This window comes from Trachurus japonicus, chromosome 14, assembly GCF_045865225.1.
Source record: "Trachurus japonicus isolate A0001 chromosome 14, Traja_1.0".
NCBI classification, from domain to species: Eukaryota; Metazoa; Chordata; class Actinopteri; order Carangiformes; family Carangidae; genus Trachurus; species Trachurus japonicus.
In genome coordinates this window covers 29,655,269-29,727,357 of record NC_140920.1, presented here as the reverse complement: position 1 = coordinate 29,727,357, position 72,089 = coordinate 29,655,269, and the positions used below count along the sequence as shown (strand labels likewise).

At 42.8% G+C, this 72,089-nt stretch overlaps 1 long non-coding RNA gene across 1 annotated transcript; it reads left to right on the top strand.

Annotated features, from left to right (window-relative positions):
* The first annotated feature begins 19,853 nt into the window (after positions 1-19,853).
* LOC146975012 (uncharacterized) lies at positions 19,854-64,421 on the top strand. The gene is made up of 3 exons (XR_015037571.1): positions 19,854-20,558; positions 51,146-51,219; positions 64,329-64,421. It is a non-coding gene; the product is annotated as an uncharacterized LOC146975012 (long non-coding RNA).
* The last annotated feature ends 7,668 nt before the right edge of the window (positions 64,422-72,089 follow it).

Sequence of the window (72,089 nt, the reverse complement as noted above, 5' to 3'; positions counted from 1 at the left end):
CAGATGCCACCTGGTGGTTGTTTTGGCACATTGAGGCTATTCATTAAAAGCTCTTGTCTCGCCAAAGAAAAAAAATGCCTGAGTCTTGTGGCATCTCGCGTGGACCACGCATGAAGTCCGCAATTTTGAACCAGTAACATCTGTATAATGTATATGGCTATATAAGTGCAGTACATTTAGCATTTTTGCATTAGAATGAATGGAGGTCAAAATGACCTCTTGGCGGTTCTAGGTAAAATCACAATTTTCTTCGTCCTCTTTTATACTAGAATCATGAAAACGCATGAGATGATGTAGAACACACTTTTAGGAAAAGTCACCGACTGGGAGACATAGGGTTTTTACACAAACAGAGTTACATGCATTTTAAGAAGCGAGAGAGGTCAAAATGACCTCACGGCGGTTCTAGTAGGAAAATACATCGATTTTGACGTGAAATAATATCTTATTACAAATTTAGCAGATATGAAGAGATAAAAGAACAATTTACTGGGAACTATGCAACTTTGATCACTTTTAAAAAAATTTTAGGGCTTTTTGCTAGTTGAGAGAGACAGGAAATGGGGAGGTAGAGAGAGGGGGAATGACACGCAGCAAAGGGTCACTTGATGCGGGATTCAAACCGAGGCTGGCTGCAGAGAGGACCACAGCCCCTGCACATGGGGCACCAGCTCCACCCACTGAGATAACCGGCACCTCGCATGTCCGGTCGCTTTTTCACTGTTTTGCTAACCCTCCTCCCGGTCATGTGCGTTTGTTTTCAGTGAAGCAGGTGAGAAAGCAATCCATGCAGTGGTGGATAACATTTATTATTACAGTACACGGCTCTATTGAATGTTGCTCTCTGATTGGTCCATCGCTGCGTTCTACAGTCCTTTATTTCTGTATAATGACCGTCGTCAAGTATAACAGACCGTTGCTATGGATGCTGCTCTGAAAAGAGAAACTATGCAGGATATTTACGTTATGTTTCATTTTCACCGTCATTAAACAGCTTTGGACTAATAGTGATGTTAGATAATGACTTATTACAGGGAGAGTGGAGGCTCCTTCCAAACAGTAAAGTTAATCTCTTGTTTATGACAGATACGACTAAACAAAATACACACATCGTAACATGTGTATGGTAATCCATTGATCGACTGATTGATTATCAAAGGCTTCAAATGCACAACAGGAGGCTCAGCAAAACATCCGACGTGACCAGACATGCAGATTCACTAAATGATGCAATTAAAAATCGATAAAAATCACATTTTGATCAACATTATGTTTCAAACTAATTATTTTACTCGTAAACCATGTAATAAGAAGAATAATGTATAGTTGGTCGGTTGTTTTGGAGAAACAGTCCATACAACCTGTCAGGGTTTATTTCTCCATAACAACCAACCAACTATACATTATCCCTTACATGTCATGTACATCATACAATGTGTACATTTTGTATTTTTTTCTGTCATAAAGAAAAGATTACAAAGTAGGAAATGTGTTTGTGTCATGGTGCCACCGAGACGAGATCTGGCACACCGGGTCGGAGGCTCTGGACTTGCCAGGGTTTTGGCAAAGAGACGCTAGGTGGAAGGCAGAGAGCCACCGTTCTCCCTGTAACAAGTCATTTAACCATCACAATGACTCCAAAGCTGTTTGACTAAGAACTAAATCTGGCATAGTTCCTCTTTAACATGTGGATACAGGATTAAAGCTGGGAAAATATTTTTAATTTCATGAGGTCTTTAAAATAAGAAACACTGAGGGAAACCGAGGGCCCCGGGTCATTACTTGAGGCCGCTTCAGTCCACAGTTTGCTTCTTTAATTTGCCCTCCCTCCTCTACCCCGTGGCCCAGATCACCTAGGAATTCACTGAGCGTATTGTTCCTCCTGCCAGCTCACTTGGCATCTCATTTTATTTAGAGCCCTCAGGATGGTTGGCAGGAGGACGGACCGAGCGGTGTTAAAGGTATTTATGAGGTTGTCCTCAAAGAACCTTTCTTTATATCAACAGTTTGACTAATTCATGTGACAGTAAACTTGATGTTGGCAGCAGCTATGAAGAAGTTGTCTCGATGACTGATACTGGTTGTGATGGCTGCCAAGCTGAGATGTATTAATTACAACAGTTTTCAAACAGACTGGTTTCCATTACCGGGAATGTTTTGGGATCTATCTTTTAATCTTGTTTTACGTAAATACAAATACCTACTCTTTACTACATGTATCAGCAGCAGGTTCATTAAAGCAGATCTGAGATAGGAGGCAGGTCTGGGAAGCACATTTCTTATTGCAGGTCTGACGTAGGTGGCCTTTGCTGTATATTGTTCCATCTTCCACTTGGTTTGAAATAAATTTAACCTGTAAAGCTGTGTTCACACCAACCGCGATGAACGCGATTTTTTCGCGCGACAAATGAGAATCCGTCGCGCTATCGCTCGTGTTTTGACGCGTGACCGTTCGCATCATCGCATCATCGCGTCCCCCCTCCCCTCCCCTCTACTGTCAATCCAGCTAACAGGACGGATGTAAAAATGTGTTGAGACACAGAAAGTGCACTCATTTTACCGTAGGCTTGACAATGGACGAGGTGAAGCTGATCCTTGACGTCCTGGTCCTGGTGTAGCAGGTAAAAAAAACTCCGCTCAGCCCTGCTCGTATCGCGGCCGTTGTACGGTACTTCAGCTGACTGTTGCTGAGTTTGAGGACTTGCTAGCAGCTAGGGTTGTTGCCAGGATCTCCAGGCAGGACACCAACTAAAGTTACAGGCTCTTCATTTCAGCTGCAGAGTGCCTGTCCATCATGGATGTATTATCCATCTGTCTCCGGTGAGTAGCAGTCGGTAGCAGTGTATTGTTGTGTCAGAATCTCAACGCTGATAGGCTGTCGCGTGTCACGCGATGTCGCGTCAAAAGTTCAATATTTTCAACTCGGGCGTTGGCGCGATTTTCGCGGCATCGCGTCCATCGCGTCGCGTGTGACGCGCGTATCGCGTCGCCCGGCGCGATTTCGCATCTAATCGCGTCTGTGCATTGACTTTACATGTAATCTCGACGCGCAACAACGCAGCATCGCGTTTGGTGTGAACACCCCTTAATGTTAAATTGATGCTTTTTTTTTTACTTGCATCTTAACATTTCATTAAGGTTAAAACATGAAACTCTACCTTGGTCAGTTCTCTCAATGCTTGTGCTATTAAACAGCATGTCAGTAAACAAACCCTTGTGTAGATGTGATATGTTTGAGTTATGTATTTCCAACTATTTCAAACTCAGTACAGATGTGACAGAAGTCTTCAACACTGAACCTCAGTCATTTGACAAACTCGACAGCCTCAGTATACCAAGAGCTCAGTTTGATGTATGCGTACCACAATCCAAACTTGGAGACAACCGTATCAGTTCCCAGTGTAATCATACATATCTGCATGGATTTCTTTGTCAATTAAAACTGTTGCAGCTGTTACCTCATCCCAAACATTGCCATACTGATATCAGTGAGACATAGGAAAACACGCCATGAACCATCAGAATAACACAGACATATAAATTATCTTCAACCTCAGTTAGTGTAGGCTCAAGACATGCAGAAGCTTAGAGTGTGATCCGAGGACATTTTCCTTGTGCTATGGACAGTAGAAGTTCTACTGAGGCGAGAGTCTTACAATCTGCCTGCTCACAGCAATAGCAACACTTGCTTGCCTCAGTCTAAGCAATGTAACAAGATAGTGGCCTTGTGCATATTTGTTTTTATCATAGTAGCTCCCAGGCATGTGCACCTCCACTGTAGTTGTCCAATTCTGTTTTCATGTATGTGAAAGTCATGGTCATGTCACTGTAGTAAACCAGTCAAATGATTGCAGTGATAAGTTGCAGTTAAATGTTTACAGTGTTGAAGTTACTGCTCTGACTTTTGATTTTCTGGAGAATGGAAAGCAGCAGGAACTATTGGTGAATTTCATAAATTGAGTATAGCTCGGCAACCTGTTACATGAGAGTTGATGTGATGTGAGATGTTAAATTGTGATGAGGACGGTGGGCACAGCCTGCATATCAAAACAGGTGTAAGACCAGGAATAATATTTTGGATTTCTGGATTGAATGAGAGTTGGTGCTGATCCTTTTAGTCTACGGGTTTAAAGGACAATTCCAGCCATATTCAACCTGGGGCTGAAGTTTCCTAATATTTTTAGGTCTAAAAGAATGAATCTGAAGATTTTTTTTAATGTCTCCTGTTCTGTTGTAGTTCTTTCTGTACCCACATTGCCACAACAGCGTATAATAGGAGCAGACAACAAACAAACCCCTCATCTGTGGAAAAAAAAAAAGTAGTTTTGTGGGATGTAAACAGCCTAAACAGTCAAATATCCATCCGCTCCCATTATATGCTGCTGTGGTGTTGTGGGGACAGACAAAACTACTGCATAAAAGGATGAATTAAAAAGAAAATACAGTATTCAGATTCATTCTTATAGACCTAAAATATTAGGAAACTATATCCACAGGTTGAATTTGCCTGGAATTGTCCTTTAAGGCAGACATCGGATGGGCCTGCTGAAGTGGCAGCTACAGGACCACAGATAATGAAGGTGACCCAAGCTGCTCGTACACCCACTATGCATCAAATTCCTCTCCCCAAATACATTGACATTTGCAATGAAGTCAAGCCTCTCCTGTCTGATTACACTGTTACAGATGAAGGACTGATTCGGCAAGTTAACAAAGTGTCAAGTGAGGAGAGACAGCAAAGACTGGGACATTGTTCTCTGTGGCATGTGACCAAAAAAAGAAAAGAAAAGAAAAAGCCTTTCTGAAACCTCACCCTGGACTCTAATGTACGGTGGCCCTGAAGTGCAAAACACAACGGCAAATCAGACAACAACGGCAAAAGAGAAAACACAACAGCAAAAGAGAAAACACAACGGCAAAAGAGAAAACACAACACAAAAAGAGAAAACACAACGGCAAAAGAGAAAACACAACACAAAAAGAGAAAACACAACGGCAAAAGAGAAAACACAACGGCAAAAGAGAAAACAACACAAAAAGAGAAAACACAACGGCAAAAGAGAAAACACAACACAAAAAGAGAAAACACAACACAAAAAGAGAAAACACAACGGCAAAAGAGAAAACACAACACAAAAAGAGAAAACACAACGACAAATTACTAAACAACGGCAAATCATAAAACAGTGTATTTATGCATGTGGGGTGTCTGAGTATCTAAGTGTATGTTTAATACATAAAAAAATATATATATACATTTTTTTCTAAATTTTTTTGTTGTATCATAAATATATGTCTGACATTTATAATAAACCAAACGGATTGAGAATCGGTTGAATATTCAGTGAGTTATGGCGATTTTACAGTTTTTCTCGATTGTTTACACACATTTTCTGAAAGCATGCCTCATACTCTCAGAACTCTACACACAAATCCAAAAACACACACACAATGGGCAAAACCCCTAACTTCTCCTGCAAAATGAAACTGACCCTACATCTCAGTGTTTTTACCATATGGGTCAGAATGTGGGTGCAAAATTTGAAGTAGCAGATTTGACCACAGAGATGCTGATGATGGCAGTTTATTTTTTATATTACTGTCTCTCACCTTGTCCTTTGTATCGAGCTTCTTTACAGTAGTAACCCATGCTCATCTTGAATGCCTCACTGTGATTGCAACAACCAACTACAAATACAACATGAAGAAAGTCAAGGACATGCATGCCAGCTTCCGCTCATCACAGTATTAAGGTAAATCTGGTCTTAAATGAAAATGTATTGGCTGTGTTATTACTTTTTTGTGGGATGTCCAATTTATATGTAGAAATGCATATTTGCAAAGGTGACTTAGTATGTTGTCGTAAAAGTGGCTCTCCTTTTGATTTTACACTGCCAATGTGGCTCTTGTCAAAAAAATAGTGAGGATCACTGCAGTAGGTGGATCTCTCTTCACTGTCAAATATATTAACTCAACAAAAGTAATTCTGGGGTGTTCTCTCTTCTGCAGGTGGAGTTTGTCATCTAAACGTTCTTTTTAACAATAACCTCAATTTTCGGACTTAAGGTTAGAAATAATGACAAACAATGTCTTCATTTGTTTATTAGGGCCACGGGCAATCGCACCGGGCACTACTGTTATTGTGTGGATTTTTTCCTAGTTAGGGCCACGGGCAATCGCACCGGGCACTGGTCCCAACAGCTATGAAATAGCTGCAGGGACCAGTGCCTGGGCAAAGCCCGGGGACTGGTCTACTATTTGGTCTACTATTTTCGACTATTTTCGACTATTTTGGTCTACTATTTTCGACTATTTTCGATTCGCCACTAGTCCTGCAACTCGAAGAGTTGCAGGCCACATTATATATCAAAACGTGCGTCTTGATCGGGATCAGTGTGCTATTACTTTTCTCAACAGTGTACAAATTTTTCACGACGTAAGTCGCGAAAAACTACGCAAAATTTTGCATTGAAGTCTATGGGACGGGCGAAAAAAAAAGATTGAAAAAGACCAATCATTGGAGTTTAACAAACGTCTACTGCTCAGGCATACTTTCACCTAGAGACTCCATTTAAACTTTAAACAGTAGACACAAGTCTTGTGTATTGTCGTATTACTCCACGTTTTGATAGGTCATATAGTTTTTGATCAATTCCTGTTCAATGACCATGATCATTTTTGGAGAAATTATGAGATTATAATGGGTGTGTATTGGACGGAATGTTCGTGTCAGAGTGCGTGACATCATCGGTTAGAGTGGGAGAGATGCCAGAAAAACTCCAGATTTTTTCTCTTTCCAAACTCCAAACGGCCACAATTTACACTCTACACACATAATTTCCGCCACGTTTGTAGACGAGCTCATCCTCGATCTCTTAATCTGCTCAAAATATCAGAGTGACTTACAGAATTTAAACTCTGAGCCTCTAAGTGCGGCCACGTCTGTCTCTGCTCCTCATTGACTCCAATACAAATATTTTCTGAGAGAAGCAGAACGGCCTGATGTTTTAAAACTGCCAGCGTCGCCAAAATATTTACTGTAGAAACACCAAATCGTACCAAAATTTTCAGTAAGTCCTTAGAGCAACGTTGATCTGTGTTTTGTTCTGATAGGAGTTACCGTTTTGTCATGCTAAGCCTAAATGTGAGACCGGTGCAGAGGCAGAAAATGGCTCTTTTTCTCCACGTTTCTGTCTGTCTCAGCCTGCGGGGGCCCCTATCGCCGTGGTAACCTCTGTGATCCTCAGGCCAGAGCTCGTTAACTTCATAAACAATCCACCTGGCGCTCGTTTAAATGTTTATAAACACCGACACAGCTAAATCAGACTGACGCAGGATGCGTCTAACTATGTGTCAAGTCAGTCACACACACACACACACACACAGACTCTAGAGCCAGCTTCATGTGATTACAGTCACACACACACACACACACACACACACACACTGTGAGAGCCCTGCTCATGCTCAGCACCTCACAGGGCCTCCCATCAGCCAGCTGAGGCAGAGGGGAGGGGTGGTGAGGGGGCGGTACTACCCCAGGTGTCAGCAATCCACAGGACAATCAGGTGATTGCCAGCCTTCATATACCCTGCAGAAGCAGAGGAGAGGTTGGCTGGACTGGAGCAGTGAACAGAGCAGGAGCACGAGGAGCAAGCAAACAGGTCAGTGGGAAACTTCACCCTCCACTAACCTCTGGTCTCTTTTGTTTCCCTCTCGCTCTGACCAGGAGAGCCAGTACCGAGCCCCCTGAGCGGCCACCAAGCCGAGGAAGATTTCAGTTGTTTGTCGTCCCTCACCTCTTTTTTCAGTTCCCTTCCCCACCCCCCACCTGTTAAGAATAAAAGACCCCAAGTGGGCTTCACTGCAACGCTGTGTCCAGTCCCTTCTGTTCCTCTCTGTCTACCCACTGCTCACTCGCACGGCCAAGCGGCCACAACACACAAACACACACACACCTTCATGTGATTAAAACACAGTTAACGTGCAACAGAATTTAAACTTAAACCATGATTTAATCTGGTTTTAAAGTTAAACCTTGTTGGTGTCAAATGCGTCAAATGCCTCTCGTGGGAGCAGCTGATAGAGTCCCCCCCAGCTGAAAGCAGCCCACCCCACCAGCCAGAGGGTCCAGGACCATAGGGACTGCAGTGGAGGAAGGCTGCCTTAACACCCTGCACAATGGCACCCAGTACACAGAAGTTAGACAGGACCAGTCAGCCCATCACCTGGTCCGTTCAACAAATCAGTTTATGCTACTGTGATTTATGTAGCCTAGTTAAATACTACAGTAATCATCATAGTGTATTGGCAGGAAAGACCATTTAAATCTGTATCAAATATCGATTAATGAATTAATCGATAATTTGCATGTTGGTCTTGGTTAAGTACCACCTTGAAAAAAAAAAACAATGTTTTGTTGCTTAAGCTATTCAGTCATTCAATGGTATACTAAAATCCATGTGAAAAAAATGCTTCTCACTGTTCTCAGGTCAAATATTTATATGCGATTAAAATGCAATTAATTGCGATTAATTAAAGCAGATATCAGTGGAATGTTTTTGTTAATATAAGTCCTAAATAGTCCTATTTTCCGTCAGCAATCACTTACATGAAGTATTTCAGCCTAAACACGAGTCTCTCCGTCACTCTGCTCTGCTGTAACCCGAGGAGAAAATTTTCCTTGTGGGATACAAGTGTTATCCAATGAGGGGAGAGAACGGCATGAAGGGCTGTGTGTGCAGCCAAGGGATGCGCGTGAATGTGGTGACGTAGCACGAGGACCAATTGATGCCTGACAAGGGCGGGGGCTGCTAACTCATGGTGCGTTCAAGGAAACTCGTACTTTGTGTTTTTCCTTCCTGTGAAGTCATACCAGTTCGATCTGGTACGAGTTCACGGGTCGGAAGTTACGAGTGGCCGTTATAGGGAACTTTCACAGACAACAGGACGGTAAAAACACGAGCTACGGGTTACCTGGAACGCTACCAAGTCGTAGTTGTGACTTGAAGCTGTAACTTACGGTTTCAAAAGCCTGCCTTGAACACAGCATTAGCCGAAACGGCCGTGCCGCTGTTATCTGCTTTAATTACAAAGCCTCTAATTAATTAGATGAATTGTTTTAATTGAGTCCTGGCCCTATTACACAAGATAAACACACACACACAGTTAACCTAATGTGATTACAGCTCCTCCATATCAGTGCTTATAGAAAGATGATCATGTGTCTGTCTGATCAGCTCTGTCTTGACCTTAAGATCGTGGGTTTGATTCCCATGTTGACAGAGATGGCAAAATCGGCAGTAGCCGTGGCCCATTCAAAATTTCCCGAGAGGAAATTTTCTAGTTAGGGCCACGGGCAATCGCACCGAGCACTGATCCCTACAGCTATGAAATAGCTGCAGGGACCAGTGCCCGGTCAAAGCCCGGGCACTACTGTTATTGTGTGGATTTTTTCTTATTATTAGTGTGAATGCTGGAAGCATTCACACTATTGTTCTTCTGTTCGGCCATTTTCTTTATACTTTTGACACTTAACTAGTCCTTCATACTTTGTGCTATTTCAACAATTCTCACATCAAAATGTTCAGCCTTTTCGGGACAGGTGTGCTATGTCTTTTCTCTTTTCAACTATTCATACTTTTTGCAATATTCAACTATTTCTGATTTTTTTTTTCCCCATAGAGAATGCATTGGAACAGTCTTGAAACTCTTCAAATCTTCTTACTTCTTTCAGCCTTTAAAGCGTCCACATACTTTCAGCTAGAGACTTCATTCAAATTCTGAGCTGTAGACAAACTTCTAATGTATTCATCCTGTATGTACAACTTTTTCATAGCTTGTACCGTTTTTGAGATAAATCCTTTAAAAGCACATGAGGATTTCTGACAAATTTCACACTTTTCAATGAGTGTGTATGGGGTTGGGTCAGAGTGAGTGACATCATCGTTAGAGTGAGAGGGATCGAAAAAACATTCAGGATTTTTTCTGGATAAATTGCCAGCACGGCCACAAATTAAACTCTAGACACATGATTTCCTTACCGGTTTGTAGCCACACTTGTCGTGTCTCATTTAATGTGCTCAAAACAGCAGACAGACTTACAGAATTGTCTCAGTGAGCCTAATTGTGCAGCTAGACCCGCTCCAGTGGCTCATCCACTTCAATATAAAAGTAGGAGCTGATTTTTTTAGAAAAGCAGAAATGCCGCCCTTTTCTACCTTGCGACCCTGAGAAAAGTTTTTGCCCTACAAACATTTAATGCACATCAATGTGCTCAGGAAGGTCTCCTTGCCCAGAAGATCTTGGCCACATTCTGATAAGAGGTACGGTTCTCTTTTTATGGGCTGTTTTCGGAAGCTGCACAGAGCTCAAATCTCTCTGCTCTGCTCTGCTCTGTGTGCAGTTGGTCCAGCTGTAGGGGCCAGCTCGTTATCAAAGTCTATAAATAGAACAGTGCAGGTGCAGCCTGGCCGCTCGTTAAGATGTTTTTAAACACAGCCCCACACACACACATGATAAACCAGAAAGAGGATGTCCACGCACTAACACAGGCATCACACTCACACAGACAGACACACACAGACACTCACACACAGTCACACATGCACACATACACAAACAAACAAACACACAAACACAACACTGTTCCACACAGTAAAATGTAAGCAGTTAGTTGAGTCGCCATGGTAACTTCTGAGGGCAGGCTGCCACGCAGGTCTAATCAATCAGATCATTAGGGAGAGAGGAGTTCTGTGGCGCTTAATAGTTTTACTTTCTGCACATGTACACGCAGACAGAGAGACCGTCAGACTCACACACCCAGACACACACACACACACACAGGTTTTCAGCTCACATTCATCAGCCTCTCAATGATTTTATACTTTTGATGTAAACATCTGTTTATTTGTTAGCCATTGAAATTTGTCTTGTTGTAATTTGTTATAGGGGTGGAACCTATGTACAAGCCAACCGGCTTCGTTCCCTCCTTGCACCATTGAAATTTGTGTGCTAAATAAATAAACTCTCTAAACTCTAAACTCTCCAACAACTTATATTTTTCTCATGAATTTAAGTTCAGACGTTTAGTCTTTCCAACTCTATTAATAGTAGTACAATTACAGGTGGAGCCAGGACATAGGATGCAGCTTTTAACATGTGTCCTATCTATCTATCTATCTATCTATCTATCTATCTATCTATCTATCTATCTATCTATCTATCTATCTATCTATCTATCTATCTATCTATCTATCTATCTATCTATCTTCAAACCCTTTGTCTCTTTTTTCTCTCTTTTTTTTTCTTTCTTTTACTCCTTCATTTGTATTTTACATAACTTCTTTCTATCTTTCCCTCTCTATCCATCCATCTACCTCTTTCTATCTATCATCCCCCTCTCTCTTTTTCTTCTTTCTTTCTTTCTTTCTTTCTTTCTTTTACCCCATTTCTTTTTACTTCTTTGTTTCTTTCTTTTGTTCTGTCTTTCTTTCTACTCCTTTTCTCTTTCTTTGTTTCTACCCTCTTTCTTTCTTTCTTTCTTTCTACCGCTCTCTGTATATCTCTCTCTTTCATTTATCCACCCCAATTTCTTTCCTTCTTTCTTACTACCCCTCTGTCTCTTTCATTCATTCTCTATTCTCTTTATCTTCTATTATTCTGTTTTTCTTACCTTTTTCTTTCTCTATCTACCCTTCTCTCTGTGTCTTCTATCTTTCTGTCCTTTTGTTCTTTCTTTCTTTCTCCATCTACCCTTCCCATTTTCTTTCTTTCCTTCTGTCCTTTTCTTCTTCTTTCTTTTTTTCTTTCTTTCTTTCTTCAGCTCATTCAGCATTGTTTCAACAATTTCTTCAGCTCATTCAGCATTGCTTTCAGCATTCACACCATTTCCATTCTTGGAAATGTTTTTTCTAGTTATTCTTCTCCTTCATCTTCCGGACGCTTTTTCGGTCCACTACTAGTCCTGCAACTCGAAGAGTTGGCACGGTGGCACAGTGGTTAGCACTGTTGCCTCACAGCAAGAAGGTCCTGGGTTCGAATCCCGGGCCGCCCAGGGCCTTTCTGTGTGGAGTTTGCATGTTCTCCCCGTGCGTGGGTTTCCTCCGGGTGCTCCGGTTTCCCCCACCACTAAAAACATGTCGGCTAGGTTAATCCTCCAGTCAGTGCCCGTGACCAAAGGCACTGGCTCATAATCTGGAGTTGGTCCCCGGGCGCTGCACCGCGGCTGCCCACTGCTCCTCAGGGATGGGTTAAATGCAGAGAAAGAATTTCACTGTACTAGCTGTATATGTGACTAATAAAGTACCTTTACCTTTACCTTTATTATATATCAAAACGTGCGTCTTGATCAGGATCGGTGTGCTATTATTTTTCTCAACAGTGTACGTATTTTTCGCGACGTAAGTCGCGACATAAGTCGCGAAAAACTACGCAAAATTTTGCATTGAAGTCAATGGGACGGGCGAAAAAAAAAGAGCGAAAAAGGCCAATCATTGGAGTTTAACAAACATCTACTGCTCAGGCATACTTTCACCTAGAGACTCCATTTAAACAGTAGACACAAGTCTTGTGTATTGTCGTATTACTCCACGTTTTGATAGGTCATATAGTTTTTGATCAATCCATGATCAATGACCATGATCATTTTTGGAGAAATTATGAGATTATAATGGGTGTGTATTGCACGGAATGTTCGTGTCAGAGTGGGTGACATCATCGGTTAGAGTGGGAGAGATGCCAGAAAAACTCCAGATTTTTTCTCTATCCAAACTCCAAACGGCCACAATTTACACTCTACACACATAATTTCAGCCACGTTTGTAGACGAGCTCATCCTCGATCTCTTAACTCATTGAGTGCCAACCACGTAATTTCTCGTTTTTCGTTCCCATGCGTTGAGTGCCAAAAACGAAATTTTTCGTTTTTTGCTTTTTTTTTAAATTATGAAAATAGACACTTTAATACACATTATATGTAAATTTGGGGACTCTACGACGAGGAGAACTGAAATAGATGACGATCAAAGTCACATGACAGCTCATGATCTGGAAGTTTTTATCATAACTCAGCTTCTGCAAACGGAGTTCTGCATGCAGATGCAGCGCAGCTGCTCCGCTGCTGCTCTGCTCTCACCCGCGAGGCTGCAGCAGCTGGGAGCTGAACCAGGAAGCTCTCAGCCCACTGTCCCGCCCGGTCTTCATCTGGAGCAACACCGTGTCCTCCCCAAAGTCCTCCCGCGGTAAAATCTGATGGTCTCTGGACCAAAGCAGACCGGCACCACCGACCCGTACCACAGACGGACCGCGACCACCGGCGGGACCGGTGTTCGCGAGCCGCTGTGGCCGGCAGAGCCTCACGTTCCGCGGCGAGAGGCTGTGACACGGCACGGTGCGTCTGTGTTATTGCTGTTTAGTGGCGCCCCCCCCCCGCCCCCGATGGTGGTTTTGTGAATAGAACAACAATTGTTGTGTATATTTATCTTACACGAGCCCTTTGATCCAGAAATGCGAGTGTCTGAAGAGCGACAGACACAAACAGAGCACCTTTCATAAAAGACGCTCTATCTCCTTTTCTAGAAAAAAAGGAGGGATTTTGGTGAAACCCAGCCATGTTTAGCTTGACTTTTCTCAGGAACGGAGGCACGTAGAAACAAACGGTTTGTGGCCATTTGAAGGATAAAGTTAAACCTTTCAAATGAGCTACAGTATGTGTTGGTGGCAATAATATAGAATACACTATGGCTCTAAAATAAAAAGTCAAATATGGTCTAATTTGCCGGTACACTTGACTAAAACTTTGGAAAGGAGCGCGGCACTCAATGAGTTAATCTGCTCAAAATATCAGAGAGACTTACAGAATTTAAACTCTGAGCCTCTAAGTGCGGCCACGTCTGTCTCTGCTCCTCATTGAGTCCAATACAAATATTTTCTGAGAGAAGCAGAACGGCCTGATGTTTTAAAACTGCCAGCGTCGCCAAAATATTTACTGCAGAAACACCAAATCGTACCGAAATTTTCAGTAAGTCCTTAGAGCAACGTTGATCTGTGTTTTGTTCTGATAGGAGTTACCGTTTTCTCACCCTAAGCCTAAATGTGGGACCGGTGCAGAGGCAGAAAATGGCTCTTTTTCTCCACGTTTCTGTCTGTCTCAGCCTGCGGGGGTCCCTATCGCCGTGGTAACCTCTTTGATCCTCAGGCCAGAGCTCGTTAACTTCATAAACAATCCACCTGGCGCTCATTTAAATGTTTATAAACACAGACACAGCTAAATCAGACTGACACAGGATGCAGCTACTAACTAACTATGTGTCAAGTCAGTCACACACACACACACACAGACTCTAGAGCCAGCTTCATGTGATTACAGTCACACACACGCACAAACACACACACACCTTCATGTGATTAAAACACAGTTAACGTGCAACAGAATTTAAACTTAAACCATGATTTAATCTGGTTTTAAAGTTAAACCTTGTTGGTGTCAAATGCGTCAAATGCCTCTCGTGTGAGCAGCTGATAGAGTCCCCCCCAGCTGAAAGCAGCCCACCCCACCAGCCAGAGGGTCCAGGACCATAGGGACTGCAGTGGAGGAAGGCTGCCTTAATGGCACCCAGTACACAGAAGTTAGACAGGACCAGTCAGCCCATCACCTGGTCCGTTCAACAAATCAGTTTATGCTACTGTGATTTATGTAGCCTAGTTAAATACTACAGTAATCATCATAGTGTATTGGCAGGAAAGACCATTTAAATCTGTATCAAATATCGATTAATGAATTAATCGATAATTTGCATGTTGGTCTTGGTTAAGTACCACCTTGAAAAAAAAAACAATGTTTTGTTGCTTAAGCTATTCAGTCATTCAATGGTATACTAAAATCCATGTGAAAAAAATGCTTCTCACTGTTGTCAGGTCAAATATTTATATGCGATTAAAATGCAATTAATTGCAATTAATTAATTACAAAGCCTCTAATTAATTAGATGAATTGTTTTAATTAAGTCCTGGCCCTATTACACAAGATAAACACACACACACACACACACACACACACACACACACACACACACACACACACACACACACACAGTTAACCTAATGTGGTTACAGCTCCTCCATATCAGTGCTTATAGAAAGATGATCATGTGTCTGTCTGATCAGCTCTGTCTTGACCTTAAGATTGTGGGTTTGATTCCCATGTTGACAGAGATGGCACAACCGGCAGTAGCCCCGTGGCCCATTCAAAATTTCCCGAGAGGAAATTTTCTAGTTTTCCCTTTACTCCTTCATCTGTATTAATGTTTATATTATTTGGTTAGCCAACCACTTATTGCCTGCTGTTTCTATGTTGTGTTTGTATTGGGCCTTTCTCTGTCATTTCCATGTCATATTGACTTTCTCTCTTGGGTCACAGAAATTCATTTTGCAATATCTTACTTATGTAAATACACTTTTACATGTTGCAACAAAGTTTGATGAGAACAGATCTCAGTAGTTACAGTACTCACTGTTAGACCCTGTTTAGCTACTTGGAGCAACCTCCACTTATTAAATTAGATTAGATTAACCTAAATTTACTGGGAATTCTGTTTGTGTTTCCCTCAGTCAAACTTAATATGTTCAGATGTGCTATATTAAAACTGTTGACTTTCTACACAGTGACATATTATAAGATGTGAATATGAAGGGTAACCGACATAATCCGAGGAGCCTCAAACCACAGGCAATGTTTCAATTTCTCTTCTTTTTTTCCAGTTTCCTTCCACTTCTGTAGACGAGGCCACGGAAGCAGAATTACTGGTAAGTGTTTCGCTGTTATATCATTAAAACAATTTCTTTGGTAACACTTTACAATAAGGGTCCCTTAATTAACGTTAGTTAGTACATTATTAAGCATTAATTAACTGTTTACAGATATATTAACAATCATTATTATGGGTTACTTAGGGTTAGGAAACACATTAATTAGTGTAGCTTATTAGTAAGCAGTTAATTAATGTTTACTACTCAAAGTTAGTTAATAAATTTAAAAGTTGAATAATGTAATTAGTTATCATTATGTATGCATTACTCAGCATTAATTAATGCATTAGTTTATATATTAATGCTTAATAATGTGCTAACTAACATTAATTAAGGGATCCTTATTGTAAAGTGTTACCTTTTCTTTAATCACATTAACGACCATGTTTTGAATTTGAAAGTTGTACTGGCTTGGTTTCTGTAGCTTATGGAGCTTCAGAGCTTTAGGGCATGGTTACTTCTGACTATTTTTTTGCAAGTGTCTAATCTACGACTGCAATAACACAGTTTATATATTTTTATGGCCTAAAATTTTAATCTAACGAAACAGGTATTTTTAATCAATTTATAGTAATCCTGTAAAAATACACAGATTCTCAAATGCTCTGAGTTTAGACAGCGTGGTCCCAGTCACCAGTCACTGAAAAGATATTTCCCTTCATCACCTGTGGAGGGCAGCAGCAGGCCTGGGATGCATCTAGGCTGCCTGTAGTGTTAAAAGAAGAATAAGAGGAGGAAGGAAAGGACAACAACAGCGACATTAGACCGAGGGCCAGGTTCACACAGATACTTCAGTCTCCTCTGTACTGTTGGCCCAGTTTTTGCTCACATATCAGTCTCACATATCTGAGACTGTTTGTCAAAACTAAAGACTGACTCATTTTAAGCAAAAACCATTAGACACCTTTTTCCCAGGCTACTTCAGGTCTAAGACCAATGTTGCCATGGTAACATGTTAATCAGTGACACCTGTGCTGACCAGTAGCAGGTTAGGATTTAACATTAGAGGGTTTATTGAAGTGTGTCAAAGACGTAGACTATTTGTTGTTCATTATATCAGCATGTGAAAATGTTGACTTTGAAAGGCCTCTAAATTTAATCTGTTGACATTTGGGTTATTAAATTAATTTCAGCAACTGGACGAATGAGAATAACTTTTTAATCAGGAAACTGAAGTAAACTGAAATTAATCAAATATAAAATATGACTATATAAAATATAAACAAACAACCACATGTGTATTGATAACACTAATGATCCTTGTGTTTTGTCTTGTAAGATATGCATTTATTATCACAGAAGATATTTTGAGGTGTCACAGATTCAGGCACATTGAGTTAAAAAATCGACCACTGACAGTCTGTGTTCGCACATCATTTATTTCTCCCAAAGACTCTGTGAGAAGACAAGACTCCTCTAGCATACTCCCAACTGTCCCAGGTACTGAGTCAGAGATAGGATAAATCACAAGTCCATATTTCATACAAAGTATCATGGGAAAAAAGCCTGAGAACCAAGAAACATCATTAATATTACCAGTGCTCTCCTGTGTTGACCTGCCAAAAGACCTTCAGCTGACAGGAGGAACTGAGCTGCAGTTACAGTGAAGTAGACCTGATATTCTATCAGTGAGGGCCATGCAGTAGTGAAATGTAATATTGTGGTCAGTGGCTGCAGCATGTGAGATGATTGCTACACATTGTTGGAAAGCAAGGCTGCACAATGAAGGAAATGATTATGGTTGTCGTGTTGTGGATGGGTTCATTAATAAACCAGTAGAGTGCGGGTAGGTTTCACTCACTGTAAGATTATGTATATTTATATATTCTCCATTACATTTTCAGTAAGACCCGTTATAATTTACATTGTTACAGGAAAAAGAAGTTTCCATCTGTAACAGTGCATTCAAAAGCCTTTCACCAGAGAAGAATGGAGAGCTTTGTTCTTATGTAATATAGGTATGACAGTCTCACCATTCATTCACAGTCCATGGCTGTCAGTTTAGTTTATAGGTGAATAGCAGTGACTGTCAGAGGAACAATAGTGGAAAACATGTGCTTTCTGAGGACAAAATAAGCTTGAGGAAGCAGCTTAAGTCAGGATAGATGGAGGAATCCCTCCCTGCGCCTCACTGACCACTGACTCAAAAATGATTTAATTACTCAATATCTTATATTGGAATGGAAATTCAAATAAAAAATATTGCATTTTATATATAGTATATAAAAAAAATTACACACATGTATGTAACATTTATGAATGAAATCTAGGATTGTGTGTTTTATTATCCACTATAAAACTATTTGTATTTGTAGATGAGGACTTTAGAGTGGTAACAGAAGGAGAGGAGCTTGATATGAGATTAGATAAATAATATTTTTATATAATAGTTAATAATAAATAGATCTGTTATTAACTGAAGCTAGTAAGAAGCAGCCCTCTCCCCTGTGGTTAATGAACTATTATATAAAAGGTAAAACAATTTAAATGACTTTTTCTGCTTTTGGAAATTTTAAAATCTAAACAAATATATTAGCACAGTTTTACAGTCTATAAATATATATTTATATACCTAATACATAACTAACTCAAACCCAGGTATCTGCATTCACGTGGGGTCATTATATCTCCACGATATGAGTCCAGCTGGGTCCTGGAGGTGGAGACATAATGTATGTTATTCTTTAACAGGCTCTTCCTGTCAGAGCCACCCTGCAGGCTGGAACTGCCCGAGGCACAAACATGACTTTCCAGCTGGCAAGTGATGGGCTCTACTGGCCGAATCTTCATCATCCAGCATTTCATTCATTTAAAAAAAAACAGCTTAACGCTCACAACATGGGGGCTGGACGCCAGGCTGGGAGTGAAATATGTGCACTGTGTATAAATTTAGCTTAAAAAGAAAATGTTTCTATTCTAATTCGGGGCGGCTGAGGAATAAAATGTGTAATTGTGGGAAAAGCTCTCACTTTGCTGAAAGCTGAAGGGAAAGTGTGTGTGTGAGAGAGAGAGACAGACAGACAGACAGACACAAAGACGAATAGATAGAAAGATATATAGATAGAGGGAGGGAGAGAGGGAGAGAGTGGGCAGGAGGGACCCGTATTAGCTGAGACACTTGAGTGAGTTTGAAGAATAGGTTTTTACATGCAGAGCAGTCCCAGCTCTGAACTCTGACTGGCAGATAGCATCAGCTCCTCTGGTTTGAATGACGCACACCTGCTTGATTGGACGGATTTAAACACTTGTTTCAGAAGAGTGTCCAAACAAAGCTGAGCTCAGTCGCTTTGGTTTAACTGCCACTAATCTGAAATCGGACAAAAACACATGGATCAAGTTTTGAAAAGCTCCGGCTCCAGCTGTGTGTAATCCTGCATCTGAAACACTGTGGCAGACCTCAGGACAGTTTGGTTTTAGAGCATTGGAAATGTTTGAATGTTTGTGCATTGTCAGGTGCAACATAAGACACAAATGATGTTATTATGGTATTGCTGTATTTTTGTTCTATTGTTTCTTTTTCTATAAGTAAAAAAAAAGAAAAAGAAAAAAAAAATCATGAAAAAATATAAAGTAAATACACTATATACCATATCAGAGTGTTATTGGCTGTTTCCATAATGGTACAAACACTGTAGTCACATTCACACATCAGCCTGTTCAAAGGAAATGCAACCACAAAGTATTTATAAAAGTGAAGAATGGGGGTCACAGCAGTTTCACTCTAACTGTGAGTGTGTGTGATGTGTGTATGTGTGAGCAGTCAGTGTGAGATTGATTGTGACTCACTACAGCAGTTTAAACGTCCTGGTCCGGTTATATGATCTCATGAGGTAAACCTGCCCCCCCTACATATTTTACTATGCACAGACACAACTAAAGCTGGACACCTATTTTGCACACACATACATGCATGCACGCACACACACACACACACACACGCACACACACTCTCTGTGTCTGGCCGAGGGGTCAAGGTGCAGTGACTCTGAGGGTTGTCTAACTGGGCCTCTTGAAACTCTTGCCTTGCATTCCAGCGCCCAAAGGAGGGGGTTGTTTTAGCCAGGCTTATAACCAGAGAGGGAGAGAGAGAGAGAGACGGAGAGAAAGAGTGATAGAGAGTGAGAGAAAAGAAGGGGGGTGGAAAGAAGCTGGAAGGTATTATGCACAGTTTCCTTGCCTTCCTAGAAGCTCCCACTTGTTCACTCCTCTTCAGCCGGACTTTCTTCGACAAAGTGAAGGAAATGCTGAAAACTTGAACCTGCTTTTCTCCGGCTCCTCGGCCCTCTGACTGGCTCGCTTGTTTTCTTCCTCTCTTGCTCTCTACATGTTTTTTTTCTCTCTCTCTCTCTCTCTCTTGCTCTCCCTCTCTCGTCCTCTCCCTGTTCGTCTCTCTCTCTCTCTCTCTCTCTCTCTCTCTTTCTCTGGGCTGTGTGTAAGAGGATCACTTTGTTTCCGTTGCCTTTTTCCGCGGTGCTGCAGACACACATTGAGGGGGATTGGGGCTTGGATTTGAGGAGATACTGACGGGGTTGCACAGCTGCAACAGTCCATCTCGACACCAGGACTAATGCCCCCCCCCTCTCTCTTTCTCTCTCTCCTCTCCTCTCTCTCTCTCTCTCTGTCGCACTCTCTGCTTTTGCCTCTCGGAGGGGTGGGGGTGCCATATGGGAGCTCAGAAAAATGGAAGTGGATCGGAGATAGACAAGAGAGAGGAATCTTTCATTTTTGCGCTCGGCTGTTGGGATCTGTGTGGTGAGTTCTTTTCCTTTTCTCTCTCAGCACTTTCTGGAAGTTGTGCGCTCCCTACCATTTCCCATATGGCTGCATTTCCACTGTGTTTGATTCCCCCTTTTGCTTTTTCATTCATATGTTCAACTGTTAACCTATTATTTGTAGTTGTTTTTTTTTATTATTATTGTTAGATATGTGGTTCTGTTTCCTCTTGCATTCCTCTTCAAAAGGTTCAAGTTCATGGTTCAGTGTTACAGTGAATGTAGCAGCTGTAGGGATAAGAAAGGCTTTGTGCTTTTGAATTTGTAAGTTTTGAGGGTCAAGGTAGAGCGAGGAGGGAGGTGCAGTGGAGGCCGACTGGGGGAAGGGAATTTGGAGGGGTCAAAGAGAACGGCACTTGGCCCAGGCAGCACAATGGCTCTGAAAAGTTTTTAGTTTGCCTGGGATTTGGATGTGGATTTCAGCTCTGAGACGCTGAACTCTGAAGATTCAATCACAACCCTCACACAGTCTCATTATATACACTTAACTATATTACCTTCACAGAAATCTCAAAGCAGAAGACGAAGAATAACCATATAAAATTGTATTGAGAGCCTAGTTTTTCAGTATTTCAACTCTTGGCTCACATTTCTGCAGACTGAGCCTCGATCCAGATTTCACAGGCCCAGGATGATTTACTTCCTGGATTCAGTGTTGCTGAATTGTTACAGATTTTTGGCCGTTGGTTCGTTGCAATAGAAATTCAAACCTTTCATGCAGCTTCACTGCAGACTCAATAATAATAATAATAATAAAAACTTCATTGTGTGATGAATGTAAGACGTCCTCTCAATCAATCCGTGCTTTATTTCGGTTGGCAGCTGTGGGACATTGTGCAGTCATGTTAGTTATGAGGGGAAAAAATTGTAATGGAAAAAAACATTTTATTCTATCAGATTATCAAGCATGTTTTATTTTAGCAAATATCTTTATTTATAATACCAGTGCATATAATCACAGGTAAATTTAGTGTAAGAGTAAACAAAGCATAAACTTCTCCATCTTTGCATTCAGACTGAGTGGAGTGAATCTATTGAACTTCAGAGCTGTGTGCGTCTCATGTTGACGGCTCATTGGCAGTTTGGGGCTTTGACCTCGCTCCTTTATTTCTTTGTGGAGATCTGAACCCATCCCTACGACTGTCTCCCTCACTCCCTCCATCCCTCACACACAGCAGTGACGCTGGAACAAAGCTCCTCCACCTCCTTTAGTAGACTTCCCTTCTCCCCAAAGCTTTCAACTTTTTTTTTCTTTTTTACAAAGCTGAAAACATGTCGGGTTAGGCCTCGTTGTTTGGATGGATTTGAGGTCTGATGATGTATTGTTGAAGTAATGTGATGGAGCTTCGCCAAATCTCCCCGATAAACACACAAACTGTGTCTGCTGCACAATCTAGTTCTCTATTTCAGGCATGTGGGTCACGCTTTAATGAAGCAGCACGACTGCACACCTTAATGAGGACTCTGAAAAGTCACCGTCACAAAGTTGTGTTCTTGTGTTTCAGCCTGTAATGTGACAGCATTTACAAGTAAAAATAGCCTGCTCAGCACCTGAGGACGATTTTATGGATCACTTTCTCACTTTATATATTTCAGATGCAGTGGTTTTCATCTTTTGTATTGCTTATAAATGATGAACAATCATTTGTGAGCCTGAACAAATACAAACTGAGATAATAAAAGACCCTGAATTCTCAGTAGCTCTGGTTTCAGAACAAAGGACCTCAGTGTTTTGTGTGTTGTTGCCACTGCTATGGACCAGTTCATCCTGGTTTATTAGAGTCTTGGAGGTATTTTTAAGGTGTTTTTATTAATAGTGTTAATAATGTGTGTGTCTATAGATGTCTATAGTGGTTCATTGTGCTGTGCGCCAGGTGAAGACGTGCCGTCAGATAACCTGCCTGACCTCCACACACTGTTTTTTTTTTTTTGCCTCTCCCTCCCTCACGTCTCCACTGGTTATAAATTATCCCAGTTGTCTTTTGTTAACAGTGAAAGGAAAGGCTCACTTAGCAGTGATTCATTAGCTGTTACCATGATGCTGCCATGTGACTAACAGAGGTGGCAGTCCGGATGAAAACACAAACTCAGCAAAGAGGAAAGAGGACCTGCATGGTTTAGCTTTTAGCATGGCTGCTCACTAATAGAGAGGCAACATAACTCAGCACCACCACCTACACGTCTGGGAGGGAGTAAACAGGAGTTTAGTAGTAAGCTAATGGCACTTTTGTGTTAATTATGTTTACCTCAATACAACTTAGGGGTCAACCGATTATCAGCATAGCCGATAATGTTGGCCCATATTTGGCATTTTTATGATAAATATTCAGCATCAGCTGCTTTTTTCACCAATAACCAATTAAAAATAAATGTATTTTAAAAGGCGCTCCTTCGGCTCTGAGGCAGCGTCTCTCTGCTTGAAGTCACCACTCTTTGTGGAACAATGTCCCACTCACATCCCCCGCTGAATCAAGATTTGTGTTCAAAAACTTCAGGTCTTTTTTATCACAGATTTTCAGTGTACAAAAAACCAACAGTATACTGTATTCAGTCGAATCCCTGGTGTGTTATTCTAAATTCTGACATTTTTACTGCAAATGAATATCGCTTCTAAATACTGGTTATCAGTTTCTTTGAGAACTAATTATCAGTATTGGTATCGGCCCTGAAAAAACCCAAACCCAAATATACCTCAATGTTAACTGGAGTGGTTCTTGTCATTTTTCCATGACTGGAGGCCTTTTGTTTCGACACAGAATGTTAGTGAACTGAAGAACATACAAATGTAATTGTGTTTAGATGAGTTAGTGACCCTTTTTAAAAAAAATAAATTTGGTTGTACTTAGTTTGATTACAGCCTCGTGGAAGTAACTGTGTTGAGCTGTTTGTGTGGCAGTCACAATAATGTGAGTTTGATGGGGTTATGATTGCATTGTGTAAACACTGTCCTGTTGGCCATTCCATCTCAACAAAGCCTCAGAGCTTCAGGTCTCAGCTCCATCTGAGGGAAAAACCAAACACCTCAGTTTCTTTCTTAGCGGAGGCCGATGGCCAAGACTGGACAAAGGACTGGGCCTCCGGTTGAGTTGTGCTGACTAATGTGGGCAGCCTTAATGACTGTGAATCTGTGGTTTTCCAGGAAGAAATGTGTTGTGGGCTGTTATCAGAATAACTGCTCCAACAATGCAGCTGTTCTTACAGCTGAAGAAGTTCATAACCCTGGAGCCTGAGAAAGCAGCAGCCTGACTGACTGACTCCATCTTGTCTCTTTACAGAGCTTAGACTGCTTCCTTACAAAGACCTCTTCAGTTTGTTGACCAGGCCTGGCCGGCCGCTGCCTCACTGTCCTCACGGTGTCCAGCTCTGAGCTGAAGGAACCTCATAGCTGCAGGTCCAGCTCCCAAATGAATGGTAGACTTGTGTCATGACACAGGACAGTCTATCATGTTGAGCATGCACCTGTTATTAAAATGACATCACATCAGGCATAATCAAAAGATCTTATTGTGATACAGCTTCCTTGCTTTGTTTCCTTTAAACACTACACAGGTGTGTGTTGACCTTGTGTTGTTGGACGTGCTCCTGACCTCTGGGACACACTCCAGCACTGATAAGAAACTCAAATTGCTTCCCTTTGACACTTTTACAGCCCTGTGAGGCGGAGGCCTTGAGGCTGTAGCCATGCTGTGGCTCACCCTAGCAGCTCTTTGTGTGCTGACAGCCGGTCTCCATGGAGGCAACATGCATGGCAACAACATTCCCCAGCGAATATTTGGCATTCATACCAGCAGCGATGGGAATATGCAACAGATATATTACAAACCAAAGTTTTGCTTTGTGTCGGGTAGTGCTTTGCCGCCATGTCGTACCTTAAAACCGTATATCACATACCTAGCTTACTCGTTAGTTTGTTTACGTTACCAAACCTGCTGTGCCACTGTCGTCTTGTTACCAACTGTAACAATCAGAGACAGCAACACATTATCTCGATATCCCAACATGTTGGGTGATGCTTTACCACACGTTGTCCTTCATTTTGCTGTTTTTGTCATATTTGTGTCCCTTTGTGTTGCCATTTTAGTCAAGGGGTTGTGTAGGGTTGTGACGTATACCTCCTTTCCATGCAACATTAGTTGATGCGTTCAGTCGCCGGGCCGACCTCACTCCTAAAATATTGTGTTGTATTTTTGCTGTGTAACATTCACTGTCTGTGTGAAAGGATGATAGGCTACAAACCAGTTTGGAAATAAATATTGATGTGCACAAAAAACACATAAGAGCCTTTATTCTGCACTGTTACTATGACACTGAGATATTTGACTTTTTTTGAGTGACCTTTCTCTGATCATCCTGTGGGCAGTGATTTCCACAGCAGCACAGTGAAACCTGCAGTAACATGTTAAACTTTAGTGTGTAGATGATGAGCAGTGAGTGATCATGAAGAACAACTTCAACTCTGTTCATGAGGTGAAAGAGAATCATGGCTTCATGGACCATTAGCATGACTTACTGTGATGCAGCAGTGCCAGATGGAGGCGAGGTGTCATTCAACACTGCGCGATGGGAGACGATGTGCATCGTGAATTAGAATTTTAAATTCTTCAATTATTAATGAGCGCAGCCAAGTCTGTGGTCATCTCAGTGGAAAGAAACACAGATGTCCAGTGTTTCTGTGATGAAGTGATACACAGTCTGATATTTATGGTTCCAAGTGAAAAAGAAGAAGATCAACGGGTTGATACCGTGTCATAAAAAAACCCGATGACAGCTAAGTTATAGCTTGCGTGTATGTACCCTCACACACACACACACACACACTGACACACGCAGCATGGAATTCTAGCACAAATGGCCCCCAATGGGTTGGTTATAAAGGGGTGATGTCATGTCTGTGATGGAGACTGTGTGTCCCTTTACCACTGATCCATTTCTTATTCAGCTGTCCCCATTAATACAAAGACAGACAGAGAGAGACAAAGAGAAAGAAGCCTTGACTGTTTATCATCATCATTATTATATCTACCATTAAAATGTATTCTTATTCAAAGTTTCATAGGCCATAATTATGGCTATTTAAACACATACAGTATATATTTAAAAAGTGCTGATCTCCTTCCACATTATGAAGCATCTAATTTACATTTCAGGGCTTATTAGTTATGATCTTCCTTAGCGTCTCATCAGTTTTAGAGGCGTCTGTTTTTGGATGGAGGCCAGTTTCTCAGGTCAGGAGATCACAGTCAATTTGTCTACTGTCTCTGAGCTGACAGCAGCTCATCCTCCTTGTTTGCGAGCGAAGTGGGTGCGGGACTCGCTGCAATCAGCCGCCGTGTACGCATGTGTGTCGCAGCCACATGACTCCTCAAGCGGCTCCGGCTCCTCTGCTGATCACACAGATGTGGGGGGTGGGGGGAGGGGGGAGGGGGCCCTGCAGATTGAAGGGAGGGGGGGAAATGGCTTCCATACATTTTTAGTATTTCCTCCTCCGTGAGGCCGGTCCGGTGTGGCGCTGCAGCAGGGTTGTCATGCTGCAAGGAGGGGGGGGGTGGGGGTGGGGTGGGGTGAGGGGGTTGGGGGGTGGAGGCGCTGGGTAATGCAGACACAATGGGCTAAGGCAAACATTAGGAGTGAGACAAAGAACACTCCACTCAGGTCACAGGGGGGCAACTTTTCCCATTATCTGAGGGAAGTGTTCTTAACTGAGGGACTTTTTAAAGCGATGAGCAAATTAGGGGCTGTGCTGAGTTGCTGGTGTGCACCAGGTCATGATCAAAGCCCGGAGAGAGAGAGTGTGTGTGTATGTGTGTGTGTGTGTGTGTTTACAGAGGAACGCTGTAAAGCAGAGGACAGCAGTCACAACACAACATGGGGCTGGCTTCGCACTGAGCATGCTATCATGACCGTGTTATCATTGTCACAGCCAGGGCTTTTACTCATGGGAAGCAGAGGATAACTTCTTTCTCATCTACATTAAAAACACCATGAATGCCATATGTCATAGGGTCAGCTGAGGGCCTCTGCACCATATGCATCCACTTCTGTTTTCCAAATGAGCCAGAATACAGTCGTGGTATCGCTGTATTCAAGATCACAGTCCAGGCTTTGTTCTGTTTTTGTCCCGCACCATAATTATCTACAGTTGTTTCAGCTGAATAACCATTTACATTCTCTCTGGAAAGATCATTGGTATTGTTGTATTAGATCATATTGTAGTATAAGTGTAGCTGTGTTTTTATTGGTAATGGGATAATATCAGGTTTTCATTTTCAAGTGTCAGGCAGCACAAAATAGATCGTCTACAACCAGTTATTACATATCAACTATTAATCTTCCTTTTTTTCCAGTTCCTGTTACTGTGTAACATTGGAAAATATAAAAATATATTAAACATTCTCTATTTGATGTCTTCAAACTGCAAATATGTTCAGTTTACAGATATAAAACAAAGAGAAGAAGAAAACTGAGAATATTGAAGGTTTTTTTAAATTAAAATGATGAATTAATTATCAAAACATTTGCAGATGAATTTAGTGTCGATTGACTTGATCTGTTATTAGATGGGCTGTTGTCAGAGTTCTCACAAAGAGGAGCTCTGAGCATTAACTAAATAGTCTGTCAAGTTGTGCTTGAATTTATTACTTGAAAACAAGGCGTCAATTACATGGTAATTACAGGCTGGTAAAGCTGCTGGCCGACTGCGAGGCACGCCGTAAACACACAGTTTACTTTAAACAGCACAATTATTCACTCTGAACCAAAACAGGAAAAAAAAATCCACCAATAAGAGAGGAAAAAAAACCAGGGAACAAATGTAGATCAACTCTTCTTTTCTTTTTCTTTTTTTTTTTTTTTAAAGACAGCTCAAGTGAATGTCTCGATTCGCATGTGGTCGTCCAACTGTGTGTGCTTTTTTTGTACGAAATCCTATGCGTGTTTGTGTGACTGAAGGGCCATTATGGGACAGGCTTTTAAGGGAGATCTGGGAAGTGGAAACCTAATACTGCCTGACTGCTGCTCTTATGTACATGAACCCCACAGCTGCTGGAGGGAGAGAGAGAGAGAGGGACAAGGGAGAGAAAAGGGGATGGACGGGTGCGGGGGGGGGGGGTAGGGGGGGTGGATGAGAGAGTGGTGCTCAGTAATTAGTTGTCTGGCTTTGTATTGACCAGTCTGGTGCTGAAACCTTAGGGACTGTTAAATTTGCCATTGAAACTGAAAGGATTATGCACCTAAAAGAAATTAAACGGGAGCAATGAATAGATCACGGGCCTCACGGTGGACTGCAGTTTTTTTTTTCCTTCCTTCCCCCGGCCTTCACTCCTCCTCCATTAGACAAGGTTGTATTTTTCTTGCCAAAACTATTGTTTTGCACATTGAACGTAAATTGAAAAATACACAGCGGGGTCAAGACAGTTGTATGTCACCATAATGATAGCCCCTTCTCGAGCTGACCCATTAACAAAGCCATACACTTATTTGCCCTTTTGCCGACTGTCAGATCTGGAGCGCTGGAATCTGTTTATTAAACAAAGACCGAATCCTAAAATCATTTCCGCATGTTAGCCGTTGAAGGGTGCGACGTGTGCGAGGGTGTAATGAAATCTCCTCGAATGTGGACGTGGTGATTGCAGGCAGGAGCTGATGTCTCCAGAGGGAGGAGAGATGTGTGTTTGTGTTTACTCCTGCTGGACGTAACAGTGGGCCCAGTCAGGAGGGAGCAGCCTCCACATGCCTGCCCCCAGGAAACACTACCTGTCATACAGACATTATGTTCCTTTAGAAAATTAAAAATATCGATGACAACGCACAAAAAATACCTGCTTTTTTTTGCGGTGAGTAGCTACTGGAACTTTGCCCTCGGCGGGCCGTGTCTCCGGCGAACTCCAGTGCGGTCCACTTGTTACGTGAATACGGCCCAATCTCATAAACATGATGTAACTACGCGTCTTTTTTCGGTCAATCGTCATGGAAACGTGACGCTCTGTCAGTCGTGTGGCAAGGAAAAAAAATAAAACAGTGAAAACAAATGTATGAACACGAAACATACAAGCCGATGAAACAATGTGTGAGGATGGGGACAGCCTTCCATTCCGAAACACAGCTGTTCCGAAACCCCCCCCCACCCCACTCAGAAACTTCACCCAGAAAAAACAAGACATTTCTTTCCTCTGTGCTTTGGTTGAGTTTAGGCAATAAAGAGTTGGTTAAGTTTAGTAAAAATACCAGGTAGAGGCTTCCCCTGTAGCTTTTTCAGAATAGCGGGGTCTTTAGAAAAAATGGGAAACCCCGCCAATACAAAGAATAGAAGTCGATTTTCGGAACGGCAGGGTTTCGGAAAGGCAGGGTGTACTGTAACCTGTTTGAGAAGTTGTTAAAACACAGTGGAGCTGAAATATTTGAAAGTTTGATGTGAAACAGTTTTTTTAATAAAGTAGTCTATTTAGAAGTCCATGGGTTCTGTTTTTTTACTTTTATCGTGGTATCAAATAAGTATCGAGAATCATGGAAATTCACTGGTGTTGGTATCGACTACTGAAATTCTAGTATTTTGACAAGCCTGACCTGAATATCAATTTTTGGGGGAATGTCAGAGAATTGGTCTTAGAATATTCACAATAATGTTTACAATAATAATGTTGCTTATATTTCCCGTGACCCGTGCACACACATGAAGTGGATGTGTCAGTGCTTTAATGTCAGCCTGCTGCCATGATTCACAAAGGTGAATGATTGAATATTTGAGTTTGTCTTCTGATCTGCAGGTGATGATGTGACACGATGACATCAGTTTGCGTTTTTGGTACTTGAGGTAAAGTGTCCCGTCAAAGCCGCCGTAACCTGTGGGTTGTTGTCAGGGTCTCGTTGCTACGGCCGTTCATCATCGTCTCCTTGTCCTGTTTGTTCTTTTATTAAAAATAAAGTTAGTTGAAATCAGTAGTAGTAGTAGTTGACACTTTGACATTTCAGTTTCTGGACATGAATGTGACTTTTGCCAGACACAGCTACAAAGTGTATTGTGTTTGTCCCATCACAGTCAGGACTGTCATCCCCGTCCCTCTGTCTCAGTGTCTTTAAGAGAGTCAGCCTCAGACCAAACTGTAACACAACCCCGCCCCCCCACTTGTAATGACTTCCAGCATGTGTAAAGCAGGCCAGTGCTTCGGGGAAATTTTAAAAAAGGTGGCTGTAATACGACGGATCTCCTGCTCCGCCGAGTTAAGATTAGCCTTCATCTGCATCGTGGGCTTGAACCTGCTGAACCGTGAGCCTCCAGCGGATCTCATGGATGATAGAGGGGTGATGTCATGTTCTCTCTCTCCCTCTCTCTGTGGCTGTTTGTGTAGCTGGCAGAGGTCGGCGTGCTGCTGGAGAGGGCTGCACACTGAGACTCAGTCAGAACCAGAACAGTCCAGTGGGACCGTGTCCAGAGATTAGGATAAAATCAAGTCTCCTTTATTGAAGCCTGATGCCGTGGAAACACACGCCGTCTTTTTTCTCTGAGAGGTTGTTTTTCTTGTTTTGTCATCGCCATGCGAAATCTGGTACCAACGTTTTATCTTCTTTTTTTATCTGCAGGGTTTAGTGTAACTTTTTCATCTGGACAGAAGTGGGTGCTGTTTGTAGATAATACACGAGGCCTGGATCCTGATTTCGTCTTTGTGATTATCACAGTGTAAATACAGGAGGGCCTCACGCACAGGTGCAGGTGTCTGCATGCAGAAAATAAGTCACTGTCATAATATAACAGAGAGAAATGAATGTTCTTTTTAATTCTATCAGGATATTTAATAGGATAAAGATGTGGACACTGTAAACTTTAGGAAGGCAAGGCAAGGCAAGGCAATTTTATTTGTATAGCCCGTTTTTACAAACAGTTTGTCTCAAAGGGCTTTACATGGCATCGTAACAACATCCTCTGTCCTTAGACCCTCACATCGACTGAGGAAAAACTCCATGGAAACCCTTTTAACAGGGAAAAGTCGGAGAAACCTCAGGGTGAGCAACAGAGGAGGGATCCCTCACCCAGGACGGACAGACGTGCAATAGATGTTGTTACAGACAAGAAAACAGTTTACAGTAGATAGAGGTTTTAGCAAGTTTGACAGATATGACCAGCGTGCTTTAAGACTCTGATTGGGTCTTTCTAAACAAAAACATGTGCACGCAAATCTGGCCGCGCTGCAGTGATCAGCTGTGACACGTCTCATGCCGACAACCGCAGCAGCAGCAGCAGCAGCAGCAGCAGCAGCGTATACATGAGCCCAGAGCTGGAGAGTTCCAACTCCGACTAAATTGACATTAATGCAGTTAACTTGCACATGGGAAAGTTAGAATTAAATCAGTGTGTGTGTGTGTGTGTGTGTGTGTGTGTGTGTGTGTGTGTGTTACCTTTCCTCTGGTGGTTCTGTGGCAGAGCCAGGAGCAGAGTTTGTGATTGCTGCACTGCGGCGACACTACAACTACATCTGGACTATTTGTTTTTTTTTTTACAAAGCTTATGGAGCAGTAATTTGGAATTCATGTTCCTGGCAGTGAATGTATTCTCTTTCTGCTTTATAACAATACTGTGATTTCTTTCACTGGAGTGTGACAAGATTGTAGATATCCTTTGAAATGTTTTTGTAATTTAATCCAGGGTGAAATATTTGTATTGAGACATTGCAGGCCGGTGTTATCATCAGTAATAAAATATAACCAGGTGGAACAACAGAAACACAGATTATTTAATGCAGAATAATTATCAGGCCTTTGATATTTGTTAAAATATCAGTTTAATTCTGCATGTACTTTGTATCAGTGTTTTAAAGAGGAGATAAAGCTCCTCTGATCATATTAAAGCTGATTTTCTATTGAATCTCTGACTCTAAATGTAAATGAAGGTGAATGTGTCTCTGATGTGGTGTTCATGTTAAAAATGTCCCTTGGTGTTGTTGGGCTGGAGATGCTGCAGTGGTCAGGCCTCCTGCTGCTGAACCACAGTTAGACACCTAGCTGACTGGGGGGCGGAGGTGTGTGTGTGTGTGTGGGGGGGGGGTCTGTCTCCCTTCCCCTTGTCCCTCCTGGTAATAGATGGCCTCTCCACCCTGAGTGTGAGTCCATGTTTAAACAGTTCGTGTCGGTGTGTCTGTGGCTGAGCGACACAGGGGGACAATGGGAGTGTGTGACACTGTGTCAGTATGAAACACACACACATGTGTGTGAGAGTGTGAGGGCACGGTGGTGGTGACGCTGCTGCTGGTGCAGGTGGCAGAGAGGGGACAGGGACACGTCCAGGGTATGCAGACTTGTGCTGTTGTGTGTGTGTGTGTGTGTGTGTGTGTGTGTGTGTGTGTGTGTGTGTGTGTGTGTGTGTGTGTGTGTGTGTGTGTGTGTGCGTGTGTGTGTGTGTGGTTGCACCATGTGTGTGTGTGTGCATCACATTCATGGTCGTCTCCTTGCTTCCTGCTGTTTGTCTTTCAGGACAAGTCCTTTGTCTGACTTAAACCTTTAGACAGAGGGGCTGCGCCATCGCTTGCAGAGCTGTGTGTGTGTGTGTGGAGGGGGGGGGGGGTCCAGTCGTGATAAAACATCTCTACATTTGTTAATGTATTTTCATTCATAAGCTGCTGGGCTGACAGCAATATTGTCCTATGGGTTTGGATATATGGAGAGAAAATAGAGTTTGTGTGTGTGTACTTGTATAGCTATGTGAGGACCATATTTGAGTTTTAAACCATCAGAGTGGGGACCTTTTGGGACTGTGAGGACATTTTGGCCGGCCCTCACTTTCTCAAACCCCTTCCGAGGGCTGTTTGAGGATTAAGACTTTATAATGACTAGGTTATTATAATGAAGTTTAAGTTAGGTTTAGAGTAATGGTTCAGGTTAGGCATTTGTTTTGAATGGTTAAGGTTAGGGTAAGGGGCTAGGGAAAACACTATGTCAATGAGTGTCCTCACAAAGATAGCCATACAAACGTGTGTGTGTGTGTGTGTGTGTGTGTGTTGTATTTTCCCTTCATTATTCTAATATCTAAATCTTCTTCTGATGCCAGTGGTGTGTTATTGTCCATGGGGGAGGAAGCTGTGTGTCCTGGCTCATGTGTGTGTTCTGCCTCTGTCTTATCAGTGCGCTGGCTGCTGGGACAAGGACCCTGCTTGTTTTTTTTTCCTTTAGCATATTCCACATTCATATGGAAATGGGGGGGGGGGGGGTCTCACATCAACTTGATCTGGCCATGAATAGCTGCCAGTGTTTGGACTGACCCGGAGCCAGCTTAAAGCCACTGCTCAGCCTCTGGCCTCACACCACAGAGCTGAGGACCAACAACATTTTCAGCACAAACACACACACACACACACACACACACTCTGCGTCCTCACGAACATACGCTTATACACTGAAGATGAAAAAAACAGATGCTCATAATTGCACTCACACAATTAGATACACTTGAGCACCTGGGAACAGTGAGCACCATCTCACTCACACACACACACACACACACACACACACACACACACACACACACACACAGAGTCAGGATAAATCCCAGGCAGACAGCAGGACTGCAGCACGCTCCTCTTTTTTTTTTTTCTTCTCTTAAATCTTGTCCTTTTTATTTTCCTCCTCCTGATGAAGGACCAGCAATGACATCACTCCTTCATCAGAGGAGGAATTCTTCTATAAGCTTTAATTTATGTTGTTGTTTTTTCTAAATACATTTAATGCCAGAATAATGAAGTGCATACATTTTACAGAACGATTCATTTATTTCATTACAGCCAACAATTAGATTTAATTCTTATATTAATGATTCATCTGCATTTGGGTTAAAAAGAGAAAAGAGAAGTAATGAAGGAATTTTGATCTGTTTTTTAAAACTAGTGACTGCAATTCAAATAAAAATCCACATCTTAGTGTAAAATAAATATGTTTAATTTTATAAGAAAAATGCAAACATGAAAAACAAAAAAAAACAAAGATTGAATCTGTTGCAGTTCTGTGTGGATAGAAACTCGTCCCTCCAGCTGAGACAGAGCACACGCAGGCCTCGGCCGGATTTACATGGTTTGCTCTCGCTCTGCTGTTGGTGAATTAATATTGTATTTGAGCAGCTTTGTTTTTTAATACATTTTTAGTGTGTTTCTCCTCTTGAGCGGCTCCGGCACAATGGTTCCCTCCAGACCGGTGCTGCTGTCGGACCTCAGCGCCGGCTGGATCTAGCAGCAGGGATCCATCAGAAAAGATTTGTCTCGGTGGATCTGCTGGTTTTTTGTCCTGCAGGATTAGGACCCACCACCCAAACTGGGCCCGGCCTTGAGTTCCTGGAAGTGTGTCTTTTTTCTTTGTTTCCAAACATCTCAGACTTATCTCTGGAATCTGACTCTGTCCACTGTTTTATTTTACATTTAGAAAACACAAAAATATGATGAAAATTAAAAACAAAATAGATCATTTTAAAAATGAAAAATGTAATTTTTATATTTAGATGAATTAATTACCAAACTGCTGTTAAAAAATCAGACAGAGAATAAAATGATTTTTTGTTTATTTTATATTTAGATTTACAGAGACTTTTTGATTTATAACAATAATTTATTTTCATTTTAAAAGTATTTTACATTTTTATTTTAAATTGAAAGAAACAGGTTCTCTGATGATTCCATGTAAATATTTTAGATAATGTCATTTCATAAGAATATGAACACACTATTCTGTCAAATATTTTATTTATTCTACATTTCCATGATATTTACATTTTACATTTTCATATTGGATGGCTGACATCAGTTGCGGTGTGATGCGCAGGAGGAGCTGCAGCACGGCGTCTATAAAAAGAGCAGTGTGTTGCAGGAGGGCCTCAGTGTGTGTATGCTGTTTTGTTTCTCCATTAGCGCCCATTGAAGAGACGATGAGTTAGAGAAGCAGACGACGTGCTTGTTAACACAGGCATTAGTGAATCAGTGTGTGTCTTTGTGAGGGGAGGGGGACGCTCCTCTAGTGTTATGACGGGGGGAGTCTTTCACCGACAACACACTCCCCTCCAACACCACAAGTGTCCGGCCGCTGAATGGAGGAGGATTTGTTGCCCTACACCTCATTAAAGGCAGCGCTGAGGAGCCCGTCTAGTCGGAGGACTCTTTGTTCTGAAGCACCTTGGACAGATTTAAGTTTGACTATGTGTGTGTGTGATGTCCAGATAAACACACACTGATCACAGCTCTTCACTCTGATCTACTGTGTTTGATGCTGCTCTTCATATTTCACACACACCATCACCAGGGCCGTTGCATAGGGGAGAAAGGTGATGGGGCCCACAGCCCAGTCGGGCCCACAAAAGACTGATTTTTAAATTATTATTTTTTTTACTAAATTGCTCTCATACACAGTCAATCAAAAAAAAAAATTTGCGATGAAAAGTCAGGGGTTGGGGGCCACTTCAGTATTTTTTCAGGGGGCCCAGAATTCCTAGTAACGGCCCTGACGATCACAGTCCTTATTACGTAAAACTGTCCTGTTTCATTATTCTCTCTAATTAACCCTCACAGTTTAAAGGTTGTTGTTGTTGTTGTTGTTGTTGTTTTAGGAGTCAGGTGTTGTGTGCTGGATGATGTGCTGAAGATGTTTGAGACCTGCTCAGCTCTGTGGGCTGTGAGCGGGTGGGGGGGGTGTGTGGGTGGGGGGGTTCAGGAGATTATGATGCTCTCTGAGCTTTGTGCAGCAGCCTATGGGTCTGACCTGAGGGAGGGAGACGGTGGGGAGGGGGGGCACCGGCACATCATGAGTAATGGTGTCTGGTTAGTTCAGCTCACAGCCTTTGTGTGTGTGTGTGTGTGTGTGTGTGTGTGTGTGTGTGTGTGTGTCATAGAGGTTATAGCAGTGTCACAGTGGTGAGGTGACATCCTGCACACAATGCTTTTTATTTAAAAAGTCTATTTTTTATCATAGATAGATAGATAGATAGATAGATAGATAGATAGATAGATAGATAGATAGATAGATAGATAGATAGATAGATAGATAGATAGATAGATAGATAGATAGATAGATGCTCCATCTGCATTCAGACAGACGGTATTGGGATGAGTTGAGAGATGAAAGCTGCTGGAAGCTCTCATCCCTCGCTCCCTCACACACACACTTGTATTCGTGAGCATGGCTGCCTGGTAATGATGCATGTGTGTGTGTGTGTGTGTGTGTGTGTGTGTGTGTGTGTGTGTGTGTGTGTGTGTGTGTGTCTGTTGGTTGTGGCAGAGCACGCAGACTTCGGCGTTGGCCTGCCACTGTCTCCAGGCAGGTTGATGGTGATAATGGGATGCTGGTTTACTTGTGTGTATGTCCCAGGGTACATCTGCCAGAGCTGTGTGTGTGTGTGTGTGTGTGTGTGTGTGTGTGTGTGTGTGTGTGTGTGTGTGTGTGTGTGTGTGTGTGTCTATGTGTGTGTGAGGTGCAGAGAGACGCTGAGTGGTGAAATGAAATCCAACACTGCTTTTCTCTTTTTTTTTTGTTAGATTCTTCTTCCTGCTCGTGCTGTGTGGTCTGACCTCTGCAGGATTTCAAATTAAAAGTGTGATTTCTCTTTTTATTTTACTACAGAAACACAATTTTGAGAGTTTAAATAAAATGTCAGATCGTGCCTGGTGTTGGTGCGTAACATGAGACATGAAGATTGAGTGTGTGTGTGTGTGTGTGTGTGTGTCTGTATGTCTGTTTGTCAGTGGGTTATATGGTTCAGATGATACCCCCCCCCACTCCAGCCCCCCATCTCCACCATTGTTCCTGCACAAATAAGCCAGCTCTATATTCATCATGCTGTTGCTGTAGTTATACCGCAGGTGATTTTATTTTATTTTTCATCTGAATAATGTTTTGTAGATTTTATAATCCATCTTCATTTGTGTTTATTTTTCATTTTTTTAAGCCGAGGGAAAGAATCAACAGTAAATTATGTCTGATAATAATCTAATTCAGTTCTCTCAAGGTTAGTTATGTTATTATGTTTGAACTTCATTTATAAAACGGGAAAAAAAATGTAGTTTCATAATTAATTTCCATGTGTATTTCTGACAGTAATACAGCAGCTGCAGGTTTGTTTAGATTGGAACATTTCTTCTGAGTTATTACTTCACTTTTTTTAAACTGGGTGAATTGAAAAGCTTCTAATCAAATATGTGAGAATTGTAGTGGAAGGGTTTTTTTTTTCTTTCTTTCTTTTTTTTTTTTTAACGGCGTTTGTGTTTAATCATGTGTTTTCACATGGAGCTCCTGCTGGACCTGGTCTTGGAGCAGTGTCCCGGTGGCAGTGGGCTGTGGAGGTGCAGGCCTGCTGCTCAGTGTGGGAGCAGCTTTAATTGTTGTGTGGACACAATGCCTTTGCCTTCTTACTTCACTGGTTCCTTTGCTTTCCTTCCTCTGCCTTTGAATTTGCTCATTTTCTGTCCTGTATTGTTCCTTCCCGCCCTCTGATTGGTCCCTGCATAGCAACTTGAAACATGGAGCATGGAAGCTGCTCCTCTCTGCACACTTGGTTTTGTTAAAATGTATTTACCAGCACATATTCACTATTAGTTTTTTATCCTGGACTTTATTTTGAATACAACTTGAATTATCACTATTTATTATAATTAATGTATCAGACATATTTGAAGATTTCTTTCTCAAAATCTCAAAATAAAATTCTCCAGATAAGACAAAAGTCAGATGCAGATTTTTTAGTGTTTATTAATTAGATTCTGGACATTTACAAAATTTGACATTTAACGTTTAGTAACATACAAACGAAAACAAACAAGGAATTCTCTTTAAAAAGAGAATGAAGTGGGTGACACCATGATATATTATAAGTCTATGAATCATATTCATGACAAATAGTCACTGAGTCTGCCACCGCGTCCCTGATTGAACAATATTGATATGTTGACATTGATCCTTTCACCTTTTACTAAAACTGTCAGTGACGCCCCCCCTCCTCCCCACCACTATCGCCCTGTCACATGCATCTATGCAGGAGCATTTAATGCAGCAGGTCAATATGCAAACACACACACTCATGTGAATGTAAAGTGTGTATATAATTTAAGTGATGAGTGCATCTCAGCAATTGTGGTTAATTACCATGACTTTATAAACTGAGTGTGTTTGGACTTGAAATGATGTCCTGTAAACATATACATATGAACAAATAATCCAGTTGTTTAATTTTAATTCTGTATTTTTTCAAAATGATAAAATGTAGTTTAACCAGCAGCTTTAACAAAATCCTACTTTAAGCTTTTTCTACGTTTTATTTCTCCAGGATTTAATGAGGGTGTAGATTTATTTTAGGAGTCAAATAAATTAATTTAAAAATGTTAAGTTACTGATAATGTCAGTGACTAATTTCTTTATTCATTATCAACTCAAATATAGATTTTATTACACTTCAACATGGTCTCATTGTCTTTGTACAAATGTGTTTAGTCAATATATAAAACATCACATATAAGCAATACATTCCAACTCATAATGAAATGTAATACATGTCATTCAGCATCAGGACATTAGACCACATTAAAATTCAGTTGAACAGGAATTATTAAAGGCAACAAAAAAAAAGAAAAAATGTTTTTTTTTTTGTTTTTTTTAAGTGCCATATTTAGAGGCAGTGATAAAAGGAGTGAGCAGTGGGCCCAGAACACTGACTGGAGGAGAGAGGGGGAAATGCTTGCTAAGCTATCCGTTTCACACACACAGGGACAGAAGGTTCGATATTCATTCGATCGATGAATGAAAAGGCACAATGGCAAAATTGGACGGGCTCCTTTTCAAATCCACGTCTCCAATGTCCCCCCCGCCCCCCTATCCGCCACCACCCCTCCACAGTCTGCAGTCGATGGGCGGCTGGTGTGGCAGGCAGAGAGAGAGAAAGAGAGAGAGAGGAGAGCAAGGGTTACATCAAGGCTGCTCCCTGGACCGTGCAAACAAGTCTAGACCAGTGACCTGTTCAATGGCTCCTTTTGAGGAGCGGGGCAAGTTCGGTCAGAGCGAGGAGAAAGGCAGGAACAGCCTCTTTTCACTGCTGAAGCAGCTCACAGCTCGCGATCGACAGGAGGTAAGGAGGGCCGGGAGGGCAGGCATCTGCTTCCATGGTTACGGGCCGGGTATGGGGACCCTACTATTGAGGAAGCCCCGTTCTCATGCTCCCACAGAGGCAATGTCACGCATTTTAAAAATGCGTCAGGCCGGGGCGAGGACCACATCCACCAGCGGCAGAGTTGCTCTTTGAGGGAGGAAATAAAATGATAGCATGTCAGTTTGAGGAGGGGGGGAGGCGGGGAAAGGGGGGCGGGAGGAAAAAAATAGTAGGGGGAAAGCTTTAGGATGGGAGGGCAAGCATGTGCTAGGGAGACATAAGAAAGAAATGCATCACATGATCTCGGCAAATCCTAATTCTAAGTGTGATTTTTTTTTTAACAGCGGCGGTGATGTGAAATGTGCAGGGTGCAGATTTTGTGTTGCTGCTGTGTGAACCGGTATTGTTCTGTGGAAGTCAGCGGCTCCCATGATTTATCCTCTGCGGGAGCAAAGGTCAAGGTTTATGTGGTGAACTCCTTTGTTGAGAGGCAGAGATATCATCTTAATGAGGGCTCTCCCCCCCGACCAGCAGCGCTCATATCTGAGACATGACATAAAAAAAAGAGGAAGGAAGGAACACGTTTTTAACTTCTTCACAGGGATTTATTATTTTTAATAATGTCAGTGTTTACAGGCAGAGAGAGGAATGTGAGGAGGTGAATCTCTCTGTTTGTTTGTTGATTTGTTTGTGTTTGGGCACAGTGTGTGTATTTGTGAATGTGTGCGCGCTGAGATGAATGGATGCTTTTCTCGGGTGAAGGAGGGTTGTTGTGTTGGAACGTTGAATTTGGTCATGCAGCTGACGCTTTACCCCCCAACACACTCCAAACAGAGCGGACAGATGGCCGGCCCTCAGGAAGGGCTCGGGGCGGTGGATTTGCTCTCAGACCGTGGGAAAGTCTTTGGCTGACTTCACCTGCTTTAGGGATCTGATGTGACTGGATTAAATGCCAATGAAAGAAGTGAGAAATGTGCAGCACGGTGCAGCAGGCTTTGTCCACATGCACACATCTTCTCTTGTCATGTTGAAGAGAGAGAAACTGGGAAAAAACAGATCCATTAAAAAAAAAAATCATTTACTATTAGAATTTTTTTTTTCTAAGCAGCAAATATGTAAGATAATATTGTGTGTGTGTGTGTGTGTGTGTGAGGGAGAGAGAGATAGGGGAGACAGGGTGGATGGGTTCATTCTATTTTCTGCTTGTGTCTTTGTAATCCTAATTGGAAACACTTGATCCTCAGTTTGTTGGGACATTAGACATGATGTTTGGCCATCTCCCTCTCTGCTTTTGATTATCTCTCTCTCACACACACACACACACACACACACACACACACACACACACACACACACACACACACAGAGAGAGAGAGAGAGAGAGAGAGAGATAGCTATGTGCACACTTTGAGTTATTGTTGTTAAAATAGAATGAGGCTGTTTGTCAGGCTACACACACACTTCTAATTCATACTCGTAAGAACTTACGGATCGTGCTTTTAATGGGCCATTAATTATCAGTGTGGATTAACTGCACTAAAACATTGTGTTGTGCTCCTTTGGCCTAGTGGATGCGCATGTGTGTGTGTAACTTTATGGTCTATTACATATTGGAGGAAAAAAAAAAGAAGAAGATGATTCTTCCTGGTTTCACTCTGGCAGACCGAGTGAAAAACACACAAAATATGTCTGTGCGCTGGCAGAAAAAATGTCCACACAGTTGTGTTTGTGTCACAAGCTGTGGTAGAGTCCTGACCACAGGGAGCCCTGATTGTTGCTGAAATCCTCCACTGCAGTCTGACTACAAAAAGACATTATCTTCCATACAAGTAGAGAGCATAAGAGTTCAATTTGGACACAAGTCAAGTGCTCTCCATCCAAGAAGTGTGCGTGTGTGCATGTGTGTGTATTGTGTGGAGGAGGGGGCTGTGGTAAATCAAATGAGGGGATATGTATGTGGAGCAGTGGAATTAGAGTTTGACAAGAAATGTTAAGTTGACTCAAGAACGTAGTAGGTGTGTGGATGCTCCTGATTCCCGCAAGTGTGTGTGTATGTGTGCATTGAGGATTAGCCCATACATCATCTGATATCATATCCAGGGCCCCTGCTAGGAATTCTGGGTCCCCTGAAAAAATACTAAAGTGGGCCCCCTGCCCCCCTGACTTGTCGACTTTTTTTCTTAGACTGTATTATCATTTTTTATTTAGCCTACTTTGTTTTGATGCTAATGCAGCATTACTATGAGTATTAGTCAGGGTCTTATATTATTATTATATATATTATATATTATTATGCAGAATAATTCAGTCATTCAAAGATTAGACTAATGGGGTTTTTTGTGGGCCCCTAGAATTATCATCACCTTTCTCCCCTATACAACAGGCCTGATCATATCTGATTTTTTTTATTTTTTATTTAACCTTTATTTAACCAGGCAGAATCAATTAAGAACAAGTTCTTATTTACAATGATGGCCTGACAAGAGGCATAAGCTTCTTGAGGGGGAGGGGGAGGGGGACCGTGACGTAGAAAAGATAGGTTAAAAGACAATAGCAAATATGCACAACTATACAAACATTCAGCAGAAAACAAGGCATAAAAGTTAATAACAAGGATATTCAAGCATTGCACCAGAGCGGTGACACTGGTTCCATTTTTTCATTTTTATTTTTTTACCTCAATAACCGAGCACAGAGAACTTTGTCATCTCTTCTAACTGACTCTAGATTTCATTCCATCCCTCTCTGTCTAAAACACTATTGGCTAATTGGGTTACTAGAGCTCGTTTCCCATTTGCTCACACACACACACACACACACACACCGTATATAAATACACACTCAGAGACATTTTGTGCTCTGGCCTCGCTGACCTGTTCACATCATGGTTTATTTTTACAGTGGTAATTTGCTATTGGCCCAATGGTATGGTTTCAGAGGCCCACATCATTAATCATGGAGGGCATTACTGCAGTATAATTACACTTTCTCCCAGTCAACCGCCAACAACACTGGATGTGTGTGTTCCCTATACCTCTGCCTATAGCACAAACACACACACTGTGGCAGCACAGGAGAGAGCTGCAACACTACACAGCAGAGAGTAATAAGATATAATACACTCATAGAGAACGCAGCAGTCAATATTCTTCTTAACCACATGTGAAGGCTGAGCGAGGCTCTTTAAGTGAAATGTGTTGGTGCCGATCCACACCGCGGGGACGTCCTCTCAGACGTCTTCTGGAGGTGTTTGTGAGAAGTTAAGACAATAGCTGACGATAATTGAAACTGCAAAACACCCCGGGAAACAAATGAATGTGTGTGTGTAGGAGGTGTGTGGAGTGGAGGAATCACTGGTGATGGCTGTGTTGTAACCTCTTTAAGATGATTATTCCACACAAAACGCACCCCTGGGGTGTGTGACACATTTGTGAATGAGCTCTTCCGCGGGATTTAACGGGTTAACGGCAGACAAAGGGAGCTGGGACCATGTAGCCCAGCAGGGGAGACCCCAGTGGAAACACCAGGCTGCCTTATAATCCCTGCTCGCTCCCATCCTGCCTGCTCACTGCACTGAGACATGTGTTCTGTAAGGCTCTGTGGCTTTGGGCTGAGACCTGGCTGCTACATGTTATATCTGTAGAATTACACACACACACACAGCACCTTTGGCCCATTTGAGGATATTTCACATTATTTGAACACACAGATGATAATCTAGAAGAACTAGATGAACTGTGTGAACTGTGGACAGTAACCTGACCAGCTGTGATTGTACTGTACGATGCTCTATCATCCTTACTCATCGCATTTCCTTCAATGAAATGTGATGAGTAAGGAGAGGAGGCAGGAGAGAGTTAAATAAACATTCTGTTTAACTGATTGATTATTCATGTGTAAGTTGTTCAATAAAAGTATGATCTAAACATTTGTTTCTATTATTCTATTTAGTCTTTGAGAGTGTCTATTAAAGCAGAATGACTCTGTAAATCTGTAAAGGTAATACGCACACTTAAACATTTGCTTATTTATCGCAAGTCATATCGTCACGGCAATGTTGAACAGTGTCATCAGACATTTTGCTCATATCGTGCAGGCCTCGACAGTAAGTGTCTGCTGGAGACCGCTGAGCTCCAGTAGAATGAGTTCCATCAGTTTGCAGCACGGTCACAGTCTATAGCTCCCATCTGTTTTATGTGATGTCAGAGCTGTGTGCTTGTTTTAAAGAGATGAATCCAACAAGTTTTATTTAAGTCGACACTGGAGCTCTGCTTTTGAATCAGTTGAATATATTTGATTTGTTTTTGTTCCATGCAGTTAAGAACTCAATCCTTGCTAATAAAATCTAACATAAAATATTTCATTTTATTTTATTACATTTATAGAGAAATAGAGAAATATTTTGATTCTGTGGAAATCTGGAACAGTTCAGGTCAGTATGTGCTGTGACGTAGTAGAGAATTATTTCTGAAATACAAATGAGCTTCTGCTAATTTAAAAAAAAACAATGTTCCAATGAAACCTCAGATAATAAACAATGTTTCAGTGACAAACCTTATAATTAACACCTGTCATTTTTGTGCTGGAAATAAAAGCCTCTTTCAAGGGGAAGTGTAGTTTTCAGATATCAAATATTACCCTGTGATTATTGTAAAGAAAAAGTTATCATGAAGAAGAGGTGAACAATTATGACAATATTGAGGAAAAACCACAATAGGCCAAGAGTGATGTATATATTCATTAATAAAGGTAAAATGTATCACATAGTTAAACCTGCTTCGAATTCTAGTCTGACCTGTGGCCTTTAGCTGCATCTTCTTTCTTTCTCTCTCAGTGTGGCTGGAAAAGCATAAAGCACAAGCCTGAAAAATAGAAAAAGAATATAATTTAGTTTATCTTCTCTGCCTTTCTCTCTGAGTGTTGATGAGTACATCCAGCTGGAATCACAGCACAGTCTTTGTCTTTCTTTTTTTCCCTGTTAAGTGGTTTTGTCAGATGTCATCACAGTTATAAAAGCAGGATTTGATCATAAGCAGTCCAGACACATTGTAGGTACTGATCCCATCTTGTTCTGCACATGCTGTAAACATTTGCCTGTATTGGTTCCCTCTGTTCAGAGTGGATGTACAGCGTTGGACAGTTGTCTTATGAAGCATAAAGTCACCACTAACAACGTTTGTTTCCCACATGAAGCAGTCAAAGCTTTATTAAAACAGTTCTGTGGTGGATCTTCATAAAGATTAATCTAATACAGGTCAGTGTGCGTTGCTCCTCAATGAGCCTCTTTTTCTGCACAGCTAAATTCAAATAATTCGAACAACCAAGCAGGAGGCTGTGTTTTTATTACAGATTTAAACTCTTCTATGAATAACTTACTGTTAGAGGTCATTTGATGCTGCTGCACTGTGGACGTCCTCAGGATTCAGAGCGTGTCTCTGCAGCCACTCAGACAGTCCTTCTAAGTCAAATAAGCTAATAGTCATTTTCATCTGAAGGCAGCCGACTCTCCTGCAGGTCACCTGCTTTATCTCCCACTGTCAGAGACACAGAGACTTTCCACTGTCTAGAACCCAACTGTGAGCAAAAGGCATCTGAGCTCCAGCAACCATTAAAAAACCATCAAATATTAATTCATCTGCACTTGTTTATGAGTTTGAGTTTATTGACTGGTACCTCCTAATTGTGTCTGATTGTTTGGCTGGAGTCTAATTTACGTCTTCAATCTGCAGTCATTTTTCCAAAGCCGTGCGCTAATTTGTGTAATTTCTAGTGTTCTCCTTGCCATTGTCGGGCGATTACTTTGATAATGAGAGGTTGTGCAGAGCATTATCTTTGGGAAAAGCATTTGGTCGGGACATGCTGAGAAGAGGTGTCATTATGGAAACCAGTTTCTCTGCCTCCTAAATGAGAAGTCGTCCTTAATGTTGTCAATTACAGAGCACCCCTCCAGAGATAACCTGTGGAAAATGATTGGTGCCGTAGAATGTTTCTTAAGTTTTATTTGAAATTTACAGAACAGTTGTTAAGATGTCAGATGTTGAGACAGTGGCAGAGACCTGTCTGGTGGTCGCCCCATTTCTCCAGTAATCTTCATGGAACCTAACTCTTTTTCTTTAAAGGGACAACGACGAGTTTTGGAAAAGCGAAGCGTTTTAACACTACATTTATGAGCCTCCGCGCACACCGTAAAATTCTTTTGACCGGCGCAAGACGGACTCATGTTTTCATTCATCAATAATTAAAGTCAGAGGTTCAAAGAGGTTCACATACCGTCATAGTTCTGACCATAAACGGCGATTCAGCTACGTTATTCTCATGACTCGTTGCGAAACTGAAAGTAAAGAAACGCTGGTCGGCTCGACCAGCATCTCCGCCACCACTAATAGTAACAAAATAACGATAGAGACAGAACGATATATTTATCGAAAATGGGCCCATTAACAAGTGTGGGTAGCGGAGATTCATCCACATTAACGTGAGACTTTTTTATAACCGATTAGAAACTCCTCGTTGTCCCTTTAAATTAGATGGATCCACCATTTAAATTAAGGATCCACCAATTTTTTTTTTCTTTTTCAGGGCCAATACCGATTATTAGTGATCAAGGAAACCGATATGAATTTACAGGAAAAAAATACAAATTTTGGTATCAGAATTTAGAATAACACACACATTAGACATTAGACTGAATACAGTGTTTGTTTTTTTGTACACTGTAAAAAAAAAATCTGTGATAAAAAAGACCTAAACATTTTGTAGAATAACACAAACCTTGGTTCAGTGGGGGCTGTGGGCAAGACATTGTTCCACAGCCAAGAGTGGTGACATCACGCAGAAAGATGCTACGTCAGAGCCAGAAGAGTGTGTTTTAAATACATGGCAGATACGATAATTGTAAAAATGCAGAATATCATCCAATATTATCGGTCATGCCAATAATCATTTGACCCCTACTTTAAATATTACAATATGATAACACCCCAACTTTTGTGTGGCTGTCAGTGTTATTTACGTGCAGCACTCTGCTGTGTCACACTCCCCTGCTCTGTAGCAGCCTCCACATTAAATATTGTTTTGTCTTTTAATGTCAAGAGCATTTGCCACCTCTCCTCCAGTGGCAAATCTCACCAATAGCAGCAAATGTTAAAATCACAACCAGAGCATCTACCTGCTCACATGACTTGTGTGTAATGAGGATACAATGATCAAAGAAAAAATATCATAGGAGTATTTTTCAAAGCTGCTCTGGCTGTTTGAATTGTATTTTAGCCTGTTAGTTCTTAATGTGGCAAATTATAAGATTAAAGCACCTTAAACTGTTAATACTTCACAGACTTTTATTTCCAGCCATGGAGACGTGAGCAGCCGTCACACAGATGGTTTTTTAAAAGATTCCTCCCTGGTTCCTGTTGTGTTGTGGCTCAACACTCATGTTCATCCGCCGTTGTTCTTTAATTGCGTTTTTGATTTAAAGACAATGCTAACCTTATCTCCGTTTGGGTGCTAATTCTATCACAGTGTAAATGCTAAACCGCGCCTTTCATTTCTCCATTGTTTTGGTGCCGATGCCTGAGCCGGCTGATAGCAGACAGTGGTAATTAAAAACACAGGCCTGGATCAGCGCTTGAGCCAAACACACAATACAATCGCTCCCTGAGATTCCAGGACCAAAGGTGCCACCGAGTCCAATCCATTTTAATTATCTTTTTCGAATTAATTTGAAAATGCTCAGGTCAATTAAGAAGATGCATTCCTCCGTCTGTGTGTAATGTCATATTCATCGATATGCAGAGGTTACTTCATGCACTCATGTGTTGGATACATTTATGTTTCTGAAACTCGGCCGTTTGGAATTCATTAGGTATTGATCCCCCTCAGCGATGGTAAAAGCTCGGGCTGATAGCAGCCTTGTCTGAAGCCCGCTAATCAATTCAGTGCCATTCAGGAACAGATGCCCTTTTACTTTGTTATTGATATGCATCAATATTTGATATCCTAGCAAATATCTCATATCTCTATCAGCCAGTGGCTTTGAATGAAGACACAATATTTAAGTCTTTCTCTGTGCACTGGTTTTGATTGTGTAGTTTCTCTCGTGTTTGTGGTCTGCATGAGTTCTAGTTGCCTCTCCCCCCATCCACTCACACAATCTGATTCCTGCCCTCCGTCCATCCCTCCCTGCGCTCCGATTGGCCGCCGGTTAGTCAGCTGCAGCCAATAAGTCTCGTCGAAAGCGCCAGTGTTTAGTCTGGTGCTAGGCAGCAGGATCAACAGACAGGTGGATCAGGCGAAGTCGTCGCCCCCGGTTGGCTGCACGGCAAAGCTCTGTTAGCTTTTTAAAGCAACATTACACCCCGGGTTAGCAGTCACATAACATTATGTCTGTCATCTTAAACAGTTTGGTCAATATTTGTGAGCATCACCAGCTTTCTGCCAAAGCTCCGCCGCTGAGCAACACAGCTGGAGTGTTGTCAGATGCTCGACAGAAATAACACGGCTCGGCTCTGGTGTCGGCCCCTGCACCGGAGCTGTGCTTTACTGTACAGTCTGCGCGCACACACACACACACACACACACACACACACAAAACATTCCTCACACAGTGGGGGAATGTACAGTGTTACAGCAGCAAAGAAAGAATACAACAACAATAGAGCAGTAACCTTGGACTTAAAATATGATGTGCAGCATTTTAGGCTTTTTTTATTGTGTCATTCTATCTTTGGCAAGTCAGGTCACATACCCAACCACACTCTGTCATTGGACTGAACTGTTGCCAATTCAGTCTGTATTAACCTGTTATAGCTTGAGGCAACACTAAATTAATACTCAGACTTTTGGCAGCAATGATAAAAACACATGATGTGTGTTAGACTTTTAAAATTCCCAATAATGAACTGAACAACATCTTATTTTTATTAGTCTGTCCACTCATGTCGTTGTTTCCACCTCTACCTCCCCCTCCTGCTTTGATTATCGATATTTATCCGTCCTATTCATTACCAGGATGAGAGGTCCGTCTGATTTTTCCACCCATGTCTGGTTCACCATGACCAACCACCCCCAACCCTCGAGTTTGAACTCTGACCCTGGCCTCCTGCCTTTCAGGATATGAAATGACCCTCTCAGTGGGGGAATGTCCTGAGCCTGTTTAATGAAGGCTCCAGCTCAGAGGGATTCATGGAAATTTAGTTTGGAGGTCTCTGATTTGTTATCCCCGCAGCCTCAAAGCGAATGTGAGTGTAGACAAAATAAAAATAGTCAAATGTATTTTATTGTGGAGGAGCAGAGTTTCAGTGTAAATAAGCAGCCGGTGTGACATTCAGGAAAGCTCAGACGTCTGCGTGTCTGTCGCTGCAGCAGTATCGTGTTCGAGCCATCATTATGATATGACCACAGTGTGATGGGAACACTGGACCAGGATGGATGCATGACATGTTTTACAGCATCAAGTGTGTTTTTACAAGCGGCTGCACCTCTGCTGCGGTGCTGCTGTCAGCTCTACCTCTGCATATTACTGCAACATGAGATTCATCCTCATTATAAATTCACATCTGATTTATTTTTGACAGAAATCATGCCACCGTCTCCTCATGCTGCTGCTAAAACGGTAAAATATATATATATATTAATATTGTGAATATGTCATATTCACACCAACAACATTAACTCTGCCAAGGCTGAATCTAAATGCGACACAGAGAAGAAAACATATAAATATTTTTTTAGTCACGTAATACTTCACAGATGTTTACTGTCAGGAATAAATCAGGGCAATTAATGTATTTATAATAACAAGTAGGAGTGAGGTACGGAGCTGCAGCAGCACCGCAGCAGAGACACACCCGTTGTGAACACACACACGCACACACTTCGGTGACGTGTGCAGCCTCAGGCCGCGCGTCCCGGGGCTGCAGGTGTGAAACACATCTGTCCACTGCCTTCACATGTAACTACACCTGAGAGTTCTGCTGCAGTTGTTGATGAGAGATGATGTAAAGAATCAGCCGTTATATAATATAATCACATCTCAGGTGAGGTTTTGATGCCATCAGCCTTTTTTTTTTTTCACCAGTCACCCTGAATGAACCTGTGACTACTGCAGCTCACCTTAATGCACCGACATGAAGCCCCTCTGTCAGCTCATGGAAGAACTTCAAACCTGCCTTTTATTAGCGAACATCTTGAGGCGACTGTGACTAACAACCTCTTCAACACTGAGATATAATAACATCTATTTAAAGTAAATCAGTGTGATGATGTTTCAGCCATCAAGTGATTTTATTCTCATCTGACTGATGATACGTTTTTGTGACCACGTCTCCTCTCACTCCAGACTAACTTGTGGAGACCCTCAAGGCTCAATACTGGGTCCAATTCTGTTCTTTCTTTACATGCTACCAGTTGAGACATTTAGAGACACACTACTGTCCATTGTCTGTTCAACTTCACCAGCTGTCTCAAAGACATGAACGTCAGGAACTTTCTCAAATGAAATGTAGTTTTATTGATCCAGAAACAGATGTAAATCAGACATCAGTCCATAAACTCCAAATGGTACCAAATGCAGCAGCAAAACACAAAGACATACAGTAGCTGTGATCTGAATGTCTTCACGCTGGCTGCCCAGTAGTTTCAGGATTGATTTGAAGATTTGACTTGTTACTTTTAAAGCCCCTCGGGGCCTGGCTGCTGATTATACCTCTGATCTGCTGTTCCCATACCAGCCTGTGCACAGCCTGAGACCCGGGCAGGAATCTGCTGACTGTTCCCACTGCACGATTAAAAACTAAAGGAGGCCGAGCGCTCGCCGTTCGGCCTCCGCAGCTGTGGAATGACCTGCCAGAGTGTCTGTCCGGCTCGGCCTGGTCACTGTCAGCTTTCATTTTAGAGGACACACTTCTACTTTATAGTGTCTTCTTATAAAGTTGAAGGATCTTTTAAATTTGTTTTTATTATTCTTGTATTAATTCCTGGCCTTTTGAAATCTGCTGCATTCTTGTGCATTGTTTGTTGTTGTATTCTTCATGTTTATTGTGTCTTTTTGTGGGATTCTCTGTTTTGCATTGTGCATCTTTTGTTCTCTTTGACTACTCTTGATGTCAGCTTGTTTATTATGATTTCATTATTACTGTTCTTGCTTTATCATACCTCTGCGCTGATGTTTGTGTTAATTGTACAGACTCACGTGGTTTAGATGCACATCAATATTATTTCAGTCCGATCTGGATCAGAAGGTTTCTGTATGATGCCTCCAGTCTTTTGTATTTACTCTGTCAAAAAAATGTTGGCATTGGAGTTGAAATCTTAAGCAACCACCGTGCCCATAGAGTTGACTTTGGAAGGCACTGAGCATTCCTGCATTAGCCCCTACTTCTCCCCACCTCAGGGTGCTGGGCAGCCTGCCAGGTAGAGGTTGCCATGACTCCTAACCCACTCCCCCCTTCCCCTCTCCCCCCTTCCCCTCAAGAAGCTGTCAGACTCTGGGAGGAGGCACGCCGGCCTAACATTTTGATTTAGACAAAAGATGTCAGCAGATGTCACAGTGTCAGCAGAATACTTACTGGGAATGCTGCGGCTTTCTGGTAGGAAAACTGGTAGGAAGCCGGGCCAAGAATGTAATGTAATGGTGCTCGGAGAGAGAAAGAGGGAAACTTTGAATAAAGCAAATGGTTTTCATCCAGTTTTTTCTTCTGCTGTTCCTATTTCCTACATAGAAAATGGCGGACGGAGCATCGCTGAACTCTGTCAGTGAGCTCAGTTCTGAAGTGCCCCTCTTTTTATCACCAGAAACAAAACAAATCTAAAAAAAAAGAAAAATGCAGGCAGCTCAGGTAGGAAGTGTGAGGAGAGGAAGAGGACGAAGCAGACGGCAGAGTTTCACTCTCCCCTCACTTCTCTCCTTTTTTTTTTTTTTTTTTTGTCGCACTGCAGCCGTAGGAATATTCCGCTGTTTGTGGCTCTGGCACTGGCACGGTTAATGGTAGCTGACCGTAGCATGCTTGATTACACTGGCATCCCTCCCAGGCTCTGCTATCTGCGGTCTTGGCTAAGTTAAGCTAACCTCTCACCACAGCCACATTGCTCCTGGCCAGGAGGAGGAGGACTGCTATGGCCATCGTGTGGGCTGGTTTTTTGGGGGGGGCAGCGGTCCACACAGCAGAGTTTGGATTCTTATTATTATGGATTTAATTTCATATTGAGGAAACGCTGAGGCATGCGGTGCTCACCAAATTGAAGCACGGCAACTCAAGAATGTGCAGTCATTTGTGTGTAGATATTTTTGCGGATCCGATGTTTTCATGTTCTGTGGTGAAATCCTCCTCTTTCTCTTTTCTCACCATCACTGCAGCAGCATAGTGACAGTGTAGCTGAGTTCAAGTAAATTAAGGAGAAAAAAAAGAGCCCAGATTAAAACAGCACTTACATTCCACCGCGTTGTGTTAAAACATCTCTCTCTTTCCTGTTTTCAGAAAAACTGACTCCAGGAAGTAAACCCCCCCTTGCCCCCTCCTCCTCCCCCGAGCAGGACACGTCCCCCCGGAGGGTAAGTGATCACAAACCTCTCACCGAGTGTGTGATGAACTCTAATTTTCTGGAGTGACTCTCAGGAAAGGGTCACGCTGCAGTTTCTCTAAACACACAGACGATGAGTTCACTGCCTCTGTTGTTCTCTGTATGAACGCTCTCAGCTCATGTCAAGCACACAGGAGAACTTCCGGGGTCAAGTCGAAAATTCCTTCATCTGACACACCTCACACACACACAGTTTATTTAAATGGCATTGTTAGCCCTTTATTCACTTGTTTTGATACTTTGGCTATAACCATTTGGCACAAACCCGTAGATCCGATCTTGTGGCAAATCTGTCAGCACAAGCTCGCCTCTGTGGGTCTTTGTCACTGTGGTGTGAACATCATCTTTTGCATTTTTTTTCCCCTTTTGTTTAATAACTTAAATACATATATAGTAATTGAACGACAGTGCTTGGTCATTTAAGAAATTTTCAGTATCTGTGTAACTTCCTGTTAGCTTCAAAATAAAGCGTGATGAAAGGGTTTGTTAGAGGAGGATTTGTCAGATGAATAGTTGAAAATGTGTGCATCCAGGTTGAGGTAGTAGGTTGTATGGTTTAGAATTACACCCTGGGAGTTAACTGTACAACCTTCTAGCTTTCCTTGGAGTACACGTATGACATCAGTGTGTCGCAGAGAAGTGCTTTGTTTACAGCACGGCTGCTCGGTGTCAGTGCTTTTCATATTAAAGTCATTTTCCCCTCATTTCATAGCTGACCTTTAGCGATGGCGAACCGGGGCCCGCCGCGGGTCACCTCCTTTAATTAGTGTTAGCTTGGCGTTCGCTGTTGTTTGTCGATGCGGTGCATTGTGGTCGGTCTTCGCAAATGCACCGCATCAATGTCAGGATGGTGTCCCTGCTATAAAACACCACAGGCAGTGTGTGTGTGTGTCAGTCCTGCTGCATGGAGCCGTTTAGATGACTGAAACCAGCCCGGTGACGTCTCGCATCTAAGTGTGTGTTGCGTGTTGTGTTATTTGGGATTGTCTCGAGAGGTGTAATTGTGAGGTGGAACCTATTTCACAGGGTGATGCCTCCGCTGTCTAAACAGTTGCTCCGATGTTGCGGCCTATTATTACACCTTGGTCTGTTTAGGCAGCGTGGGACCGCGCCATCTTGTGAGATGTGCGCTGCGTGCCAAGCGTTCTGCTACACAGATGGTTCAAACATAAAGTATGAAATATCGTAATCACAATGAATCTAACTTGTGTTTAACAGCTTCTTCCCGGTGACTGAGCCCCGTGGTTTAATATTTCTCCGCAGCTGACTTTGGATCTGTGTGTGTGTTTCTCATCTGGTTGGAGGTTGGACTGTCACAGTTATTTAAAGGAGCGCGTTTAATACCCTGATATATTGTCTGCAGCTTCATACAATGAGCATTTGTGATATGAGGTCTGGTTTCAGGTTGAGGCTCGCCTCTGCAACACTGAAGTCTCTGTTTACTCCTGTCCACTTGGCTCAATGCATCTGACTTCATTTCTGACTGGCGTGAAGCCACGGCTTGTAAAATAACTCCACAGCAGCACAAACAAGAAACAAAAAAAAGACCTAGCAGATCAGCTGGAGATTTACCTTGAGTTCTTCGCGACTTTATTCCAGATGCAGCCTGAACGGGTGTGGTTGTTGTAATTTCTGCTCTAGTTCTTTATCATCGTGACAGTGTTGTTTTCACTTTGATGGATGACACTGCTTTCACCATGTTCAGGGCTAGGGCTGAGTGGACCACCTCTCTCCAACCTGTTTCATTTACCCAATTAGCTCTGTGCCTCCAAGCGCTAAGTGAAATGGCTGCATGTTTGATACACAGATTCTCCACTGAAATATGAATCCAGATGTGTCGGTATACTTTTAACAAAATTTTCAAAGCTGTATTTGTTCTTTAGAATAATAATGATAATAAAAGATTACATTCATATAGCACTTTTCTATTGATCCCCGATACCCAAAGCCATTATTCATTCAAACCACGTTGGTGGTAAGCTACGTATGTAGCCACAGCTGCCCTGGGGCAGACTGGCAAAAGCGTGGCTGCCAATGTGCGCCACACGGCCCCTCCAACCACCACCATGATCATTCATACACATTCTTTAGGGCGTATTCAGACCTGGCTGATTTGGAGCAGTTGTTTCCGAAATAGGGAGCGTTTAACCCCAAAGATCGGTTGGTTTGGTCAGATGTGAATGCAGCCATCGAGCTCTGATGGTTAATAAAACAACGGCCCCTGATTGCTACTCAGCACTCAGCAACTGACACAACTGACTCAAATAAGCAAACCAGCCACACCACGTTTTTCCCTGGTAATTTCCAGGTAAGATTTCTGACCAATGAGAAAACAGTTGGTTCATGCATGGCATTTGTTTACAACTTTGGACCACTTGGGTCTGTTACCTGAAAAATGCAACAATTGCATCGTTTTAGCACCTGAATTGGAACAAAGCAAGCAAGCCACAAGTCTGAATACACATGTAGGTTCTTCTTAGATTTGTAATAACTCGTATGTTGTTCATTTTATGGAAGTAGTCAGAAGGATCCTAGATTCCCAGAATGAGCTCAGACGTTTGGACGACCCAGGAAAACCCCTTATTGTTGCTATCAGCAGAGTCACCGTCATCAAACAGGTTTCTGTGTGTGGATATAATCCTGGTAAATCCCTGGAAACCCAGAAACCTCTTATCTTCTCATTAGCAACAACAGAGACAGGAGGCCCACGCCTCCTCAGCCTGTGAGCCGTCAGGATTCACTCTCAGAGTACCTGCTTGAAAAAGTAGACGTGAACAGAGTCCAGCTGCTTTACGCAATCAGAAATTAATACTTTATCTTACAGTTTAGCTGAGACGGGCTCTTTCATCTTTCTCTGCATTCACAAATGAAACGGAGCATGGAGAGTCAAGCTGTTCCTCTCAAGAGTTTATTTTAAGAACTGTGATTTTCTCATCTTTCCTCACCTCTGAACCCCAATGGTTCCTCCAGATGTGCAGAGGAAGGCGTCGCTGCTGAGAATCCTGCTGCCTTAGCACTCCCCTGTCCAGCTGCAACAGCAGCACGGCTAAAAGTCTTTGGTTCCAGCTGGGCCTGCATTTATGGGATGATTGAACAAATAAATTATGGGATTAGAGAGGGGCGGTCCAGGCAACGGACCTCTCTTTATTCCACAGCCTTTTTGGCAGTGAACCTCAAGGTTCTGCGACTGACTTTAAGAACTAATAAAATACGGATTCCCTTGAATTTGCTTTGCTGCAGTCCACATTATGTAAAGCAGAGTTCTGCCAAAGCCGTAACAGCCACTCTTACGCCAAATTCTCTCCTTAGTTATAAACCCAAACTGGTTCACATCACATCTCTCTGATCACTTTCTCATTTTTGTGAATAAAAAGCTTTGAATCAATCATTTTTAAAGATTTTTTTCTTCATCCTTGACCGGTTCAATTTGCATTAGTCGGCCTTCAGATTTATTGACTGCTGTCTGGGCGGCCAAAAAAAGCTGGTTGTTGCCAATCATATGCATCTGAACTGAGGGGGAGTCCTCACATCTCCTGCTGCGGTGGATCCAGTGTTTACACAGTGATCACACTACAGATCCCAGTTCAGTGCTGTTGTTCAGGGCTGCAGGAGACAGTACATCCAGCACGGTCGCCCCACCAGCACACACAGGCAGTATCCTCTGATACTTTCTCTTCCTCAAGTTTTTGTGGAGCCACCCTCATCTATCACAGGGAGTGACGCGCAGACACAAAATACTGGTGGAATCAACCAATCGTATCTGTAACCACTCTGTGAGCCCTGATTGGCTCCCGGCTCTTGACGTCACCAGCGGTTGGAGACCTTAGTAACAAATCGTCTGAGACCAGAACACTGTCGGTTCAGGCCAGACCAGTACTTAAGCTCCCCCAACACATAAAACCTCACCGGCCTATAAAAGCCAGCAGCCTCCAGCACTATTTCTTCCCCAGGAAACATATTCCCTTAATGTGGTCGGGTTAATGGCAAATGAATAATCATAACACACCAATGGTAGACAGGGGGTGTCATTGATCTGTCTGGAGTCAGCCCTTCTCCGCCTGCTGCATCAGCCACTCTCCTCCTATTGATACGCTCTTGCCCCTTGACCCCAGGGACAGATCAATTCCATTGATTGGGGAAGGGCAGGGACAAGGGCAGGATCTGCTGACTGGCCCGGCAACTAGTGTGACAAGACATGATCGTCATTAATGTCCCGCTGGCTGGCTGGCTGGCTGGCCGGCCGGCTAGCGAGACGCTGTGCATCCCATACCCATATCCTTCCCCACCGCTCCTCCTCTTCTCTCCTCCGTCTCCCACCTCTGCCGTCCCATGTTCTCATTCCGTGCGCCGCGATAAGCCCATTGTTCGGATACCTGTCTGATGCTCGCATGGGTATCCGTGGCACAGATATACATCTCCGGGCTCGCGCCGAAGATATTTTGAGTTTATTGTGGAAATTGCTGTCATTTCAGTGTGTCTTAGCTCAGTCTGTGACGTGCTGCTGAACAATCACAATGGAGCTGCTCCTATTTTTGGGCGCCTTGAAAAAGCTTTTTTTTTTTTTCTCGGTACAATTCAAAGAGAGTGAATCAGAATCTGCTTCAACTCCGTCACAACAACTTGGTTGCGTGTTCTCTGATCGGGGGCTAATCCCACCACTCTAATAAGACACCTCTGTGTCTCGGCTACATGGGAGCGATCCCAGTGTTTGACATGCATGCTGTCTGCCCTCGTGGACCAATTTTATCACACCACTGGTTTCTATTTCCAGTCTAGACTAGAAATTAAGTGAGCAATGTTTGTGTGTGTGTGTGTGTGTGTGTGTGTGTGTGTGTGTGTGTGTGTGTGTGTGTGTGTGTGAGGAGGGGTGGGTTGGTGGGAGGCAGCGACAGCTCCAGACTCTGCAGTAACATGGCTGTAATGGAGCTGATTGATCACCTATATGGCCGCCTGCTGGCCCCCGCTGGCTTTAGCATACAGCGCATTCCCAACCCCCCCTCTCCCTCCGGTCTCTGCGTCACTACTCCCATCACTGAGCCAGAAGACCCACCAACCCCCCATAGACTTCAACCTGGCCACGGTTTTGACATTGGCTGCAGGATTTACTCGGGCTTTCCGGCTTCTCTCTCCGCTTTAGAAAAAAAGTAGCAACGCGTTCAACCGTCTTTGCTGCGATACATAAAAAAAGGCCGAATAGGAAAAAAGCACCACTGCATCAGTGGTAAAAAAAAAAAAAAGCAGCTTTTTTTTCAATTTGAATTAAAAGGCCACAATCAATCAATGATAACATTTGCACATCTTTTTTCCCTGCCCCCTCTGTCGCGCAGGGTCATAACCCTAATCTATCTGGGGTGTTGAAGGTGATTAAGGTCTGAGATTAGACCAAGCTGTCAAGGGCAGATCCCATTCAGACAGAAGGAGAATGTGACCCCCCCCCCCCCAACCACCTTGAACCAGCGTTTCACTGAATTCATGAAATATGCCACAGTACAAAAAATAAAAAGATCTGAAAGTGGAAATAGAATAAAGAATAATGTGCATCTGAATATCAGCATTAAAACTCACACTTATATTGTTCATTACACATTTTAATTTGCAAGTAAAACATTTTCCTCCAAAAACTTTTTTATTTTGTGACCGTGCAACTGTTTTAATGAAAATCCTACCTGCATAATTTAAACTGCACATGACATTGAACTTTAAGTGATCATGCTGACCTGCAGCAGGCCGCAGCCTCATGCAAAGACCACTGATGTGCCTCTGTGGTGCAAACCCGGCACCACCTGTCCATGTGTACATCTGCACACATGGAGGCATGATTTTAAAAAAAGAAAGAAAGGAAAAAAAGCAGCCAGTGGTTGACGAGCAGGGACGATGAAACCAGTCTCTAGTGAGTCTGTGTGGTGTTAGACGTCTCTGTCAGTCCTGAGCCTCACGCCGCTGCCTCCCAGTGTCGGTAACAATATTGTGACAGTGAGTGTTCGTGTTCGCCACACATCGTTGTGTGTGTGTGTGACAGTTTGACTGTGTGTTACCTGAGCCGAGCCACTGTGGTGTCACTCTGTGTCCTGTATCCTGTCTCTCCATTCAAGCTGTGTTGGGCATCGCTGTCTTATTTTTAGCGGGCGTTGTTGATTTGTTTGCTGTCGCCTGCACATGAGCGACTGTCTGTGTGTGTGTGTGTGTGTGTGTGTGTGTGTGTGTGTGTGTGTGTTGTCTGTCTAGCTCAGCTTTGTATCAGCGACTGCATCTGTTGATTAGTGCTCAGTGTTTTTTTGTGTTACAAGACACAGCATTGCTACAACGTATCCTCCCGCATGGCCAAGCAGTTCGCTGCAGTGTCTCTCTCTCTTTCTGTGTGTGTGTGTGTCCATGCGCCACTGGAAAAAAGAAGAATTGATCAGCACAGGAAGAAACGTGCTCACCAGCAAAGGCTGGATGGAGGGTGAGAGAGAGAGAGAGAGAGAGAGAAGAGAGAGAGAGGGAGAGGGAGAGAAAGAAGGAAGGCTGTCGCTGCAGACTCCTGCTGCAGTATCTCAGTCTGGGCAGCAGCTGCAGACAGGAGAGACAAGCAGACAGGTACAGACCTGGTGGGGTCTGGAGGTCTGGAGGGGGGGAGGGGGGTGCAGCGGAGGTAGAGGGCAGCAGTCAGGGCTTGGGGTGGGGGGTTGGAGGGGTCAAATGTGGGGGTAGGGAGGTGAGGTTGTGAGCGAGACAGTGGTAGCTAGTGGCCGCAAATGTTTTTTTGTTTGTTTTTTTTTTTTTCCTGTGGGTCGGTACGGCAACCGATGGAGTCGGACCTGGGCTGACAGGAGAGAGGGAGAGGAGGGAAAATAAAAGCAGAGGGTGTAGATGACAGTGTCATGACATGGCTGATGTCCCAGTGTCTGGGGGGGAGGGGTAGGAGGAGGAGGAGAAGAGGAAAGGAGGAGCACTGCTGCTGCTGGTGGAGGTGGAGGTGGAGGTGGGGGGGGGGTGAAGATGCTGAGATGGAGCTGACAATGTACGGCCCCGGGATGGAGTGATGGTCGGTGCTGAGGCGTGGTGGTGGTGGGGGGAAGGGGGGAAGGGGGGTGGGCGTCCCACCTCACTGACCTGCGTCTGGCTGCAGCTTCTCCTCGGACGCCTCGGATTCCTATCCTCCCCATCCTCCTACACCCTCCCTCCCCTCCACCACCTCCATCCCTCTCCATCCTCTTTCTTTTTCACCCCCTTTTTTCCTCTTTTCTCCCCTCTTCTTCCACCACCGCTGCTCTTTTTTTTTTTTCCTTCCTTCTTCCTCCCCTCTCTCTTCCTCCTCATCCTCAGCTCGGAGGGGCGGATAACAAAAGGCGCAGTCAGTACCAGAAGAGGAGAGAGTGTGAGAGCGTGTGTGTGTGTGTGTGTGTGTGTGTGTGAGGCTCTGGGTGGCGCGCCGCCTTCATTTCCGGAAGCCTCCACTTTGCCTGGCGTTCCCCAGAGAGAAGGAGACAGTCAGAGACATCCATCCATTTTTTTTTTTTTTTTTGTCTGAGTGGGAGGAGTTGTGAGGTGGGTGCTGGGATGGGAGGACGGTGGTGGAAGGGGGGAGGAGGGGGGGGGGGGGGGCAGTCTGTGGTGGTGTGTTTGGGTGCATGACAGGCAAAAAAAAAATGACATGGGATTGTTTTCTATATGGCTTGTTCAATCTTGTGCAGTTGGTGTTTGATGTGCGTCTGCAGCTTCGGTCCAGAACCAGACTTGTTTTGTGTCCGAGCGACGCTTGTTGCCTTTGACACTGACTAACTTATTGCGTACCTAGCCGGCCACCGTGGCAGCACAGTTGAGCAGGTTGGAGGTGTAGGAAGGAGCTGGCGTTGAGGGTATTGCAGCTGGTGAGGGTGGGGGGGATGTGAGGATGGGGGGGGGGGGTCAGGAGTTTTGGAAGCATCTGTGCAGGAGATGAGCTCCGATTCGTCTTTAGCAACAAGCTTCACCTCATGTGGATTTTTTCTTTTTTTTACCTGGGCTCAGAGCAAAGCCACCGTGCTTTATAGAAAAAAAAAATCATTTATTAATTGGCGGCGGAGCACCAGAGGCTGAGGCTGAGCGACGATGGCTCCTGCCCTCCGTCAGTTGCAGATGGACGGACGCTTTCACAGACGGATCAGGGTCCTGTCATCCTGGATGGGAGAAATGTAGACTGATGATCAGCCAACGCTCTTTAGGACAAAGAGGCGAGCCCAGCTGCTTGGCTGGGGGCTTTTTTCCCTTTTTCCAGCACAAAGGCTAGTTAGCACAGAGCAGGCTTGTCTGTTTGTCTGAGCCTCTGCTTGTGACTGGGGCGCCGCAGCCAACATCTTTTAAGTCCGGAGGCCGCCTCGAAACGAATTCACCGCCACGTTCTGACGAATTTACCTCTTAATCGCCCTTTTTATTTGTATTTTTTTTGTCTCTGCTCTCTTTCCGATGCTGCTGTTTCTTGTTGTTCTGTGTTCCTTTGGCATTTGGCGTGTGGAAGCATTTGTCTGGAAATGTTTTCGAGCTCTGCATGTCTTTGTGTGCACAGGAATCAAGCTGAGCCTTGTGAACAAAGTATGTTACTGCAGTGAAGGGAAGGAAAGAGGAACCTTCCTCTGTTCAAGGCACAGAGCTGTGTTTTTTTATTTTATTTCTACAGCCAGTTCCTCACAAAAGATTCTGTGGCTCAGTGATTGAGGGACAGACGTGTGTGTGTGTGTGTGTGTGTGTACGTGCATGTGCATGTGCATGTGCATGTGCATGTGCATGTGCATGTGAGGGACAGAGGGAGGGAAAGGTGCCACTCAGTGCCCTGCCGGTGGCTCCTCAGTAGACTCTGTCGTACTTCACCTGCTCCCTGAGACCCTAACTTGTGAGCTCTCTTGATAAAAAATCACGGGTTAGGCTCTTGGGACGTGGGCGGAGGGCACAATCGACTTTCTGCCGAAACGCTCTGCAGGCTGCAGCCGGAGAGAAGCGACCCCCCCATTCCTGTTGGAATAGGGACGGTGCAGACGTGAAGAGGAACTTTGACACATCACGTTACTAGCTCGCCAGTGACAAGAGTTTATGCTGACGAAGCTGCAACAACACGGATCCATCCGTACTACTGCAGGAAGGTTGCATGAACATTTTGGAAGAGACACCTTTTTTTATTTATCCCCCCCCCCCACACACACACACAAAAAAAAGAAGAAGCAGTCTGGCAGTCTGACACGAGGTTGGCGCTGCGACAGCCTGGTGTGCGCCAACGTTTGTCTTTAAATACCGTTCAGTAACACAGGATCTGATTGGAAATGACAGAACACAACCAGCCCCACAACACCACACCCCACACTGATGATGATGATGATGATGATGATGATGATGATGATGATCAATCCCTGTCACCACCACCGCCACTCACACACACACACACAGACACAGACAGTCCATGTGATCCACCACCACCACCAGCAGTCTGAGCAGCAGCTCTGTGGAGACATTGCTCCACATCTGCCGCAGCTGTTTTCACATTTTAACAAACCTATAAAATTCACAAACTTTCACAAACGGCCTGCTCAGACACAACTCATATATTTCCTCTTTATTCCTTCGCTCAACACATAAACGACCTGCGACTGAACGAAGACCGCTGTATGAATGTCTGCAAGCGTCCACACCCAGGTACAATTATTACAGTTACAAACACTTTCAATTCAATTTCTAGATAAATATAAATAGCATAAAACGGTGAATAAATCCACTGGAGCTCTCTGTGGGACGGATCAGATCGGAGCAGAGGAAAGATTTTACCATTTGCTGAGGAAAAAATCAATGGCGGCTCCACGGGAATTTAGTTTCTTTTCTTAATTTGATGACTTCTATCAAAATGTGCCAGTGTCACCAGACAGCACAACCTAATTGGTTAATGGTGCGAATCGATGTTCAAAGTGGAGGTGCAGGACAACTCAGGCAGACAGTCAACACACCGGGGCGGTCTGATGAAAACACACATGACAATAGAAGAATTCTTTCCCTTTCATTGAAAGGTATGAATTCATTCAGCGTTACGGCTTGACCTGCTTTTTAAACTTTCAGTTTCACCCAAGGCAGCGTGCTTTTCTGAAAAACCTCATTTCTGCTAAATTACTCATATTAGGAATGCAGTTCAAAACAATTGATTTTCTCTCTAATACCCTCCTCTCCATCTTTCTCCCCGTCTCCAGTCTCCCTCTCTGCCTTTCTCCCTAATTATGTTTTTTTTTTTTTTCTTCCCATCTCCCCATTTGGTTTCATAGTGAACAATGCCGATGCCAACTAATCAGTCTGTGCCTGTGCCACAGAGCCCCCAGCAACAGCTGGAGTGCCATGCCCCATGAATACCAAACAGCCAGGCACAGTGCGACAAGTGCTGAACAGTCAGACGCAGCACAGCCAGAGCAGAGGCGGTGCCCACAAAACAGCCAGACAGTTTTATTAGGGTCTGTCTGACACGCAGCAGAGTCTGGCAGCACCCGGGCCACACTGATGAAATCCTCAGCGCCCCCACCAGCAGCAACAAAACAGCGTGCTCGCAGCAATCCACCAAGGAGCCAATAAATATCACCCTGTAAAAAATCAGCTCCCGGCTACTGTTGGAGGAGCGGCGGGACGGGGGAATACAAACTTTGTTCAAAGTCAGAAAATAGTTCTCAATGAGCGGCTGTTTAATTGATCTGATGTTACACTGACGGAGGAGGAGGAGGGAGGGTTTTTTTCTGTAATCGACAAAGGCACTTTAACTGACTCCTGCGTCTCTGACCTTTAAGCAGAATGTGGATGAAACGCAGCGTTCTGAGGGAACCCGCTTCGCCTCATTCACGTCAATCAGCCGTGAATCAGCACAGGCGACTGACGTGTGAACATCCCAGCTCGGTGGCGTTTAACGTGTTTCATTTGATCTTTTTAATGTTGCTGTAATAACACGTCGGAGTAAATCCGGTCAAGGTCAAGTTAGTGAGCAGCGGGGGAGCCGTTTTTAGCTGTTGTGTTTTTTCAATGAAAGCGTTGACAACACAGCACAGAGACAATCACTGTGTGTTACTGTAAACTAAAGGAGTCAGCACAGACACTTAGACTGACAATGTTGAAAAACTGGATTCATGAAAATTAGCAAAATGCTAAATAAGCAGTGTATTCAATCTGCTTTACGCTTCTGGTCCTGCAGCACACACACACGCACACACACACACTCACTCACTCACTCACTCACTCACTCACTCACTCACTCACTCACTCACGTCTTGAATAGGTGCAGATAAACCAAAGGCTCCAGCTGATGGAGCTGAGTGTGTGTGTGTGTGTGTGTGTGTGTGAGATTCCACTCTATTGTTCAGAGGTGGTCATGCATCCTGCTGCATCGTCACGTCTCTGCCCACAACAAGTAATAAGAGCACATTTACATTTATCCACCTCTCTCCTTCTGTGTGTGTGTTTGTTGTTTTTGTGTGTATTGATTGTCAGGTTGTGTTGTCTGCTGAAGCAGCTCAGTGTTCAGCGGATCTCTTATCGCAGCAGGATGTGTGTGTGTGAGTGGGGGGAAGGAGGGGGCAGGGGGGGTGGGGTGGTCAGGTGAGCCTGATAGTGGAGCAGCAGCTTGGAATGGAGGGGAGGGGGGCAAGAGGGGGGAGAGGAGGAGGAGGAGGAGGAGGAAGAGGGGGCGTCTGAGTTTCCAGACACTGCGGCAGGAGGCCAGACAGTCACCTGAACGCACGCACACGCAAAAAAAAAGTGTGCCGGTGACATCGCACCCGTGCAACAGTATGCAGACCCCCCCTCCCTCCCCCCTCCCTGCACCAAAGTCTGCACTAAAGCCAAATCACATTTGTTTTTAATTCAATCGGGGTATAAATGCTGTTGTCTCTTGTAAAGTAATTACCCCTGTGCATCCAAAGCACTAAAGTTTCTTTATGATCCTTCAGGCGACAGGGAGGAGAGATAAACTCCATTAACTTTCCCAGATTACAGTGCATGCTGTGGAAGGTGGTGGTGGGGGGGGGGGAGTCAGTTGAAAGGACAGTGGGGGCTGCTGCGCCTCAGAGCGGCGGAGGATTCTGACGGTGGGCCTGTGGGCACGGAGCGGGAGTCTGGAAAGTGAGGCTGATGATTGAAAACCAAAACGCGAAGCTCAAAGGAAGCAGATTCACGGCACCGGCAGGCCAGAGGTCTGCTGTGTGTGTGTGTGTGTGTGTCTTTGTCCTCACGGCCCCCTCTCCCTCCCTCGGTCCCGTGTTATCTCCCCTTCTCTTTCTGATCCGCGATTCACTTGGGAGGCGTTGCCAGGGAAACCTGGTATCTGGCCTATAGCAGCGTGATGGAGATATTGAACTGTAACTGGCTGGGATAATTATGCTGTGTCTCGCAGGTCGTCCTATCCACTGGCTGGAGACTTGACTGTGACCTATAGGAGCTTTTAAGCCATTGGCCACCAGACTGTGTGTGTGTGTGTGTGTGTTGTCGCTCAAGCTGAGACATCCAGTCACAGTTCAGCCCCCCACCCTCCCCACACACACCCCCTCCCCCGTGCGACTCCTCCTTTTGTCAGTGCCACAGATTCAAGTGAGTTCACGCACGTTCGGCTAGCTTGGTTTGACGAAAACAGGCCGTAACCTCTCTCCTCGTGTGTGTGTGTGTGTGCAGGTCAGTCTCAGTAGATCCTGAGCTATCATGGTGATTTTTTTTGTTGTTGTTTGTTTGTTTGAATCAAATTTTTTTTAAGGTTTTATATATATAGAAGAAGAAAAAAAGAAGAAAAAAATTCAGCTGTTATTCAACTTTTATTCAACTCAGAATTCATTCAAAGATCTTTCACCGCCTCCACAATTCATCATCCCCAAAACATTCTCAATCTCATGCTGTATACCACCCCCACCCCGGCCCCACAAAAGTAAACACAATCAACGAAATAAATAAATAATTAAAAAAAAGACTCCTATGAATGAATAAATGAGAAAAAAATGGTATCATGGTGATTATTTCAGCATTGAAAAATGATGGTCTCCCACCCAGTGAAAATACTCTGTGTTTTCAGTTTTTGTTCCATATTTCTGCTGAATCTCTGTCATGTCTCTTCTTGTCTAGGAGCCGTGGCGGTGGTCCACCTGTCCCTCACGCACAGGTAAGACCATAAGATCATAAACCTGCAAGTCACATCCAGGGCCGTTGCTGGGAATTCTGGGCCCCCTGAAAGAATACTAAAACGGGCCCCTGACTTTTCCACTTTTTTTCTTAGACTACTTATGTATTATCATTTTTTTTTTAGCATACTTTGTTTTGATGCTAATGCAGCATTACTATGAGTATTAGTCAGGGTCTAAGCAGAATAATTCAGTCATACAAAGATTAGACTACTGGGGTTTTTTATGGGCTCCTAGAGTTATCATCACCTTTCTCCCCTATACAACGGCCCTGGTCACAGTGTGCTCTGAGGTGGCGGATGGGGGATATTGTTTGTGGATGCGACCGCCTTGTTTTTTTGTTTTTTTTTTGCTTGTGCTTGTGCACTGCACGCGGGTGAGTCAGTAAAAGTGTCAAAGTGGCGTAACAGACGGCCCTGCGTGGGATAATGAGCCGGGAGTCATTTGGAAGCAGCTCAGCTCGGCCCAGGTGCCCACTGTGCACAGAAAGAGACCAGATGACCTTTTACTCAGCTCCATCCCACTGCAGTCACTTAAAACAGTGATGGATGTTTCCCTTAACACCCCCCCCACCAGACCTTGTTCTCCTTTTCCCTTCACCCTCCCCTCCCTCTCTCTTGTCTCACCATTTCCCTCCCACCATCCCTCTCCTCTGCACCGCTTCAACCCCACTCTTGTTGTCGTTCCACCAGCCCCCCCCTCTTTTTTTTCCAAGCCGATGAGGAGGAAGAGGAAGGAGAAAGGTGGAGAGGGAGGGCCGAAGTGAAGTGGAGGAGGCGTTTCCTGCCGGTTGCAGAGCAGTGCGAGCCCCCCAACCGCTGCTGCATTCTTATGCAGCAGCGGTTGCTCAGGTGACACAGCTGCTGGATTTTGGTCCTGACTGCGGAAACGTCAGCAGCATGGCGGAGAGCAGGATAGCAGGTAAGGACAATGAGAACAGGAGGGGTGGTGCAGGCATATGGACAGGTTCAAGTCCAGCCCCCCCCAACCAGAAGCTGCACAGCTAAAGATAGAACAGGTGTGTTTCTTTTCATTACAGCAACTACCTCTGTGTGCTGAGACCTACTGCTTCAATGACTGTCATTAATAACTGTGTTAATAAAATCATTTCACACTGATTACATTTGTCCCAGTGTTTTATGTCTGAGCATAAAAATGGAATAACTGCAAATGATGATGCTTTTTTAATCTAATCATAGATAAACAGATAGATGGATAGATACATAGACTTATTTATAATAAAAAAAAAATCATAAATGGTTGCTGTGTATGTGTGTGCGTTTGGTTATTTCGAAATGTTTTATTCCATGTAAGCAAACAACGGAGAATCCTGCAGTTCCCCCTCTAAACATTTCACTGTTTTCACTTGTGAGGTTTTCATTCCCTCCGATATGAAGGATATTGGCTTTGTTGCTAGAGGCAACAAAGGGAGAGAGGGGTATTAGACAAATACTCATACTCTCTGTAATTGTGTGTGTGTGTGTGTGTGTGTGTGTGTGTGTGTGTGTGTGTGTGTGTGTGTGTGTGTGTGTGTGTATAGGAAAAGAGTATACAAGGAGAGAGAGAGAAGACACTGTGTGTGTGGGTGTGTATTCGTGTGTTACAACTACAGAGGCAGATTGTGTGTGTGTGTGTGTGTGTGTGTGTGTGTGTGTGTGTGTGTGTGTGTGTGTGTGTGTGTGTGTGTGTGTGTGTGTGTGTGTGTGTTGGGGGAGCAGTGCGGCCAGGCTGCAGATATCATCCATCTCCCTGTCACCGGGCCCAGGGGCTGCTGGGAAAGTGGCAGACAGCTCCCCGTCTCTGACAACAGACGCTGCATCCTAATTCTCCGCCAGAGAACGCTTGAGAGAGCTCGGCGCCGCTCCCCTCCTCCCTCCTCCCTCCCCCATCCCTCCCCACCACCACCCAGCACGGAAAACCATTAACCCCGCGATCCGGGAAGAAAGCACGGAGCTCAGCTGGGCCACCGCTGGCGCAGAGTCATATCAGCCTCCCATCATGCACCAGCACCAGCCAGCCCCCGAACTCCGAGCAGCAGCAACACTTTGCATGAGCTGCACTTGATAGAAACGCGGAGGCGCCTCGCAGGCGAATCAGGAACTTGTCAAAACCTTATCATGTGTGAAGTCACATCTAATTAGGAGGTCGGTTCAGACTGGATGACACTGCGCTGGGTTCGATTGTGAGGCGTCTCTTTTTCTTTTTGGAAGTAAAAGTCCGCGCTGCGACAGTCGCAGTAAGTGGATTACATGCTGTCTGTTTAGCCGTGACTGATTGTGTTATACAGCTGTTGTCAGACAGAATTCTACAGCTTTTGTTATAAACACCAGAACGTCTCATTTCCCATCTCCCCGCATCTTCTTATTCCTGGCCGCAGAGACGCTGGTTCATCCTGGATTAAACTCATTCATTTGTAGTTAGTGAAGCTCTTAGAGAGTTCAGAGAGTTCACTTACACACAGCTCGTTCAAGATATATTCATTTTTGGATTATTTAACACAGTTAGGATTTGTAGTCTGACTAAAGTGATGAAATAGATGCATTTTTAAAATGGTCCAGATTTTTAAAATGGTCCAGATTTTCAGCCTATATGATAGTGGAATTATGTAGCGTGTATACACATGTGAATAACTGTTTCCCATCGGGGTGAATTATAATATATATTATCAAATATAAATGTAATATATTTTTAGCAAATTACATTCACTTGAACTATTTTTTAAATTATAAATATTAACCAATGGAATAAAATTAATAGTGAGTCAATAATGAGTCAATAGCACATGGTCTTCTGGTCTCAATTACATTATATTATATTTAATATGTATACAGTGTGTTATCTGTTTGAGCTGACACTCCAGTCACTCCATCTATAGTTTAATTTGGTATAGGACAGGCATTAATATAAGCATTATGCTTCTGCCTGTGGCTTTTCAGTCACTACCTTGTTGATAATATTTGTAGCTATTATGTGATGTGACTGAATAAATAATTTCACTATCTATCTATCTATCTATCTATCTATCTATCTATCTATCTATCTATCTATCTATCTATCTATCTATCTATCTGAGGCCTTTGTTGGACTTACGGGGCTTGTGACCATGTGATCAAAGCTGTGAGGATGAGGCCTGCTGCATCGTTCCCTCACACATTTCACTACTCAGGACGTTTCCTCATTGTGATGTATTTCTCACCTGACTTTGACAGCTCATGAAAACAGTGTGTACCTTCGTCAGATGGTGTTTTCAATCAAATCACATTAAACTCCCTCATATATACAGTATATACACTGTTGCACATAAAGTTGGAATAATTTAGGTTTATAGGAATACATTTAGGAATACAGATTAATTGTGGTTTTGTTTTCACAGTGATATGTTTGGAAGAGATTGATCAATAAAGTTTTGAGAAGATATAGCCTAAAAAAAAATTACAATCATTTTACAAGAAGAGGTAAAGAAAAATTTTATTCCAATTTCATCAGGAACAGTGTATAGATATTATCCATGTTGTGTGAATTGACTATTTTAATTATTGGGATCTTCTAATTTGAATGCATGTTAAGATTAGTCTATTCTCCAATGCATAGTTAAATGAAACTAGGTCTCATTTTATCAAAACTCTACACACGAATAATAAAAAAGATCTCCACATCTAAATCATTCAATATTTGCATTATATGCCAAGCACTTCTTCTAAATCTGAAGCTCCTCTGTCTTGCATATACATTTCTAAAAACACAATGATCTGTTGGGTGGTTGGAATGTTCACAGTGTAGAAAACACCAATTTACTGTAGAGAATAAAGTTATTTTTCCAAAGTGTTGTGGGGTAACTGGTAGTTTCCTGTCTGAACATTTTTTGTATCATTTCAGCACCTGGGTTGAATGGTGACTCAGCTGTTATAAAGATCGATTCAGCACCTTTAGAGATGTAAGAAAGGAGTTTCAGCCCTAACATGATAATAAATAATAAACCAAATGAACCCAATGACTTCAGCTATTTCTGGACACATAAAAAAATCACACAAGCGTACGAGTCACTGGGTTTGTCATTTGTGGTTTACATCTCTGGGTTTGCTAGCTGTAAAACATGAACTCCAGAACCAAGTGCACATGAGAAAGAGCTGAAGTGGAGAAAGTGAGATCTGCAGACAGCAGCAGTCAGTGTGTCATTTATAAAGTACTTTAAAATTAAAGTACTTTATAAAGTACTTTAAAATTAAAGTACTTTATAAATGAACACTTCCACTTATTTTGCTTTTCCCCAAAGGTCATTCTTCAAATAGCTGTGTCAAATAACCTGCACTCAGCCTGGTTAGCTGCCTGGAAATCTCACACACCTCTCTAAGAAAAAACAAGCTTCTCAAATATTGCAAATGAAGCTTAAAAATATAAGTCAGCAGCCAATGGCTGAGAACATGGAGCGGGAGTGTGTGTGGCTTCAGCAGTAAACTCATCAAAAGAAAATTATAGTACATTATGTTGAGATTTGTTCTACTTAAGATTAAATCATGTTAAAATGAATCATGGGCCTAGTTGTTTAAAAAAAATTTAAATCTACATTTCACACCAATGGGACCGACACTGGCACCACATGATCAAAGACCACCTGGACCTTGGAAAAGAAGGTAAGATGATAGAAAAACAAAAGAAAATGCTGGATGTACAGCACATTTAGCCACATGCTAGCGGCATGGCTCTATATTTGTGAGTGCATCACTTTGGTCCAGACTGAATGTCTGGATGACTGTCTGTCTGTTCAGTCTTTGTCACAGATCATAATGTTGTAATATTGTCCAAGCACTCATGTAATAGCCTACCCACCATCACAAAAACACCTGGTTAATGACTGAACACCTGCAGAGCAATGAATTTCCCATCAGCCTCTACAGCTCTACTATCAGCTCTACTTTGTTTATAAGTAGTCTAGCTAATGTTTCCATGCTAATATGCTACAGAGTAGCCTATAATGAATATGGGGTAAACATTACACCTGTTTACCATCAGCATCCCCTAGCATTATGCTAATATTAGCACAGCACCATGAATCAGCCTTTGACTTTACGACTATTTCCATAGTATCAGGTTCACTGAGGCCGGTTTGTTAATTAAAAAAAAAAAAAAAAAATACTGATTGAACCTCATTCTTAGCTAATCACACAAATGTCAACAAATAGGTTCATTATTATTTTTTATTATGATAATTGTTATTTTTGGATCATTTAACTCCATCACAATGCAGGTTGGTCTCAGACGTAAAACTCTGACCAGTTCACAAATCTAAGTAATGTTATTAATAAATCAGATACACTCAAGCTCAGACTAAATGCACCATGGCCACACAGGGCGAATTAACAGTAGGATAATCACAAAACTTGATGACATTGTCCCCACAAACTTTGACCGTCTGGTGGACACAGTGACAGAGACATTGTATTGATGCTCTAATTTGTGGATATCAATAGACACATAAATCTAATTAAACATCTTTTCTACCTCAATTTGTAAAAATGTTTTTTCAAGCGCTCCTACTTTAATTACCAAGTAGCTTCCATCTGAACCATATACAGCTAAACAGTGTATTACACCAGTTCATCTGGAAAAACAGGACAGACTCCAGATTTAATTATTATATTTACCTAATAATAAAAGAAGAGGCTTAAATGGTATTTTTGAGCGACCCAACTAAGGGTCCCTGTCTGGGAAACGGACAATTCAAACCAGGTAAGTTAGACATAGGGTTGATGTTATGGGCAGAAAAGGATCATTCCAGGCTTTTATTTTAAGACATATTTGTAACATTTGAACAACTTTGTGTAATCACATCCCTCAAAACATTTTTCAGATATTTGCAATTGATAAGGTTCATTGCATCTAAATATAAGGCAGTGATGGCCAAACCACTGCTATCAGTTATTGAGGAAATTGTGCTTAATCATTTGGATGGTAAGAGGTGACATCTAGAACTGCTCTCCTGAAGTCCAGCAGATCTGGATTATAATTGTCCAACAGTTTAATGTCATTTTCAAGCACCATCTACATCTGAGCACAAGGACTTGCCTGTTGGGACTAAATAATGAGTACACCTGCTGATTTTCACAACAGATATATTTTGCACATTCTACTGCACTGTGCTGGGACATGTATCACTGATAAAGCTCCCACTCTCAATCAGTGGAAACAAGCTGTTACCAGTATCATTTCATTTGTGCTTTCTCTACAGCATTTAATGATAAACCCTTAAAAAAAATAAAAATAAAATGGCTACTTGGGTGCCATTGCAGATCAGTGCTTAGAGATCTGGCCTAGGAAAGTCATGTAGCACGATAGTTTGATATGATATCAAACATTCATCAGTATGAATTATGCTGTCCTCCTTGAATAGCCTGATTTATTTTATTCTTATTAATTTATTTATTTTATTGTCCTTTGTCAGGTTTAATTGCCTGTGTTTTGTGCACTGTTACTAGTGCTATGTTTTACATTATCCTTGTCACACCTGTTTTGCAAAAAAGGTGAATAAAAATATCCCTGGAAAAAAAAACACACACAACTAACACAAGACTCTTAATGTTTGTGTTGAATGACTGAATGAGACAGGAACTTGAATTCATTGTTTATGCTAATGCCCTGAGATTAAGATTGATTTTCTATTGAGACCAAAAGAGTGTGTATACCAGGATTACTTCATCAGAACAACATAGCAAACCAAAATGGCAGATTGTGGCTTTCTCCATGCAAGAGGAATGACTATATTATGTTGGAAAAATGTAGAACTGAAACTGTGAGTGTTGAAGAGGGAGTTGATGACGTGTCTGTTTTGTTTGTTTGCATATTTTTATTATTATTTCAATTTATAATGTTTTATTTTAATCATGTAATTGTTTTTTTAATTGTTCATTTCATTTGTCTGTATGAATGTGTGACTGTAAGAGTGGATATGTATTTGTGCATGACTGTATAAGTTGTAATATACACTTGAGATTTAAATAAGAATATTGTTTGGAAAAGACAGAGAGAGAGAGACTGCAGTACTGCAGACCACTGACTGATAAAACATGAGTAGCATTTCACTGCAGACGTCAAAGGACCTGAGCCTCCTGAGGAAAAAGAGTCGGCTCTGTTCCTTCTGGTAGAGGACATCTGTGTTCAGGGACCAGTCCAGTCTACTGTCCAGGTGGACACCTAGGTATTTATAAGTGTGGACCACGTCAATGGTGACTGGTTGAAGGGTGAAGGCCTACACCTCAGAAAGTCAATGACCTTGGAGGTGTTCAATGGGGACGCGGCTCTTGTCACTCCATCCACTGAAGGCCATTGTCAGGTCCCTGAACTCCTCTTCCTGCCTGTTACTGATTCACACCACAATGGCTGTGTCAGCTGACTATATGTGACATGATTCAGAGTGATATGTTCACTATATACAGAGTGATACTTGCCTGTGACCCTCATGTATGTGTTTATATACATTATACACTGCCCGTCCAAAAAAAAGTCACCACTTGGATCTAACTAAGCTAATAGGTAAGAGCCTCCCATTGGATAATTACTGAATGGATGATTATGTTTCAGCTGGCAACAACTTATTTAATCCTAACTGATGCAGTCTCTTTTCTTAAACAACCATGTCATGGAAAAGATGTTAATCTGTTTCAGAAGGGTCAAATTATTGGCATGAATCAAGCAAATAAAACATCTAAGG